Source organism: Gymnoscopelus microlampas, assembly GCF_963454915.1.
Source record: "Gymnoscopelus microlampas genome assembly, chromosome: 19".
Lineage (NCBI taxonomy): Eukaryota > Metazoa > Chordata > Actinopteri > Myctophiformes > Myctophidae > Gymnoscopelus > Gymnoscopelus microlampas.
Window position 1 is genome coordinate 40,747,967 of NC_139956.1, and position 72,089 is coordinate 40,820,055.

Genomic DNA, 72,089 nt, shown 5'->3' on the forward strand with positions numbered 1-72,089 from the left:
CCCGCTCCGACCGACCGTAGCCAATCTCATACCAGCCTCTAACTCACTATCTACAAGCCTTGTTATCGTTATATATACATATTCTTTGGACTGGTACACTGTTATGCTAGCGCGTCAAGGCCAAAGACAGCAGGGGACAGGAAACCACACTTTGGGGGCTTTTTACCGCAATCTTTTCCTTCAAAACTCTTGTCAGAGCACCTTATCATAATCTTCTTTTTTTCATGTTTTGTATTTCATGTCAAAATAAATACACAAAGGAGTGAGAGAAACCTGTGCGATTGGAACGACTCAGCGGGTAGTTTCGACACATGCACCCTCATATGGTAAACACGGTCCATTGTCTTACACAAGCCCCTCGCGTGAATTGGCACGCCTTCCGAGAGCCTGGAGGGTGGGGTGGGTGAAGGGGCTTACAGAGAGACAAGGACAGGCAGGGGCCCCCATAACTGTGACAAGCGTTCATGAGTCCCCCATAGTGAGACAAAAGAAGCGGTTTCAGGGTCTACAAAATTGGTCACATCGCCCGGAGTGACATGCATTCACATCAACAGAAAATGAAAATAAAAATACAAAAAAAGACAGATTATTTTTGTAAGCTATTTTTGACTTCTGGAAGGATCATGAAACAAAGATGTGGCTGAGAGAATTGTGTTTTCTTTTTTTTGTTTTTGTTTTTTTATGTCACGTGAGCGATGTCCAGGGCCATGCTGATCTCGTTAACGCACCATATTCACTTACACAGGCCTGCAGCAGCATTTTAAGCTAAAAGCCCGATTTATGCTTGGTCGTGTGACGGCGTCGCGTGCCAAACATAGCCGATCTACAAGCTCATCCGTGACGCGTTGTGAGCTTGAAGATCGACCTATTTACGGCGAGCGACGCCGACGTGCGACCGGAGCGTGAACTAAGCATCACATGTGAGGTCTTCGCTCGATTTTAAAAAACTATAGATACTATAACTGTGCTATAACTTCTCAGATAGAGATTTAACTCTTTATATTTCATGTCGTTTGTAAGCGAATGTTGCGTTAAAGCTGCACACAACCTAGACAGGGCGGGAAAAAAATAATACATGGGCTTCGCTTCTTTTACGGACTGCAAAACCGACTTGCCAACTAACATGAATTGTATGTGAACATATTACACGACATATAGCAAATAATATTTGTCTCCAAGGTTTGCTACATACAAGCCATGGTGTAAAAAAATAATGCTGTTTGTGCATGGGAATGGAAGACTGGGATTTTATCCGACAACCTCCCAGAATAGAAATGTCTGAAAAAAAAAAGTCATTTGTGTGAGTTCGAATCCATCTTCAATTTGTATTTTTTGATTTGAGTGATTGACCCATTGATTGATTGATTGATTGATTTCACGTCAAATTAAACACCCAGTTCAGATGCTTCCATTTAGCTTGTTTTTAGATATTTATTTATTTTGCAATATTAAGGGAAGGATTTTGTGGAGCCTTTAGTGGCAAACAAGGCATAGTGTCAAACAAATTAATAGTACCGTTGAAAAAGCCTTTTTTGTTTTCTTTTCCTTTTCTTTTAAAAAACATATCAAGTTTTTATTTTTGATCAGAGTAAATATATCCGATCTGATGTTGCTCCTTCTGTCAGTAACACACTAACTGTTGTCATAAAACTGTCATGTTCTGTCTCTTTTCTGATTTCTAATATCCATCTGCTATTAAAGTGCTTTATTCAAAACAACCCGGTCAGAATGGAGCTTGAGTTTCACTTTTTTACAGCTTCACCCGGCTGATGGCCCAGTGGTGGACGAAGTACTCAACCCCAGTACTTGTGTCAGAGTATAACTACAACTATAAGTGGAAGTTGATCTGTACTTGAGTTGAAGTACTTGCTCATACAAATACTTCAACATTTTTCAAAAATACACGCTTAAAACAATAATGAAGTATTCAAAAGTGTAAATTACAAACCACATTACATTCTTTAATATAAATGTAAATGTTGACAAGGCTGACAAGGCTGTGTGTGTGATATTAAGCTTGCATTTAATATCACACACACCATATAAGAACTCCTCTTCTATGGTGTTTTTCTCTTATATGGAAATTTTCAATTTCAGTTTTGTTTTATTCTGAATCAATTCTGAATCTTTGATAATAAGAATCGCAATTTTTATATGAATCGCTCGTTTTTTCCAACACCCCTACTTTCTACCCACTCATCTACGGCCGCCCCAAGTTATATTTTAGGCCCATGTCTACAAGGATTCTCAGTGCAAACTGTACTGTAACGCGAGATTTAGCATCGAACACAACTGTATTTAAAGGTAGGGTAAGTTAAATAGCTCTATATTCTGATAGTACTCATTGCTATAGAGTGTTTGTTCAGTAAAAGGAGTCTCTCATGTCTCTCCAGCTCTTTATTAAACAGAAAATGCATTTTCAGTGCTCTCTCCCTGATTGGCTTAAATGTTGTCACCTGCCTGAAAATGCACTATATTCCGTTTACTAAAGAGCTGGAGAGAGTCCTGTGACCGAACAAACGCTCTGTAGCAATGATTACTATCAGAATATAGTACTTTAACCTTTTTAACAACAATGAAATATTTAACCAAAGAATATCACTTATACCCTACCTTTAACTTGCTTATCCATGACCCTGTCTGAGAATCTCATGACCCACTTTTTGGGCCTCAATCCACAGGCTGAGAAACACATTACAATGATAATAGTTGATGTCATACTGGATGATGGATGTGACAGGTCAACTGTTCCTTAACATCAGGGGTCAAATGGACTCTTATGGGTATGTAATTCTTGACAGTGTACAAAACCCTTATGGGTCTATTTGGTTCTATGTGTACACCCCCATAATTAAATGATGAAACGGCATAGATGCAGTGGTGGAAAAAGTACTCAAATTCTTTACTTAAGTAAAAGTAAAATACTGCAATATAAACATTTTATAAATAGTGAATTCAAGGCTTCATTGGGTGTGTAATTGATAGAAAATAGTTTTTTTTTTGCGTGAACTACTCCTTTAAAAAAGATGCCGATCGTAACAAGGAGCGGTGCTCACCTCAAAGCTGTGGTTGGGAAACCCCTCCTGAAGGTCTGGAGGAGCTTTTCCCATGCAGCATAGAGAGGCAGTGTGTGTGAGAGAGAGAGAGCTTCAGCAAGGCCAAGCCAGGCACCCCGGTCGTTATTTAAACAGCTGTAGAAACATGACTGTAATCTTGTGGGTCACGATGTCAAATCGTCAGACCTCATGGTTTCTGGTATATCTTCTGGTTTCAGCTTACCTGAACCCAGATCTCACACGCTGTGACCACCGTTGACCAGATCGGATGGAACTGACCCGAGGGCAGTTAGCCCACAGGCAGGGGTGGACAAAGTGATCAACCCCCCAGTACTTGAGTCAAAGTATAGATACTCCAACTGGTCAGATATTGTGCAACTACAAGTGCTGGAGTGCCTGAGTAAAAAAAAAAAAAAAAAAAGTAGGAATACTTAGGTATTGGAAAGTGAATTACAAACTACATTTTCTTTTGCATTGCTGTATTAAAAGTTTGAAATTTTTCCAAGAATAAGAAAAGAAAAAGAAAAATCAAAAATATCAATAATATAGTGAAAAGAGCAGATCTACTAGCCTGGCTCCACCCCCTGAAATCGCTAGCCTTGCATTCAGGGTCTGGTGACGCTGTAGAAGGCGGGGCTTTCTCGTTTGCAAATCTAAACGGCCCAAGCGGGATCGGGATAATCTAGTATGAACCAATCGCCAAAGAGCTCCCACTTTGGCCACGCCCCCATCTCAGAATACGACTGCACTGAGAGGGCTTTCAGACTGAATAATGGAGTGAAAAGAAATGAAAGTTCAGGCTGAGTGTCTCTTACCGGAACCCTGCCGGTCATCAAATTATTGGCTTGGGAATGAATGCGACAAAAACTAAAAAATATCCATGAATTCAAGTCTCCATGGGGTGACTAATCGATGGAGAAAAAGTCATTTTGGGGGTAAACTATCCCTTTAATGGGATAACTAACAGTACTCAAGTAAATGTACTCCGTTACTGTCCACAGGACGTAGTCATCTTCTCTGCCAAAGGGTCAGACCATTGTGAGCTGGAACTGGGATCACATTGGAAACACAGGCTGCGTTGCCCAAACCACACAAACCTTTCATCTTTTCTTTAAGACAAACACAGCTTCTGACACAGAGACAAACAGACATACCGTCGAGGCCTCTCCCGCGCGTCACAGCCAGCCCTTGCACTGTGAGAGAAACATGATTCATGTTCGCCCCGTACGTGTTTATGTTTTCTCTGCGTTGCATAATCGTCAAACAGAAATCGAAATTGGCCGACGACGGAGTCAAATATTTGGCCTCTTTTGGACCGCACGCTGACAGCACCCAGGCAACGCTGCACACATGAGAAATATGTTTTCAACTCTTCTTTTTTCTCCCTTTTATTTTTGTATTACCTAGGCCTGTGATTCTCAACCTGTGGGTTGGGGTCCCCAGATGACAGTGAAGTGACAATTGAAGGACTTTTAAGACCTTTTTAATACTTCAAAAGAAGAAGAAAAAGAAAAAAAATGCATCAAAAGTTATCAACAAACCATATTATAAAAAAACTGGTCAAACATTGGCCATATTTTCAAATAATATAAGAAGGAGGGAAACATTTTGAAAATTGATCACCTCCATCCACCTGTGAAGACATTCACAGGTGTTACCAATGAATGATACTAATGAAGGCTCTGTTCCATTCTGGTCAGACAGAGTCAGGGTGCTGATACTGTTGCATGTTGGCTCACTGGAAACACTCTGCTACACCAGAAGGTCTCAAAGTGTGGTCCAGGGACCCTCATGGTTCCTTAAGGGGTTTCCAAATGGCCCCTTACGGGTGTGTAACTCTGAGAGTATACAAATGGAACCAAATACGGGTCCATTTGGTTCCATTTGTATACTCTCAGAGTTATGGAGGTCGTGGAAATTGAAAAATCTGAGAACCACTGTGCTACACTAAATGGAACAGAGCCTTCATTAGTATCATTGATAACACCTGTGAAGGAAGTGATAATATGGCTGCTGTGCAAAGAGCCTATTCCAAGTGCTTGTCAGGGTGGGGGGTCCCCGGTTCAAATATGATTATGTTGGGGGGTCGTGGCCTGAAAAGGTTGAGAAGCACTGACATCAGATCAAGTTTCAGTTGAGTTGTTGTTCTTGGATGAAAGGTGTTAGGATATATGTTTGATGTGTTTGCTGTCAGATGTTGAGACTTTAAGAATGTTCGTATTATCGGTTCAGTGGCAACCCCTGAACTCTGTCTTCAAACCATGTTTAAAGTTAATATTAATCTATTTTGCCCTTGACTCAAGTTTTTTTTTTCTCTTAAAGGCATAGTTCACCCCCAAAATGACTTTTTTTCTATCAATTATTCACCCCATGGATATTTTTTTAGTTTTTCTCGTATTCCTAAGCCAATACTTTGATGACTGGCAGCAGTTCCGGTAGGAGACACAAAGAGTCTCCTTTAAAGGTTTCCTACCAGAACCGCTGCCTACCGGTCAAATTATTCAAATTAATCAAGTCTCCATGGGGTGACTAATTGATAAAAAAAAAGATCCCTTTAACAGCTGAAACCCTGGATAATGAGTACTTTATGCTTTTGGTACTTCATTTTGATACCAATACTTTTTTTTTTTACTCAAGTAAATTTTGAATTCTGGACATGTACTTGTAACAGAGTATTTCTACATTGCAGTATTGGTACTTTTACTTAAGTAAAATAAATATTACTTTTTCCACCACTGACGGCAGCCGATAGTGCTCAGATGCGTTAAGTATCAGATGGGTTAAGTATTAGATGGGTGAAAGGTTGGGAACCAAAGCTCTGTGTCGACCGGGGTCCCCCAGGGGTCTTTCCTTGACCCCCTCCTATTTCTTCCTCCACACGAAATCTGCAGCTATAAAATAGCCAATCTACAAGTTCTCAAGGTGTTGCGACACATTGTAAGCTTGTAGATCTTCAGTTTTTGCCCATTATGACATGCCCAGAATAAAATACTAGGGTTCATGCAGGTTAAAAAAATAACATCTATCCTTCTACCCTTCCTCCCCGCTCCCTCGTTTCTGTTCTTATTGTATCGTCTTACTTTAATAATAATAATAATAATAATAATAATAAACTTTATTTGTATAGCACCTTTCATGACATGAAATGCAGCGCAAAGTGTTTTACAGAGCAAGAATACAGTTACAGTTACAACCAATTTAACAATAAAGCAAACAAAAAATAAAATAAAATAAAAGCAAAAGCATAAAACATTAAAATAGGCAATACAGTGAGGACTTAAAAATCAACCAAAGAGTCAGCTAAAAGCAAGAGTGAAGAAATAGGTCTTGAGCTGTGCTTTAAAGCTATCGACAGAGGCTGCCTGTTTTAGGTGTAATGGGAGTTTATTCCACACTGTTGGTCCGTAAAAGCAGAATGCTGCTTCACCGTATTTTTTATATGTCATTTTAGGCACCTCGAGTAGGTCAGCACTTGAAGACCTGAGGGTCCGGTTTGGAACATGTCTCTCTAGGCAGTCATAGAGGTAGGAAGGTGCCAGACCATTTAGAGCTTTATAAACTATTAAAAGAATTTTAAAATCAATCCTAAAAACAACCGGGAGCCAGTGTAGTGAAGCTAGAACTGGAGTGATATGTTCTCTCATTCTAGTTTTAGTTAAAATTCTGGCTGCCGCATTTTGAACAAGTTGTAATCTGTCAGTTGTTTTCTTAGGCAGGCCAGAGTAGAGTGCATTGCAGTAATCAAGCCGAGAGAAAACAAAAGCGTGGATCAGCGCTTTTGCGTCGTCTAACGACAGATAGTCTCTAATTCGCGCAATATTTCTAAGATGAAAGAAAGCAATCTTGGTGACATGATTAATGTGTGCATTAAAATTCAATTCAGAATCGATAATAACCCCCAGGTTCTTTACTGTGGTGTTACTTTCTACAGCCAGGTTACCAAGTCTACTTATTATTGATTCTCTCTGCTCACTGGAGCCAATTATGAGTATTTCTGTTTTATCCTCATTTAGCTTAAGAAAGTTCTCACTCATCCAGCATTTTATACTGGACAGACAGGTCAACAATGGGTCTAGAGCGCAGGGGTCGTCTGGAGCTACCGAAAGATACAGCTGGGTATCATCAGCATAGAAATGGAAGTTCACTCCGTGATCGGCGATGAGTTCTCCCAGTGGTAGTATATACAGGGAGAACAATAAGGGACCCAGAATTGAGCCCTGTGGAATACCAGAACAGATGTCATGTTTGTCTGAGTCAAAATTAGCTAGGCTGACAAAATAGCTTCTGCCTGTTAGGTAAGAGTAAAACCAAGACAAGGCTGTGCCTGACAAACCAATCCAGTACTCCATGCGTTGTAGTAGAATTTTGTGATCAATCGTGTCAAAAGCAGCGGTTAAATCAAGGAGTAGGAGAACAGATACATTTTTGTCGTCAGCGGACACCCTAAGATCATTAATTACTTTTACAAGTGCTGTTTCTGTGCTATGACCTTTCCTGAAGCCAGACTGGAATTTGTTATGAACCTTATTGTTCTGTAGGAACACATCCAGTTGATGAAAGATAGTTTTTTCTAAGACCTTGCCCAGAAATGGCAGATTAGAGATTGGTCTATAATTACCCAGCACCAATGGATCAAGGTTGTGTTTCTTGAGTAACGGCCTGACTACAGCCGTTTTCAGTGAGTCTGGGAAGACGCCTGAAAGTAGAGAGCTGTTTACAATTCTTAGGATATCTCCAATCACACTGTCTAAAACCTCTTTGAGAAACGGGGTGGGTATTGCATCCAGTGAACAAGATGATGATGTCATCTGTGATATAGTTTTACGGAGTTCCTCTTCATTAATTGCGCAGAATGATATTAGACTTTATAAGTGAGAAACCAAACCAAGCGAAAACACTGAGTGCATCTGATAAACCCAATGAATGCAGGTTTGGATATAGGTGTGTGTTACTGTGATCTCCATGACCTGGTACTGTATTTTGATTTCCTATTTGGCTTCCACTGATCTTTTTTTTTGTTGCAAGGAGATCTGATGTCCATCTTGGGTCAATTCAGTTTCATTCAGTGGTATTTCGCTTATCTGGATATAGGCTAGGTCCAGAAAAAGTACTGAAATGTTTTACTTAAAGACGGGGTGCCGTGGTTTTCAGTGATTGTTTCCCCCCCTAAAACATAATCATCAGGTGTAGTATCCTGAGGATAATGGTTTCACCCATATAATGGTTTAGTCCAGACTCATGTGAATGACGTCATGTGAGACGCGCCAGTATTCAATGTATGCAACCCAAGTGTGGAAGTAAACACAGAAAGCTCAATGATATATTCTTGTGTGGACATTACGTTTCTTTTACTAGACACTAAGAGTGACAGTAAGACCAGAAACATTACATGGTGTCAGAATCTAAAGCTTAATTTAATTTAGAATCGACCGACGACGGAAGATAATAGAAAGTTTGGGCGTTCCAATACCTAGAATGGACTGGGACTCGTCCAACCTACCCGATGCGTGGAGAAAGTTTCGCCAGCATGTGGAGTTGATGTTTTCGGGACCTTTGCGTGCCAAAGAAGAGGAGGAAAAATGCAGCTACCTACTCCTGTGGATAGGAGAGAAGGGCAGGGACGTCTTTAATACATGGACTCTGACGGCAGACCAGAGGAAGGTACTGAAGACGTACTACGATGGTTTTGAAACCTACGTTATACCCAAAGCTAACCCAATTTTTGCACGTTATAAGTTCCACGAAAGGATGCAAGGCGACAGTGAGAGCTTTGATCAGTTTGTGACAGAGCTTAGGCTGCTAGTGAAGGACTGTAATTACGACAAAAGTGACGACATGGTCAGGGACAGAATCGTGTTTGCCACTAACTCAGCTAGAGTGAGAGAAAAACTCTTATGTCACGGTCCAGACCTAACACTGGAGAGGGCGATCGACATCGCAAGATCACATGAATTGTCACAGCAGCAACTAAAAACAATGGATTGTGCAACTGCAAGTGGGGCTAATCAGTCTGTCCACTAAGTAATAAGCTACAGGTCAAATTACAATGAAATAAAATGTAAGATTGAGAATGAAATGTATTTTCATGGCTGGATTACTGCAATGGACTTTTCTCTGGCCTGCCAGAGAAAACAAACGACAGACTACTCGTTCAAAATGCGGCAGCCAGAGTTTTTCAAATGCAATTTGAAACAATGGACGTAGTGAAAATGTCACGCACCCACTGACATTATTAAAAAAACACAAAACTAATAATGTAGTAACCTCTAAAACTCTCAGCTTTGAACATGTATTAAAAACCTGAAAACAACTATTAACAATATAAAATACATAACATAACATAAAATAAAAATTGAAACAATGGTCTCTACACCTTCTGTTTGTTGAACACCAGCTGTGTACAGGACTGTTGTTGTTTTGTACAAAACAGTCACCCGTCTGCATAGACCTGGTCAAACTTTGCATTTAAATGAATCTTAGGTGTTGATGGGCTGGTTCACCATTATCATCCTGGGTGATCAAAAGTGGTATCTCATAATACAGGTGTGTATTATGAGATATCTCTCAATATCTCATCCTTAATCCTTGTTTTGTAACATTTCTTTCTGTAAAGGTCACTAACCATTCAGCATGCCCTGTCGTATTTTAAATGTAAAATAAAGCTGAAAGAAAAGCCCACGGTTGTGTGTAGTCCTCTTCTAGTCATGGACCGAATCCCCTAATCACTTTGGGAGGCACCGCTCTAAAAGCAATGATTGCTATCGTAATATAGAGCGTAAACGTTTTGCTTTAACCGATTTAGAACTGTTACACATATTCGTTGTTATACGTTTCAAGCTGAAACCGCCTCTGTGTCATATTAGTAGTTGCTATATAATATGTTGTCGGGCACCTGGTGCACCTGGTGTAGTGAAGGGACAGCATCCCTTATTGTAGGCTCTATTCACAGCAGCCATATTGTGAAGACATTCACAGGTGTTACCAATGATACTAATGAAGGCTCTGTTCCATTCTGGTCAAACAGAGTCAGGGTGCTGATATTGTGCATGTTGGCTCACTGGAAACACTCTGTTACACCAGTGGGTCTACAGTTGTGGTTCAGGGACCCTGGGGCTTCCAAATGGCCCCTTACAGGTGTGTAACTCTGAGAGTGTTATAAACAAGGATTGTAACACCCATTCAGGTATGCGGTCAGGCGCAAGTTTGGCTCAGGGAGGAGGACGTCCCTGCCATGCAGAGTCCAATGCAATTTGGGTGATAACATCATATCCTGTGTTTGTAAAACTCTCAGAGTTATGGGGGTCATGGAAACCACTGTGCTAGACTAAATGGAACAGAGCCTTCATTAGTATCATTGGTAACACCTGGGAAGGAAGTGATAATATGGCTGCTGTGCATAGAGCCTATTATTATGTTGGCTAAAATGTTGTTCTCTAGTGGCACCAGGTTTGTTATTGTCTTCCAAGTGGTCTTATATGTGTGTAACTTAAATTTGAGACAAAACTAATAAAATAACAGTAAAATGTCAAAGCATGAACAACCTTGATTTAAAACATATTTTGAGATTTGTTTATTTCTATCTGCAGCAACATGTTGGTAGGACATGTTCAACAAAGACAATACAGCATAACAAAAAGACAATAATAATACATCATAGTAAGCTCTAAGTAATGAACCATACACAACATAATATAGATAGATATTACATTGAAATTGATTGATTGATTGATTGCATTTTTTATTAGGCAAAAGAATGTAAAACAACACAGTTACATTTATAATACTTTTGTCTAAAAGGTCCGACCTTGCGGACTTGTTTCCGTCGGGGTCCTTGAATTAATTTCATAGACATATAGTAGCAACCAAACAGTTCAAAAATCAACATAAAAATACCACTATGTACAAAAAAAAGCATGAAAAATAAAAAATATATACAAAAAAGGGGAGGGTGGGTCGTCTGTCTACAGGGAAACTGCTACTAGCTCCTCTTTTGGCCTCCAGAAACTTTTAGGGCTGTTTTGAATGGGCCCAGCGAACTGCCTTTTTTTGAGGGATGGGGTTAGACTATTCCATACCTTGGTGGCTGTGCTGTACATCTATATTCTAATGATGTGTCTGAAAACTCTTGACACAAAGAAGTTCATTTAAACAGTATGTTAAGTTAACTAGGAATTATTCAACACATCTATTCAAACATCTAGAATCAACATGCTTGTATACATGTAATGTGTTTATGACAGTTTAGCCATCAAACAATTGTTTAAACAATACAATAATTGATCATCATGTTACACTTGGTAATGTGGATGTGCCGATGTTTTTCGTTGTCTATAATGAAGCTGTTGTCTTACTGTTGACACTAATCAGATTTATATTTCGTATGTGTGCGCTCATGACATTTTCTGTGTCATGAAGTAGTAAAACTCTTTCCACACATACCACATGGGAACAGTTTAAATCAGGTGTGTACAACCTTGTGAACTTCTAAATTATTTGATTGACTAAAAGCTTTTCCACACTGATCACATATAAAGGGTTTCTCTCCAGTGTGAATTCTCTGGTGTTTTTTAAAGTTGCCCATGTCAGAGAAGTGTTTTCCACATTGATCGCATCCATAGGGTTTCTCTCCAGTGTGAATTCTCTGGTGTCTTTTAAGGGCAGGCATTTGAGAGAAATGTTGTCCACAATGATCACACCCATAAGGTTTCTCTCCAGTGTGAATTCTCTGGTGTATTTTAAGGCTCTTCATTTCAGAGAAGTGTTGTCCACACTGGTCACATCCATAGGGTTTCTCTCCTGTGTGAATTCTCTGGTGTCTTTTAAGGGCATGCATTTGAGAGAAGTGTTGTCCACACTGATCACATCCATATGGTTTCTCTCCAGTGTGAATTCTCTGGTGTATTTTAAGGTTGGACAATCTAGAGAAGTGTTTTCCACACTGATCACAACCATATGGTTTCTCTCCAGTGTGAATTCTCTTGTGGCTTTTAAGGTGCTGCATTTTGGAGAAGTGTTTTCCACACTGATCACACCCATAGGGTTTCTCACCAGTGTGAATACTCTGGTGACTTTTAAGGTGGGCCATTAGAAAGAAGTGTTGTCCACACTGATCACACCCATAGGGTTTCTCATCAGTGTGAATACTCTGGTGGCTTTTAAAGGAGAATTCCGGTCATTTTAAGTGTTATGTTTGATGTGTGTCAAATCACTTACCAACGTAGAAATGAAAATCGCGCTACTCGACAGATCCCCCTATCGACCCCCACCGTTGGCATAATAGGAGTCGCTAGGATAGCAGCAATTCGCCTATTTTAACAAATGTAAAGTCTGTTTTTTTCTCCTAGTACTCATTGTGGAGTCCCATGATAACGTAACAGGCGCTAAAACTCCCGACAAGCTAACGGCTAATAACAGAACGAGCTAACGCTGGGGCTGCTTATCTCTCTGCATGGCAGCCCCAGGTTGCCAGGTCGGGAGAGAAACCAGCAACCTTGTAGCAAAAGTGTAATTTCTGCTTAGCCAATCTTCTTTGTTCATTCACTTCTGGTAGGACAGGGAAGCCAGACTGATGATGCAACACTGGATTGGAAACAAAGACAAAATGAGTATTGTTGAGAGGTACTTCACATACACAAAACTACATGGCAAGTAGTTAATGTCCACAATTAACAACTTACAAATGTGTTGTGCATTTTACAAATAAAATCAAATAAATAAAATCCACACATTGTGTTGAGGTAGCCAACTAACAATTACCTTAAAACTGTATTTCAAATAATAATCATATTTCCAAATGTGGCTAAAATAACCGCTCTACAAGCTCACAACAACTTATCAACAACACATTGCAAGCTTTTAGGTAATGCTATTTTCAATGTTCATTGCATGACTAAATGTAGGTATTAAGCTGTTACTTAAAACGTATGTAATACACTAAAGTCTTAGTGTCATATAGTAGTGAATATGTGGTTGAAGGGACTTTGAGACAACAATAAATGATCTAAATCTAACTCACATCAAAGCTACAGGTCAACATTAAGTTTGAGAATAAAATCAATATTGAGACTTGTTTTACTTGAAAGGAAAAGCAACACACACATGACACATATGTCAGAACTCAGAACAATATGTCAGAACAGGAGGAAATGAAAAAATGAGGGAGAGTAAGTAACATACCAAGGTCTTTGTTTCCCTCCTGTTCAGCAGAGTTGAGGTTGAGAGAGTTCATCTTCACCTGAAGTCTGGAGTCCACAGTCAGATCTGAGTCAGAAATGATTGATATCCTGGAGGAGCTGTGGAAAAAAATGACCAGTACCAACTCTTCTTATACTAGAGAATCTGGGGTGGAACCATTAACTGCTTTGAATGATTGGCCAAAGACAACAATAGAACCATCTCTCCACCAATCACAGTCTAACATACTTTGCCCCCCCCATACATGCTCCATACAACCTTTTACAAAGAGAGTGGTAACAAAATCATCCATCTATGACATACATTGCTTTGTTAGTTTCAATATATGAACCTATCTCTATCCAATGAATCCAGACAGAAGGAGACAGACTCTCATTAATCTTGTTATTCAAGTAGAGATGATTGCTCCATGAAATCTCCAAATTCCACCAGAACAACAGAACCAGGTAGAACCAGCTTTGTTGAAGAAACAACTGCTCAATATACCGACTTTGTACATGTATAATATGCAAATACCCTTTGTGTTACATTTCAATATACTGTAAGTTCAATCTTTAAACCAACTTTGAGATGTTGTCTCTGTTTCGTCCCTGGTGGTGGTGAGCTAATTGAGAATGTAATCTGATAAGTTACCATGAACACAGTACATGGATAGTTCACCTCACATATGTTTGTTTGTATGTATTTAGTTCTTTAGGCATACTTTTTGAATTAAGACACGGACAGTTACTTCGAAATAGTTAATGTCCTCATCTGTAATGAGAGTCTGTCTCCTTCATATTGTTATTCAAGTAGAGCCATGAAGAGGATTGCTCCATGATTGCTCCAAATTCCATCACAACAACAGATCCAGTCAGAAAGGACGACTTCACCCATCTTCATATAATTGGTCCTCACTAATGCTCATGATAAAATGGTGGTCTGTCTCTCATAGGGGGGCTGTGGACAATGCCACTGCTTTTGAAAAAGTAGCTATATTCCACACATAATATTTGTAAAGGTCCTGCTGTTATTTGTATGTAAAATAAACAACTCTATTCACGTCCTTTAGTGTAAATGAGAGTCTCCTTCATTGTTATTCAAGTAGAGCCAAGATGCTCCATGATTTCTCCAAATTCCACCAGCACAACAGAACCAGGTAGAACCAGCTTTGTTCACTTTAGTACCTAGAAGACATGTGGACTGGTTCTGTACATGACTGTTGTTGTTTTGTACAGAACAGTCATCAGTCTTCACATACCTGGTCAGACTTTGCATTTCAATACATCCTAGGTGTCAATAGACCCCTTAACAGACGACGTCACACTGATAAGGCCGCCACCACATGAAACCCATTCTGTCAGGTGTCACTAGGACGCGCCTCACTAGCCAACACACAAGAGGAGGTTGAATGAACTGAAACCAGCACACCCCGAAACAATATGTTGGGAATTGATTGCATGAAACAATCACCTGTGGGTCCAGTCTCAATGTTGGTAAACAAATACATGGTATATGGGTCGGTTCACCATTTGCATCCTGGGTGATCAAAAGTGGTATCTCATAATACAGGTGTGTATTATGAGATATTGTACTCCTCAAAGAGGAGAACAATACTGCCCTGCCAAGGTAAAGAGCAGTAACTACGTTTTTGGACATGCCGACTTATTTGTGTATCCCAAAGGTCAAATTAGCCTTTGTGATTTTGGGGGATAAACAATTACCTCAAGAACAGATGCAAAATTAGTGTAATATCACTTATATGCCGATATCTCATTTGGCTGACCAGTTGAATCACTTTTAAACCCATTTTTCAGTGATTTTTGTTTTCGTAGTTACTGCTCTTTACCTTGGCAGGGCATCTCAATATCTCATCTCATCCTTAATCCTTGTTTTGTAAGTATGATATTACTCAACGGTAAATAAATAGACTAACTTTTGAAACGTGTGGACTCCATCATGGACCTAATCCCCTAATCACTTTGGGAAGCACCGCTCTAAAGCAATGATTGCTATCGTAATATAGAGCGTACACTTTTTGCTTTAACCCATTTAGAACTGTTACACATTCGTTGTTATACGTTTCAAGCTGAAACCGCCTCTGTGTCATATTAGTAGTTGCTATATAATATGTTGTCGGGCACCTGGTGCAGTTTTTTTTATTTTTATTTATTTAACCTTTATTTAACCAGTAAAATCACATTGAGACCAATGTCTCTTTTACGAGTGCGCACTGGCCAAGAGAAGAGGCAAATAATAGTAAAGGGACAGCATCCCTTATTATTATTATGTTGGCTAAAATGTTATGTCCTCTACTGGTACAAGGTTTGTTATTGTCTTCCAAGTGGTCTAATATGTGTGTAACGTAAATTTGAGACAAAACTAATCAAAATCTATGGCCATATTTAAATAACAGTAAAATGCACAAAGCATGAACAACCTCTGAGACAAAAAATAAATAATCTAATCCACACAAACATCTACAGGTCAAATTACTGTGAAAAAAAAAGATTGATTCAAAACGTATTTTTAGATTTGTTTATTTCTATCTGCAGCAACATGTTGGTAGGACAATACTAATAAATCATAGTGAGCTCTAAGTAAATGAACCATACACAAAATAATATAGATAGATACTACATCTATATTCTAATAATGTGTCTGAAAACCCTTGACACAAAGAAGTTCATGTAAACAGTATGTTAAGTTAACTAGGAATTAATCAACACATCTATTAACCAAATGGACCCTTACGGGCCCATTTGGTTCAATTTGTACACTCTCACAGTTATGGGGGACGTGGAAACCACTGTGCTGGACTAAATGGAACAGAGCCTTCATTAGTATCATTGGCAACACCTGGGAAGGAAGTGATAATATGGCTGCTGTGCATAGAGCCTATTATTATGTTGGCTAAAATGTTATGTTCTCTAGTGGTACCAGGTTTGTTATTGTCTTCCAAGTGGTCTTCTATGTGTGTAACTTAAATTTGAGACAAAACTAAATCTATAGCCATATTAACAGTAAAATGCACAAAGCATGAACAACCTCTGAGACAAAACAGAAATAATCTAATCCACACAAACATCTACAGGTCAAATGACTGTGAAACAAAGAATAAGATTGATTCAAAACGTATTTTGAGATTTGTTTATTTCTATCTGCAGCAACATGTTGGTAGGGACATGTTCCACAAAGACAATACAGCATAACAAAAGGACAATAATACTAAATCCTAGTAAGCTCTAAGTAATGAACCATTACACAAAATCATATAGATAGATACTACATCTATATTCTAATAATGTGTCTGAAAACGCTTTACACAAATAAGTTCATTTAAACAGTATGTTAAGTTAACTAGGAATTAATTGATTGCAATTTGTATTAGGCAAAATAATGTAAAACAACACAGTTACATTTATAATACTTTTGTCTAAAAGGTCCGACCAAAAAGTCATTGCTGACTTGTTTCCGTTGGGGTCCTTGAATTAATTTCATAGACATATATAGTAGCAACCGAACAGTTCAAAAATCAACATAAAAATACAGAGAAAAAATACCACTATGTACAAAAAAAAGCATATATACAAAAAAAGGGAGGGGTCGTCTGTCTACATGGAAACTGGTACTAGCTCCTCTTTTTGCCTCCAGAAAGATGTTTTAGGGCTGTTTTGAATGGGCCCAGCGAACTGCATTTTTTGAGGGATGGGGTTAGATTATTCCATACCTTGGTGGCTGTGCTGTAGAAGGAGAATGTGTTTTATGGGTGGGTGGTACCAGATTGTTGTTCAAGCTCCCTCTAGTTTCGTGACTGTGGGTGTCACTAACCTTTTCGAGGTATTTATACAGATATGCGGGTATAAGGGGCATTTCGACCAAATCTGCATTTACAATTTTTAAGATCAGTCCCATTTTTAGTTGTTTAACCCTGTCTTCCATCCTGAGCCAGCCTAGGCTGGCAAAGTGAGTGGGAGAGAGGTGGGTCATGGGCCCCAGTCTGAGAAGTAGTCGAATCAGTTTGTTTTGGGAGGTTTGAAGCTTAGTCTTCAGTGACGGTGTTGGAGTACCAAGAGGAGCAAGCATAGTCAAAAAGGGGCTGAATCAGGGCCCCTGAGAGGGTCCTAATCAACACATATATTCTAACATCTAGAATCAACATGCTCTTATACATGTAATGTGTTTATGACAATTTAGCCATCAAACAATTGTTTAAAAAATACTATAATTGATCATCGTGTTATACTTGTAATGTGGATGTGCTGATGTTTCTCGTCGTCTATAATTAAGCTGTGGTCTTACTGTTGACACTAATCAGATGTATCTTTCATATGTGTGCGCTCATGACATTTTCTGTTTCCACAGGCATTTGAGAGTGTTGTCCACAATGATCACACCCATAAGGTTTCTCTCCAGTGTTAATTCTCTTTTGGCTTTTAAGGCTCTTCATTTCAGAGAAGTGTTGTCCACACTGGTCACATCCATAGGGTTTCTCTCCAGTGTGAATTCTCTTGTGGCCTTTAAGGCTGGACATTTGAGAGAAGTGCTGTCCACACTGATCACATCCATATGGTTTCTCTCCAGTGTGAATTCTCTTGTGGCCTTTAAGGCTGGACATTTGAGAGAAGTGCTGTCCACACTGATCACATCCATATGGTTTCTCTCCAGTGTGAATTCTCTGGTGTTTTTTAAAGTTGGACAGGTCAGAGAAGTGTTTTCCACACTGATCACAACCATAGGGTTTATCTCCAGTGTGAATTCTTGTGTGGCTTTTAAGGTGTTGCATTTTGGAGAAGTGTTTTCCACACTGATCACACCCATAGGGTTTCTCACCAGTGTGAATACTCTGGTGACTTTTAAGGTGGGCTATTAGAGAGAAGTGTTGTCCACACTGATCACATCCATAGGGTTTCTCACCAGTGTGAATACTCTGGTGACTTTTAAGGTTAGTCATATGAGAGAAGTGTTGTCCACACTGATCACACCCATAGGGTTTCTCACCAGTGTGAATACTCTGGTGGCTTTTAAGGTTATGCATATGAGAGAAGTGTTTTCCACACTGATCACATCCATAGGCTTTATCTCCAGTGTGCATTCTCTGGTGGCTTTTAAGGTGGCCCATTTGAGAGAAGTGTTTTCCACACTGATCACAGCCATAAGGTTTCTCTCCCGTGTGAATTCTCTGGTGTATTTTAAGTCTGGAGATGTTAGGGAAGTGTTTTCCACACTGATCACAAAAGTGTAGTTTCACTTACGGGCCCATTTGGGCCCGTAAATGGGCCCTTACGGGCCCATTTGGTTCAATTTGTACACTCTCACAGTTATGGGGGACGTGGAAACCACTGTGCTGGACTAAATGGAACAGAGCCTTCATTAGTATCATTGGCAACACCTGGGAAGGAAGTGATAATATGGCTGCTGTGCATAGAGCCTATTATTATGTTGGCTAAAATGTTATGTTCTCTAGTGGTACCAGGTTTGTTATTGTCTTCCAAGTGGTCTTCTATGTGTGTAACTTAAATTTGAGACAAAACTAAATCTATAGCCATATTAACAGTAAAATGCACAAAGCATGAACAACCTCTGAGACAAAACAGAAATAATCTAATCCACACAAACATCTACAGGTCAAATGACTGTGAAACAAAGAATAAGATTGATTCAAAACGTATTTTGAGATTTGTTTATTTCTATCTGCAGCAACATGTTGGTAGGGACATGTTCCACAAAGACAATACAGCATAACAAAAGGACAATAATACTAAATCCTAGTAAGCTCTAAGTAATGAACCATTACACAAAATCATATAGATAGATACTACATCTATATTCTAATAATGTGTCTGAAAACGCTTTACACAAATAAGTTCATTTAAACAGTATGTTAAGTTAACTAGGAATTAATTGATTGCAATTTGTATTAGGCAAAATAATGTAAAACAACACAGTTACATTTATAATACTTTTGTCTAAAAGGTCCGACCAAAAAGTCATTGCTGACTTGTTTCCGTTGGGGTCCTTGAATTAATTTCATAGACATATATAGTAGCAACCGAACAGTTCAAAAATCAACATAAAAATACAGAGAAAAAATACCACTATGTACAAAAAAAAGCATATATACAAAAAAAGGGAGGGGTCGTCTGTCTACATGGAAACTGGTACTAGCTCCTCTTTTTGCCTCCAGAAAGATGTTTTAGGGCTGTTTTGAATGGGCCCAGCGAACTGCATTTTTTGAGGGATGGGGTTAGATTATTCCATACCTTGGTGGCTGTGCTGTAGAAGGAGAATGTGTTTTATGGGTGGGTGGTACCAGATTGTTGTTCAAGCTCCCTCTAGTTTCGTGACTGTGGGTGTCACTAACCTTTTCGAGGTATTTATACAGATATGCGGGTATAAGGGGCATTTCGACCAAATCTGCATTTACAATTTTTAAGATCAGTCCCATTTTTAGTTGTTTAACCCTGTCTTCCATCCTGAGCCAGCCTAGGCTGGCAAAGTGAGTGGGAGAGAGGTGGGTCATGGGCCCCAGTCTGAGAAGTAGTCGAATCAGTTTGTTTTGGGAGGTTTGAAGCTTAGTCTTCAGTGACGGTGTTGGAGTACCAAGAGGAGCAAGCATAGTCAAAAAGGGGCTGAATCAGGGCCCCTGAGAGGGTCCTAATCAACACATATATTCTAACATCTAGAATCAACATGCTCTTATACATGTAATGTGTTTATGACAATTTAGCCATCAAACAATTGTTTAAAAAATACTATAATTGATCATCGTGTTATACTTGTAATGTGGATGTGCTGATGTTTCTCGTCGTCTATAATTAAGCTGTGGTCTTACTGTTGACACTAATCAGATGTATCTTTCATATGTGTGCGCTCATGACATTTTCTGTTTCCACAGGCATTTGAGAGTGTTGTCCACAATGATCACACCCATAAGGTTTCTCTCCAGTGTTAATTCTCTTTTGGCTTTTAAGGCTCTTCATTTCAGAGAAGTGTTGTCCACACTGGTCACATCCATAGGGTTTCTCTCCAGTGTGAATTCTCTTGTGGCCTTTAAGGCTGGACATTTGAGAGAAGTGCTGTCCACACTGATCACATCCATATGGTTTCTCTCCAGTGTGAATTCTCTTGTGGCCTTTAAGGCTGGACATTTGAGAGAAGTGCTGTCCACACTGATCACATCCATATGGTTTCTCTCCAGTGTGAATTCTCTGGTGTTTTTTAAAGTTGGACAGGTCAGAGAAGTGTTTTCCACACTGATCACAACCATAGGGTTTATCTCCAGTGTGAATTCTTGTGTGGCTTTTAAGGTGTTGCATTTTGGAGAAGTGTTTTCCACACTGATCACACCCATAGGGTTTCTCACCAGTGTGAATACTCTGGTGACTTTTAAGGTGGGCTATTAGAGAGAAGTGTTGTCCACACTGATCACATCCATAGGGTTTCTCACCAGTGTGAATACTCTGGTGACTTTTAAGGTTAGTCATATGAGAGAAGTGTTGTCCACACTGATCACACCCATAGGGTTTCTCACCAGTGTGAATACTCTGGTGGCTTTTAAGGTTATGCATATGAGAGAAGTGTTTTCCACACTGATCACATCCATAGGCTTTATCTCCAGTGTGCATTCTCTGGTGGCTTTTAAGGTGGCCCATTTGAGAGAAGTGTTTTCCACACTGATCACAGCCATAAGGTTTCTCTCCCGTGTGAATTCTCTGGTGTATTTTAAGTCTGGAGATGTTAGGGAAGTGTTTTCCACACTGATCACAAAAGTGTAGTTTCTGCTTAGCCAATCTTCTTTGTTCATTCATATCTGGTAAGACAGGGAAGCCAGACTGATGATGCAACACTGGATTGGAAACAAGGACAAAGTAAGTATTGTTGAGAGGTACTTCACATACACAAAATTGCATGTAGTGCAAGTAGTTAATGTCCACAATTTATATGCACAACTTACAAATGTGTTGTGCATATAAATAAAATCCCCACATTATGTTGAGGAAGTAGCCAACTAACAATTACCTTAAAACTTTATTACAAATAATAATCATATTTCCAAATGTGGCTAAAATAACCGCTCTACCAGCTCACAACAACTTATCAACAACACATTGCAAACTTTTAGGTAAGGCTATTTTCAATGTTTATTGCATGACTAAATATAAAGGTAATATAGCTGTTACTTAATACACTAAAGTCTTAGCATCATATAGTGAATATGTGGTTGAAGGAACTGTGAGACAAATAATAAATGATCTAAATCTAACTCACATCAATGCTACAGGTCAACATTAAGTTTGAGAATAAAATAAATGTTGAGACTTGTTTTACTTGAAAGGAAAAGCAACACAAACATGACACATATGTCAGAACTCAGAACAATATGTCAGAACATGAGGAAATGAAAAAGGAGGGAGAGTCAGTAACATACCAAGTTCTTTGTTTCCCTCCTGTTCAGAAGAGTTGAGGTTGAGAGAGTTCATCTTCACCTGAAGTCTGGAGTCCACAGTCAGATCTGGTCTAACCTCGCATCACCAGTCTTTCCACCTCGGAGGAAAGCCTGGTATTCGTTACTGAAGGCCCATATGATCCGGTCTAGACCACGCCTACTGAAGAAAAAAAAAAAAAAAAGCATCCTCTTTCCGGTTTTGTCGCGATCCGGTTTGCGCGGAGCAGCTTTGTTTTGGTTCCCCCTGTTTGTTTCCCCTATCTATTTAAACGCTGAATCGATTACAACTACTAGTCGCGTCTCGGCAGTCGCTTCGAGTTTGAATAAAATATGGATATACCAAACGAACTATTCCAAGAAGTACTTGAAGAAACTTGTCGGATTCACCAAATTACTAATTTGAAGCCACTACAGCGGCTTTGTATTAGAAGTTTAATAGATGAAAGAGACGTTCTCGCTTGCCTACCAACTGCCTACGGTAAAAGTCTGATATTTCAATCGTGGCCAACAGTATGCAATATTCTAGGAAACAAGTTTCCTACCAAATGGCCCAATGATGGAATTGTAATAGTTATATGCCCGCTTCTCTCAATAATGGAGGATCAAGTCCAGCTACTAAACTCCAAAGGCATCTCTGCAGCCTGTGCAGGCAAACAGATGGACATTGATGAGAGAATTGCAAAGGGAGATTTCTCCATTGTATTTGGCTCGCCTGAACTGTTTGTTGGAAACGACTATTGGAGAGATGTGCTACAAACACCCTTATTTCAACACCGTTTACTTGGCATAGCAGTGGATGAAGTGCATACTGTGATTCAGTGGTGAGTAATCCATAAGACATTACAAACAGAATGTAAGGCTAGCATGCTTTATGACCCCCACCCCCCCTAATAACTGGCCTATTATTACAAATGCTACTATCAAATAAAACTCACATATTTGACTTAAGTAAAAGTAGCAATACCACAATATAATAATACTCTGTTACAAGTGAAATGCCTGTGTTCAAAATGTCACTTGAGTAAAAGTACAAAAGTATTGGCATCAAAATGTACTTAAAGTACCAAAATGTACTTAAAGTACCAAAATGAAAAGTACTTAATTGTTTGAAAATAGCATATCTACAAGCTCATAAGCTTGTAGATCTGCTATTTTCAAATAGCCTATGGATAAAATAGGGCTTAAGTGGTTAATGTATGTTTTATAATTGTAGTGTATTAAAAGTACAATATCTGTCTCTGAGATGTGGTGGAGTACAAGTAAAAGTACTGAAAAATGGAACTACTCCAGTAAAGTAAAAAATACCTCACAATTGTACTTAAGTACAGTACTTGATTAAATGTACTTAGTTACTTTACAACACTGCAAATACTCTAATAAAAAGTAATTACTTTTTCTAAAAATAAAGTCTTGTTGGGTGCAACTGCTGTGGGTTAAGCTGAAAGCATTCTGGTCTGTGATTATTCATGTTTGACAATCATTTTTCTTTCTTTAACAGGGGCCAGGGAACAAGAGGTGGAAAACCATTTAGGAAATGGTGTGGCCTTGTGGGTGAACTCCGTTCACTGCTCCTCAAACGTGTGCCATTGTTTGCAGCAACAGCAACTGCATCAAAGAAGACCAGGCTGGAGCTTATGAAAATCATGGGAATGCAGGACTGTATTGAGATTAAGGTGTCTCCAGATCGTCCAAATATCAGGCTTGCCGCAAAGAAGGTGTCCTCTGATGCAGCAAAGACATTTGCATGGTTGTGTGAGGAACTGAAAAAAAAAGGACCAAGGGCAGACAAAATCCTCATATACTGCAACACCATTTCAGACTGCTCAGAACTCTATGTAAATGTTTTTAAAACATCTCTGGGAAAGAGTTTTTGCTATCCACTAGGTGCTAACGATGTCTCTGGCAATAGGTTAGTGGATATGTACCATTCTGCAACTGCAGAAGATGTAAAACAGGATATCAGTAACTCCCTGAAAAACGCTGCCTCCACTCTCAGAGTGGTAATTGCCACATCCGCACTCGGTATGGGGGTTGACCTAAAAGGTATTCATATGGTAATCCACTATGGACCCCCAAGGGAAATGGAGGACTACATGCAGGCCATAGGGAGAGCAGGTAGAGATGGTGCAGACTCCCACTCTCTTATCTTGTATCATGGCAGACAATTAGTGGGGGTGTCTGACCAGATGAGAAAGTATGTGTCCACCAAAACTTGCCGCCGTGTCAAATTGCTTGATCTCTTTGATGAGGAAAACATCAAGCCGTTTTCTCCAGGGCATGCATGTTGTGATGTTTGTGGTGAATCTTGCAAAAGTTGTTCTGATTGTTCTGAAACATGCAATGGCAGACCGAGTATGATGGAGCTACATGCAAATGACACGCCGGCATGCAGACAAAGAAGTGTCAGCGTGGCACAAAAACAAGAACTGCAAATGCATTTACAGGACATTGTAGAAAGCATGGCAGGACTGGCACTTCCCAGCACAGTGTCTTTGTATAGCTGCACATCAACTCCTGACTCCAGTCAACAGGAGTTATTCAAAGAGGTGGTTGATAACAGCTGTACTTTGTTCTCATTGGAGGACATCTTTAACAACACTCAAGTGAGCACCTTGGCACAGGCAGAGCACATTTTACAAGTTGTCTGTGATGTCTTTAATGACATAGAGCTGGAATGATTGTCATACATTGAACAGTACAGTCCCCTAATAATGGCAGTGGTATTGTTTTAATTCCCCCCATTGTTCCATTTTTTTAAAATGAAGACCACAGCTTTTTTTTTTTTTTTGTAATGTGAGGTGTATTCAATAAATGATTGAAAGTACTTCAAGCTTAACAACTGCAGAAGACAAAGGAAAAGTTGTCAAGCCGAATTCCCAGATGTACAGTATAAACAATGGAGTTTCACTTTTATTTTCTACCTTATAACGCCATAAGTCATTGAAAGTGTTTTATTGTGTTAAATGTGAAACCCTGTTAATCTACTTTAATAAAATGCTTGGTTCACAAACATCTAAATGCTTTCCCCTGTTATATCAATCACATTTGAGGGCTTATTTTTACCCACTTATTTATTCTCATACACATTTATTACACAATTGCATTTATTAGACAAAAAATTTAAATTTAAATTATTTAAATTAAGGGACACTTATGTATTGGACAATAAAATCAATTGGGCTGAAGATGCATTCAAAATATCCAGCATGTCGATCAAATGAATTTGAGATAAAGCTTTTATTGATTCACATGGACAAAGTCATGTGTTTTAGCAGCAAGCAGGAAGTAGCATAGGACAGGTAAATAATCTATTCATTAAAAAATGGACAATATACATTAGGTTAAATCTTCACTTGGTCTGAATAATGTAATTATGAGCATAAATGCACAATCTATCACAGATCAATAGGCATGACTATTTCTCTTAATGCCTATGAATGGATCATGTACATCGGCTATTTCTGGCAAAGAGGTTTGGTGTAGAAGGTAAAAAACAGCACACAAAGTACAGAGTGAAAGGTCAAGTTTACAAAGTATTGACGGTTAAAGTGGTTATTGGTTTAATGTCTGAAAATAAACATTAACATGAATCAAACATGATAGTGCTGTCAAACAAGTCTATGAAGCTATCTATTACATCTATGAAAAAGTTTAATCTGCAAGACAATTTTATATACATTTGAGGACTTATTTTTACCCACTTATTTACACTCATACACATTTTTATACCTACACAAAACATTTAAATTTAAATTGAGGGACACTTATGTATTGGACAATAAAATCAATTGGGCTGAAGATGCATTCAAAATATCCAGCATGTCGATCAAATGAATTTGAGATAAAGCTTTTATTGATTCACATGGACAAAGTCATGTGTTTTAGCAGCAAGCAGGAAGTAGCATAGGACAGGTAAATAATCTATTCATTGAAAAATGGACAATATACATTTGGTTAAATCTTCACTTGGTCTGAATAATGTAATTATGAGCATAAATGCACAATCTATCACAGATCAATAGGCATGACTATTTCTCTTAATGCCTATGAATGGATCATGTACATCGGCTATTTCTGGCAAAGAGGTTTGGTGTAGAAGGTCAAAAAACGCACACCAAGTACAGAGTGAAAGGTCAAGTTTACAAAGTATTGACGGTTAAAGTGGTTATTGGTTAAATGTCTGAAAATAAACATTAACATGAATCAAACATGATAGTGCTGTCAAACAAGTCTATGAAGCTATCTATTACATCTATGAAAAAGTTTAATCTGCAAGACAATTTTATATACATTTGAGGACTTATTTGTACCCACTTATTTACACTCATACACATTTTTATACCTACACAAAAAAAATAAAAATAAATTGAGGGACACTTATGTATTGGACAATAAAATCAATTGGGCTGAAGATGCATTCAAAATATCCAGCATGTAGATCAAATGAATTTGAGATAAAGCTTTTATTGATTCACATGGACAAAGTCATGTGTTTTAGCAGCAAGCAGGAAGTAGCATAGGACAGGTAAATAATCTATTCATTAAAAAATGGACAATATACATTTGGTTAAATCTTCACTTGGTCTGAATAATGTAATTATGAGCATAAATGCACAATCTATCACAGATCAATAGGCATGACTATTTCTCTTAATGCCTATGAATGGATCATGTACATCGGCTATTTCTGGCAAAGAGGTTTGGTGTAGAAGGTCAAAAACAGCACACCAAGTACAGAGTGAAAGGTCAAGTTTACAAAGTATTGACGGTTAAAGTGGTTATTGGTTTAATGTCTGAAAATAAACATTAACATGAATCAAACATGATAGTGCTGTCAAACAAGTCTATGAAGCTATCTATTACATCTATGAAAAAGTTTAAACTGCAAGACAACTTTATACAATATGTAGTAGGGGTCCCTGCTTCATATCTCTCTCAGCTAAGGGAGTCCTTGGCCTGAAATGTTCAGAAACTTTCTCTCTCGAATAGTTGACAGGGAGGGAGGGAATGGCCAACCGTTTTTTTAATAGACAGCAGAGAGGAACTGATCAATAAACTCCACTAGCGTTGCTTTATGGGCCATTATTCTTTTTTCATTGATCCATTTTTTGAGGTATGACTGTTTCAAGTCACGGATTGGGTTTGCCTTCTGATTTTTAAAGCAACTGTAGGACCTCCCTGGCGTAAAAACAAATACCTTCTCTCGGTGAAGTACATCAGCCATGGCAGTGATGTCTGCTTCCTTGCTTGCAGCAGTGTGTTTCCCCGAGTCAGGTCTCATCTCACAGCCTTGGTCAAAACATTCAACAAAATCTTTCATTTCGCCAAGTGTTTTGCTCATGGCCTGTGCTATGGGAAACTGGACATTTGCCCCAATGCGTTCAATGCATTTTTTGGTGTAGAGCACATAATGTTCACAGTTGAGGTCCATGGACATGTTATTGCCGGCCTGTCCACTCGGGTTTACTGTGCGGTTCCACTTGATCCGGTGGGCTTCACTGGGGCTGAGGAGGCCTTGGAGGTCGAACTGAAGTCTCAGTGCTTCAAGGCTGTAACGATGCCGGCCTTCCTGCTTGAAGTACAGCATCTTAAACTTCCACAGGCGACATATCCTCTCACCATCGCCCTCCTTGATAGCGTCCTGGAAGTCACGTTCCAGCAAAGCCACCTTCAGGAATGCAGAGTGATAATTCTGCACACCATCTGTCTTTGAAGCAGACCCCTGTGGCATTGTTGCCGCTTGTTTGCCATGGTCTGTGCAAGTAAAATGATGGACATTTGCCTCGTGTTGTGTCAGCTGTTCTGAGTTTCTGAATGCTGCATGGCTGCAGTCATCAAAGCGGCACTTGAACATGTCCTCAGGCTCAGTGTTGTCTTTGCTCTCCAGGTTTACAGTGATACTCTCATTCAATATGTACTTTGATACTATGTTTGATATTTGAAGATCAAACCATCGCTTTTGATCAACCATTGACAGGAAATCACTAGGTGGACAGTTTTGTTTTGGAAAGTCCTGTTTTGTCTCCATGCCAAAGTGATCCAGTGTAGCTGTCATTATTAAAGCATCCGTCACATCGTGAATTAAAGTATCATTTGCCCTGTAGTGCTCTCCGAGTGCTGACTTATTTACGTCTTTCCTGTGTATTTTGTTCCGAAGCTGGTACAATGTGCCAATGTCAAGGGCCGAAGATGTATTGTAGAACTGCTTGTAGATGACATCATTAAAATTCATACTGCAGTGGAAGTCAGCCACTTTAGTTATGATTCCTCCATGTCTTTCTTTTGTTGTATTGCTGTTGATGATGGAACGTATGGCTTTGTCTGAATTTTGCTTTGTCAGTTGATCTCCTGAAAGTGTCACTCTGATAGGTTTCAATATGGTTTCTCCGTACATTTCAGCTTGTACATAGGGCACGTATCTGTCATTGATGTAATCAATTGTTTTTATCATGTCTTCTGGCTTTTTTTCATCAACATCAAGCAAACCCAGCGGTATTATTTTTGTTTTCTGGGACATTGTTTCAGAATACTGATGTGGCAAATGCCAATTGACGTTCTCCTTAAACTTAGCAAAGGTGGGAAAAAGACTGACCACCACTCGACCAACTAATGCCTGAAATTCCGATTGGAGGTGCTCGTTGTCCAGATCATTGGGAATTATTCCCTCCCAAGGGACATCAAGGACTGATCGTTCAGTGTCCGGAAGATGAGCTGCGCTGACTCTCTCCCGGTTTCCTAACATTAGTAGCCAGTGGTAGTCAAGTCTTTGATGTGCCATTGTTAATGTGTGGGGTCTGACCGAACGATCCAGGTTGTCCATGGTGATTTGAAACGGCAATGTTGTTGGTGGTGTAGGGGCCTGAAGATGAAAGAGCATAACAGTGAATAACTTATTTTCACACATTTTTGGGAAAACTTCAATATTGTTTTATGCTGCTTTAACATGGTTCCCATTTAAAGACGTCTCCCTAATTTGTCACGCAATGACAATATTAATGTAAAATCAAGGCCATACCTGTATATCAGCAGTTGATGTGGTGAGCCCTGGCAAAGGTGTTGGACTCTCAGGCTCTGCTGCTGAGGTACTGGTGGGTCTGTCCTCTGTCTCATCGTCTTCTGGATGTTCTGAATCGACAAGATCATTCCCTCCATCGACATCCATCTGCCTCTCATCAATGCCATCCTGTTCCTCATTGTTTCTCTCGCATGCCCTTTTCCATTCCAGGAGTTCTTTATCGTAGGTTTCACCCATCTCTTTGAGCTTCTGCATGGTCTGTAGGTATGAGACACACACCCCTTGTGTCCGAAACCGCAGAAAGCAACGCTTGGTGGCTCCTGCATGTCGCAAAATGAGTGAGTTGCGGAACATAGGTGCACACATACGCCGTGAACGAGCATGCAGCATCATTGCACCAGCCATTGTTGCAACTCGTTTTTTCGTTTTACCCTCAGTGGTGTCATTTGGTGTGGGCTCTTTCAATGATATGGAAGTAGCGCATTCCAGGAACTTGAGTAAGGTAGGTGCGCTAGTCCTCCATTCCTCTACTAAGTGCTCTGAACGGAAGTTCTTCAGGGACTGAAGAGAAGTTTCCCTTAAGATGGAGCCAAATGAAGGACGTGTGACCGCCACACACTCTTTTTTTAAGTGCTTCATCACCTCTGTAATGACCATGTCACGAAGTGCAGGTACTGCCATGATGTCATTTGGCAGGTTTTTGTACTGTCCTAGTGACACATGGTGTGCTATCTTTTGAAGTGGCCCCATCTTATGAACAACTTTCCGAATTCTCCGATATCGTCGCATTACACTAGGTGAGGACTGAGGTGCCACAGGAGAAATGTTTGGAGATATCTGTGTATTAAACAGTATAGTCAATTATTTGAAATATTTTTTATTGTGAAGCACAGGTTATGGTTATACATTTCTGTACATACATGGATAGCTTCCTTTTTTTAAACAAAAACAGACATAAACACAAAACAGACAGGTAACATGAAAAAAAAAACACTCAAACTTAAGCAAAAATCAAAGGGACCCTCCCGCCTCCCTTCCCCCTCCCCAGAAGTGCTGCCCCAGATTACGTGCGACACGGGTCATCCACAAGGATTAGCCTTTCAACCTTTAAGAAAGGAGACTAAAGGCTTCCAAATCTTTTCAAAATCTTTCAGTTTATCTTTGAGTATATATCTGATTCTTTCTAAATGTAAGGACTCTGTCATCTCGTTGAGCCAGAGTTTGATTGTGGGGGTCTCTTTCTTCTTCCAAAATAAGAGTATCAATGTTTTTGCGGCAATAAGGCCGTATGAAAGAAGGCGCTGTTGAGGTAGTTGTAATTTCTTCATCCCTTCTGATACCCCCAGGATGACTAACACTGGGTCTGGATCTATGTCTACCTCTAGTATATTGGAAAATAGTCTGAATATCTCTATCCAGAAATTCTGTAGGTCACAGGGCATAACTGCAGTACAGTTGCATCTGCTGATTTGCAGTTATCACATTGGGGGGAGGTGTCTGGGAATATTTTGTGTAATTTTACTTTTGAGTAATGAGTAAAGTCAATTAACACGTAAATATAATATAGTGACATTACATCAGTTGTTACATTTAAGAAACATTCAAACCTGGACAGACTCTGAGGATGTAAGTGGAGTGGTAGCTTCTGTTGTTGTTACAGCAAGCAGTGGGGTTGATGCAGTAGGTGTTTCTAGGCCCCTAGCATCATCCTAATGAAACAACAACGTATAGTAGTAGGCCAAATCAAAATCAATATATACACCCAGTTTATAACAATCGCCCTGACTCATGATGGACTAATAACGCTATTCAAGACATAACATTTATATGTATTGAATACTTTTTCACTTACACTGTTTTTCTCTTGAACTATTCTTAGGTTTTCCAGACCAATTTCAATGGTTGCAGTGGGAGGTGCAGCAGAAGAAATGTCATCAGATACTATCGCCATCTGTGTATTACATAGACCAGTAGATTAACATTTAGAAACTTAACACATCAAGTACAGTGGCTTTACATCGCGTTAGTCTGGTGCTGTTAGTGGAGTGGTAGTATCAGTTGTGTCTTGTGACTTTACAGCAGATGAGGAGGAGGATTCAGTAGGTGTCTTTGCTAAAAAAAGCCCCTAGCAGCGCCCTAAGGGCCCAAAAACATAGTGTACAAAATCAGAAAACCTCATAGCCACCCAGTTTGTCTGCAAAACACAACCCCCCTGGGATTACTAACACTATGTAACATTTAGGTTAAATACAAACCTCATCAGACTCTGTGACATCTGGCGGTGGGGCTGATGCTGTAGATGCCTTTGTAAGGCCCATAGCAGCACCCTAATATAACAGAAACATATTACACATACAATACAAATTCTCTCCAAATACAAATACAGTAAAAAATGTTATTCAATACGCCTCAATGTGGCGCAAATGTAATAAATGGTTGCTTACCATGCCCATAACATGAAAGATGCCCAAAACACAGAGAACGTCATGTGATTTTGGAAAAAGTGGCGGGGAATTCATGTGCCACTGCAATTTATCAAGACAAACCTTTACCTTTGTAGGACACCACAAGAATGCAACCTCAGACCTTTTCTGCTCTCCAGAAACTGGTCTGCCAACAGCTTTCTGAAATTACGTATGAAATAGAACCACAAAGATACAAATAAGAGTTTCACATCATTTCTTTTTTAATAAGTTCATCTTATTAGTAGTTTATTTTTCTTGCTATTTAACACCATACAGAGGCCATCTCTACACAGGAAAAAGACAAACCTGAGCAGAGTGTGGGACTGTCGTGTCCTGTTGCCCTAGAGCAGGCGGGGCTGCTGATGCAGTAGGTTTTTTCGTTAAAAGATCCCTAGCAGCGCCCTAATAGGTAAAAGAAAAATACATATTACACAAACAATAACAATTCTAACCATCTATACATATTTAATAGTACAAGTTGTTACTCAATGTGCCTCTATGGTGGCACAAATGTAATAAAGGGTTGCTTACCATGCCCATAACATGAGAGGTCCCCAAACACAGAAAACCGCATGTGATTTTGGAAAACATGGCAGAGAATTCATGTGCCACTTCATTTTATCAAGACAAACCTTTACTTTTGTAGGAGACCACATGACTGTAATCTCTGAGCCTCTACGCGTTCCAGAAACAGGTCTGACTTCAGCTTTCTGAAATGTTGTAAAAATATTAATACATGGACACTTTTAATGGAGACCAAACACCAGTTTTTGAAATACACGTTATCATTATTTCGTTATTGCTTGCTGTAAAACACAATACGTCGGTCAACTCTAAAGGTCGCGACAGAAGGGGAGCGGTGGACGCGGGCGTTTTTTGTCCTCCTGTGTGGTGTGGGGAACACAAAGGCTGACCGCAATCCAGCTTTTGCCGTGCACAAGCGCGAGAATTTCACGGGACCGCGCCCGCCGGCCTCACCGCCCCCCAACTTATCCACGTGTCCCAGATAATCGCCCGCCTCTCATAGAAAATAAATTACATAGTCGCGTCGGCCGCTCCCCTTTTGAAATGTCCTTAAGAAGGAAAAAACAAACCTGGACAGACACAGGGAGTGCCAGTGGAGTGGTAACTTCCCGGTGCATTACAGGAGGCGAGGAGGATGCGTTAGATTCCTTTACTAAAATGCGCGTAGCAGCATCCTAAGAGAATATAAACATATTACACATACAATACAAATTCTCTCCAAATACAAATACAGTAAAAAATGTTATTCAATACGCCTCAATGTGGCGCAAATGTAATAAATGGTTGCTTACCATGCCCATAACATGAAAGGTGCCAAAACACAGAGAACGTCATGTGATTTGAGAAAACGTGGCGGGGAATTCATGTGCCACTGCAATTTATCAAGACAAACCTTTACCTTTGTAGGAGACCTTGCAACCTCAGACCTTTTCTGCTCTTCAGAAACTGGTCTGTCAACAGCTTTCTGAAATTACGTATGAAATAGAACCACAAAGATACAAATAAGAGTTTCACATCATTTCTTTCTTAATAAGTACATCTTATTAGTAATTTCTTTTTCTTGATATGTAACCATCTCTACACAGGAAAACGACAAACCTGAGCAGAGAGTGGGACTGTCGGGTCCTGTTGCCCTACAGCAGGCGGGGCTGCTGATGCAGTAGGTGCCTTTGTTAAAAGACCCAGAGCAGCACCCTAATATGAAAAATAATAAAACATATTACAAATAATACTAATTTTAACCATCTATACATATTTAATAGTAGAAGTGGTTACTCGATGTGCCTCTATGGTGGCACAAATGTAATGAAGGGTTGCTTACCATGCCCACAAACACAGACAACGTCATGAGACTTTAGAAAACGTGGCGGAGAATTCACGTGCCACTGAATGTTTTCAAGACAAACCTTTACTTTTGTAGGAGACCACATCACTGGAATCTTTGAGCTTCTCCTCGCTCCAGAAACTGGTCTGACGTCAGCTTTCTGAAATGTTGTAAAAATATTAACACAAGGACACTTTTAATGGAGACCAAACACCTTTTCTTTAATCCAAGTATTCTTAATTTTGTTATTGTTTGCTGTAAAACACAATATGGCTGTGAACTTTAAAAAGTGAAAAAACAAACCTGGCCAGACACTGGGAGTGTCAGTGGAGAGGCAACTTCCTGTTGCATTACAGCAGGCATGAAGGATGCTGAAGAAGTCTTTGCAAAAAGGCCCCTAGCAGCATCCTAATATAACAGAAACATATTAAACATGCAATACAAATTCTCTCCAAATACAAATATAGTAAAAAAAATGTTCAATACGCCCCAATGTGGCGCAAATGTAATAAATGGTTGCTTACCATGCCCATAACATGAAAGGTGCCAAAACACAGAGAACGTCATGTGATTTGAGAAAACGTGGCGGGGAATTCATGTGCCACTGCAATTTATCAAGACAAACCTTTACCTTTGTAGGAGACCTTGCAACCTCAGACCTTTTCTGCTCTTCAGAAACTGGTCTGTCAACAGCTTTCTGAAATTACGTATGAAATAGAACCACAAAGATACAAATAAGAGTTTCACATCATTTCTTTCTTAATAAGTACATCTTATTAGTAATTTCTTTTTCTTGATATGTAACCATCTCTACACAGGAAAAAGACAAACCTGAGCAGAGTGTGGGACTGTCGGGTCCTGTTGCCCTACAGCAGGCGGGGCTGCTGATGCAGTAGGTGCCTTTGTTAAAAGACCCAGAGCTGCACCCTAACAGGAAAAAAAATAAAACATATTACAAATAATAATAATTTTAAACAACTATACATATTTAATAGTAGAAGTGGTTACTCGATGTGCCTCTATGGTGGCACAAATGTAATGAAGGGTTGCTTACCATGCCCACAAACACAGACAACGTCATGAGACTTTAGAAAACGTGGCGGAGAATTCACGTGCCACTGAATGTTTTCAAGACAAACCTTTACTTTTGTAGGAGACCACATCACTGGAATCTTTGAGCTTCTCCTCGCTCCAGAAACTGGTCTGATCTGTACATTAAATATACCAGTAGAATAACATGTACACACTTTACCCATACATCACAGGTACATTACACCAGATTTTACATTTAGGAAGATGACAAACCTGGACAGACTCTGGGAATGTCAGTGGAGTCATGCCTTGTTGTATTACAGCAGACGAGGGGGCCGATGAAGGGTCAACAGGTGTTGCTGAAGTGGCCCTAGTACGCTGATAGAATAAAAAGGTATTAGACCAAATCACAAACAATCTCCACCCAGATGGTTATGACAATCACCCTTGCTCATGAGGGACTAATATTGCTATTCAAGAAAGTTATTACAATTAAATGTATGAGTTTACTTTCTGTAGGTGTTTGTATCGTAATACAATAGGTGAGGCAGGAGGAGCAGCAGAAGCAAGGTCTTCAGAGACATTCTCCGTCTGAGCATTGAATACACCAGTAGAAAACATTAAACATAAAAAATGACAATGACAGCCATACTGGTGCATGATGGACTAATGCTATTCTTTGTCACTTACTTTGCATTCTGTCTTTAAATGCCCCCTCTTTCCGCCCGGCCGCACCCCGATGATCCGCGGCATAAAAGCAGGTGAGGCAGGAGGTACAGTATAAGAATGCTCTTCAGAGACAATCGCCATCTGTACATTAAATTGACCAGTAGAATAACATGTAGAAAATTAACACATACATTACACCAGATTTTACATTTAGGGAAATTACAAACCTGGACAGCGTCTGGGAATGTCAGTGGAGTGCTATCTTCTGACATCTCTTGTGGCATTACAGCAGACGAGGGGGCTGATGCAGCAGCACCCTAATAGAACAGAAATAAGTATTACACAAACAATAACAATTCCCACTAGTCCTTGGGCCAGACGAGATATCGCTACCACTAAGTTGGCAAAACCTTACCTATACTAAATTGTTTTTTGGGCCAATATAAGTAAATGAAAATATGATAGACTTTCCATAGGAGCAGCTTTTTATATTTTTTGACATGTTGTTATTTTTCTCTATAGGCGGATTTTCATTCATAGCCAACAACATATTAAAAGTTATATAACACACTTTTTGGACATCACACTGCTCCTTTTTTTTAATAAATTAAACAAACCTGTGTCCAATTAAAGTAGTTGATGAAGTGGGTGTGGCCTATTTGGTGGTGGAGCAGTTTTTTCAGGAATCAAAGCTGAAGTAGTAGAGGCCCTAGGAGGGGTCCACGCGCGACTGCTTATTTTTTTTTCTAGTTTTGATTTTTGGCATCCATAGGACCTCTAATATTGGGATTTTGATGATCCCAAGAAAAAAAGTGGTCCCAAGTGTGTTTTTTTCAATGTTTTATTAACCCTATGAGACCTGCGGGATGGCTGGCTGGAACGCCGGCGAGACTGTCTTTCGGAGACTGTGGAACACTCAAATTTAGACGTAGCCCAAAGATAGAGATACCATTTGATTCCAGACAACCTCAGGTTTCCAATGGGACCAACCTTGTCATGCTACCTTGTCGGGAAGGGGGCTAAATACCTAATGATTCAAAGTTAAGACAACATTTTGGCGAGGGAAAAACGACCATCACCATTTTCCAAATGGTCCCTTGAGCTGTCACCTCAATATATGTGAATGAAAATGGGTTAAATGGATACCTACAAGCCTGTCCTGTACAGACATGCCAAATGTATGCCTATCTCATGCAGTTCTGGGCAAGAACCATGCAGTGTTTTGCATGCAGTATAAATATGTAATTTCTGCCTATTGTAAAAAGGAGACCACTTCTTGGAGAGGAGAATGCATCTATAGTTGTATGGGACCACTGTACTGTATCTAGAAACCACTGTACTGTATCTAGACCACCACACTGTATCTATTGCTATATGAGACCACTTTACTGTATCTAGAGACCACTGTATTGTATATATACCACCGCACTGTATCTATTGCTATATGAGACCACTTTAATGTATCTAGAGACCACTGTATTGTATATATACCACCGCACTGTATCTATTGCTATATGAGACCACTTTACTGTATCTAGAGACCACTGTATTGCATCTAGACCACTGTGCTGCATCTATATCCCACTGTACTGAATCTATAAACCACTGTGCTGCATCCAATCCCACTGTACTGAATCTATAAACTACTGTACTGCATGTATAGACCATTGTACTGCATCTATAGACCACATACATTGACCACTGTACTGTATAGACCACTATACTGCATCTCAACTCAACACAGCTTTAAACATGTATATATAAAGCACATTTAACATGACTATGTCGCCACAAAGGCTCGGTAGATGCAGTACAGTGATCTACAGATGCAGTAGAGTGGTCTACAGATGCACTAGAGTGATCTACAGATGCATTAGAGTGGTCTACAGATGCAGTAGAGTGGTCTACAGATGCAGTAGAGTGGTCTACAGATGCAGTAGAGGGGTCTACAGATGCACTAGAGTGGTCTACAGATGCAGTAGAGTGGTCTACAGATGCAGTAGAGTGGTCTACAGATGCACTAGAGTGGTCTACAGATGCAGTAGAGTGGTCTACAGATGCACTAGAGTGGTCTACAGATGCACTAGAGTGGTCTACAGATGCAGTATAGGGGTCTACAGATGCACTAGAGTGATCTACAGATGCAGTAGAGTGGTCTACAGATGCAGTAGAGGGGTCTACAGATGCAGTAGAGTGGTCTACAGATGCACTAGAGTGATCTACAGATGCAGTAGAGGGGTCTACAGATGCACTAGAGTGGTCTACAGATGCAGTAGAGTGGTCTACAGATGCAGTAGAGAGGTCTACAGATGCACTAGAGTGGTCTACAGATGCACTAGAGTGGTCTACAGATGCAGTAGAGGGGTCTACAGATGCACTAGAGTGGTCTACAGATGCAGTAGAGTGGTCTACAGATGCACTAGAGTGGTCTACAGATGCACTAGAGTGGTCTACAGATGCAGTAGAGGGGTCTACAGATGCAGTATCGGTGTCCAGAGATGTCTACAGATCACGACAGTAGTCTACAGACATACTAGAGGGGTCTACAGACACACTAGAGGGGTCTACAGATCACGACAGGGGTCTACAGATGCACTACATGGTCTACAGATGCACTACAGTGGTCTATCGATACAGTACAGCAGTCTATAGATACAGTAGCTAGTCTATATATGCAGTACAGTGGTTTATAGATTCAGTACAGTGGGATATAGATGCAGCACAGTGGTCTAGATGCAATACAGTGGTCTCATATAGCAATAGATGCAGTACAGTGGTATATATACACAATACAGTGGTCTCTAGATACAGTAAAGTGGTCTCAGATAGCAATAGATACAGTGTGGTGGTCTAGATACAGTACAGTGGTCTCATACAGCTATAGATGCAGTCTCCTCTCCTAGAAGTGGTCTCCTTTTTACAATAGGCAGAAATTACATATTTGTACTGCATGCAAAACACTGCATGGTTCTTGCCCAGAACTGCATGACCATCTTGGATGGCATCTTTATTATGCCTTTCTGCTAAGTATATTTTCCTGGATGTTTGGGATGTTCTCAAGCATGCCTAAAGGTACCAGAATCAATTGAAAACCCTTTTGTATCAATGTTTAGGGAGGTTTAGTGGTACTCTTTCTTATATGCCTATTGACCGGTCTATTTCTCATAAAAAGTGCTTGTTTAAGATAAGGCTGAAAATGACCACCCCAGAATGAAATACTATGGGTAAATTATACATTTCCTGAATCCTTAGGGTCATGTCAGTATTCCAGTTGTTGTGTTTTGTGTCTCTGATGTTTCTTGATGCCACAGAACTAAAAGAAAATATATGGTTTAGGCGGAAATTGTTTGAAGCGCTCCAGTGACCACTGTACTTATCATACATAGTCACCAAAGGGCTCGAATGAAAGCTCAAAGTGTCCCCTTAAAAATGATACCAAACATAAAATATAAAACATTGTAATATGCCCTGAACGTGAGCCAATACCAAGATATGCACATGTGTCTAAAATGCCATTTTTCAATGGGGGGTGGTAACTTTAGCAGCTGATAACCCCAATTTAGCTGGGCCTCAGGAAGGTCTATCATACAAAAATAATATCTAGGGATGTATAGGAATAAAAAAATCCAAACTAGAATTTGCCATCCCAGGTGGTAGCGATATGTGAGATTTTGGGGTTTGGCCCAAGGACTACACCACCTACAATAAGTAAGAGTGTTCAGAAATCAACCAGGCGCAACTACTCATGCATGTGGTCGACTAATGCCCTCTGAAATAGGCTTTGAGTTGGGAGGAGTATCAAGTAGTTATTGCTCAGACCTGTGCCTTTGGTGCATTTTATTTACTATGGACAAACATTCCACTAACAGTCTAACCAGGTCAGTAATCACACATATTACCAACAAGGCCAGTTTAACTTAGTCTAAATTCAATCCTGCAAGTAGGCTCACATTCCACTAACTAGATCTTGACCAGGTCAGGTTATAAACTTCTATCATCTTCAACTCCAACAATGAAACTGAATGTCTCCCTCAAAGCTCACACACACAAAGGGAGATAGGACCCCCTGGAAGTCACTTTACTTTATCTTCCAATAGCACGCGTCGCCTACCCCTCACCCCCCATGTCATCTGAGCCTCTCTCTCTCTCCTCTGGAGATAAGGAAATCTAAGGTATTTATGACCTACAGCCTTCCAAACAAGCATTACTCCCCTTCATGCATGTATGTATCCACCTCTGCCTGTCTATGTCAGCATATGACTCTGGTAACATCCTAAATGAGCAGGAAATACATACATAATAAAAAGCCAGAGGTGTGGAATAACTCGATCATTCAATCTTTGGTGGGCCAATATGTAAATCATTACATATAATTGCCTATGCCTAATGCCTACCATGACCTTAACATCAGAGTTTCCCAATCTACTTATTGATAAAAACACAGTGTACTTCATGTGATTTGGGCAAACATGGATGGTGTGTGAAGTCTAAATTACAATTGACTTCAAAGTGGCATTTGTACTTTGACTTTCTGTTGCTGGGAATTATTATTAGGTAATTACAGTATTACCATTATACTGTCGACATGTATAATCCATTGGCCAGATGAGATGTCGGTGTCACTGAAGGTGGCCAAAGGTTCCTTATCATTTTTGAGAAGCTCTATGTGTCTAAGCTCTGGTGTCTAAACCTAAAACCTAGGGTTACACACCAAAAACACCTTTATAAGTTGAATAGTATTTGAGATAAGCTCCCAACAGCCATCTTAGACAACATCTAGAAAATGACACCTTTCTGTGATGTTTTTTGGATGTTCTCAAGCATGCGTGGAGGTAACAGAATCAATTGAAAAACCTTTTGTATCAATGTTTTGGGAGGTTAAGTGTTGTTATTTCAGATAGGCCTATGGCCCTGTCGATTTCTCATAAAAAGTGCTTGTTTAATATTAGGCTGAAAATCACCAGCATATGGGTAAATTATACAATTCCTGAATCCTTAGGGTCATGCCAGTATACCAGTTATTGTGGTTTGTGTCTGTGATGTTTCTTGATGCCACAGGACTAAGAGAAAATATGTGGTTTATGCGAAAATGGTGGGAAAATGTGTGCTAAACACTATAGTAAAACATATTGATATATGTCCTGTCCTGACCTGAACATGAGCCAATACCAAGATATGCTCCCATGTCTAAAATGCACATTTTAAATGGGGGAGGGTAACTTTAGAAGCTGATAACACTAATTTTGCTGTGACTCAGGAAGGGTTATCATAAAAATATATTATTTACAGACATAGAGCTTTTTAAAAATTAAAAGTAACCTTTGCCACCTTCAGTGAGACCGAGATCTCGTCTGGCCCATTGACTAGTATAGTAATAACGTTATATCAATGTTCTGTTTGTTTTCTTTGACTGATCTCCTTTCTCCCTCCCCCCCTTTTTTTACTATTGAAATTACATAACGATGGGAACTATGCACAGCTGATCGTTTGTGATTGTGAGCAGTATAAAAGCAAAAAAAAACAAATGTAATATTATTAAATCAAATGTCATGATTGGGATTTCAGCCAAAGTCAAGCCATTTTTATGTAGTGTTACAGGACACAGTATTTTAGATTATTGCAAACTATTATCCATGCTTATTCTACATTATACACCCAGTGTAATACATGTTACATTACCGTTATTTCAGCTGCCAATGGTAATTCTGCGTCTCCACTTGTTGAATCTTCAAAAAGCGAACGTCTTGAACGGGGCAATTCCTTTCCCATTCGTTTGCGCCTTGTTGGGTCTTCTTTGACCGTTTTGGTTGGTGTTTTTTCGGGTGATGCCATGTTTACAATGTTTTGCTAGAGACTGACTACACGATAGTTTGTCAACAGCATTTAACAACTACTTGCGCATGCGTGACTCGCTCTCTCGTAGCCTGCTATGAGAATATAATTTCCCCGTGGGATAAAAAAAGGTGAACAGACGCTAAATAGTCTCCGGAAAGTACACTCACATTTATATATTATTTTGTAGTTTAAATGTAAGATAAACTACGCCGCATCAAGGATTTTATTGGGTAGGCCGTAAAAATTACAATGCCCTTGATCGTGGACGGAGCTGTTTTGGGGTGAGACGTCTTTCCGGTTTGTCGCGATCCGGTCGGGTGATGACGCGTATGACGTAGTGCGGTGACGTAGGGCAACTTCCGCTCCCGACCGGATCATAGACACGAAAAGGAACGATGCCCAGGCTAGATCTGGTCAGAAATGATTGATATCCTGGAGGAGCTGTGGAAAAAAATGACCAGTACCAACTCTTCTTATACTAGAGAGTCTGGGGTGGAGCCATTAACGGCTTTGAATGATTGGCCAAGACAACAATAGAACCATCTCTCCACCAATCACAATCTAACATACTTTACCCCCCCCCCCCCCATACACGCTCCATACAACCTTTTACAAAGAGAGTGGTTTTATTGTCTTCCAAGTGGTATTCTGTGTATAATGTATATTTTAGTACATGTAATTGATGTGCAAAGCATGAATAACATCGGAGACAAATCTAAATCTAATCACAATCACAACCTAACATACTGTGCCCCCCCATACATGCTCCATACAACCTTTTACAAAAAGAGTGGTAACAAAAGCAAAAGCTAACTTTGTTAGTTTCAATATATGAACCTGACCTATCTCTGTCCAATGAATCCAGACAGAAAGAGACAGACTCTCCTTCATCTTGTTATTCAAGTAGAGATGATTGCTCCATGACATCTCCAAATTCCACAAGAACAACAGAACCAGGTAGAACCAGCTTTGTTGAAGAAACAACTGCTCACTATACTGACTTTGTACGTGTATAATGCAACATTGCAATATAAGTTCAATCTTTAAACCAACTTTGAGATGTTGTCTTTGTTTTAGTCCCAGGTGGTGGTGAGCTAATTAGTGTGGTTGCCCAACAGGGCAACCAGACTATTGTACTCTATACACTTTATTTCTTTATTTCTTTATTTCTTTATTTCTTTATTTCTTTATAGATAAACAATACTTTAGAGCGCATCTCCTCCCACAGTTTTTATCCCCTAATGTTGTGCCATATATCAAAATGACCGTCTAAATCGGGAATCGTGCGCGTGTATAGGGCTAAGGGATTGGTTAAATAGTTTAATTGATATTGATTTATTAGTGCATTAAATTTCCCCATCCACTTTAATGTAAAAGTGAAAAAATTCACATTCAAGTATTTTTTTCTCAGAAACCGTAAGAGCTAGAGCTACCAAATTCGGAGGGAAGGTTCATAATATTATCCGAAATTATTGAAAAAATAATTAAACCATTCGGCCTCATGGTGGCGCTATAACAGCCCACTTTACCTTTTGGCCTATAACTCTTGAACCGTAGGTCCTAAAATCAAAATTTCTTTTCACCTGGATTCCTTGGGTCACGACGCATCTCCCCATATAGGTCACGTCCATTTGCGTCAGGATAGATTTTTTGATATTGATTTATTAGTGCATTAAATTTCCCCATCCACTTTAATGGGAATTGCAAAAACTCCCATTCAAGTATTTTTTTCTCAGAAACCGTAAGAGCTACAGTTACCACATTTGGAAGGGAGGTTCATAATTTAGTCCAAAATTATTAGAAAAATAATTACACCAATCGGCCACATGGTGGCGCTATAACAGCCCACTTTACCTTTTGGCCTATAACTCTTGAACCGTAGGTCGTAAAATCAAAATTTCTTTTCACCTGGATTCCTTGGGTCCCGACGCATCTCCCCATATAGGCCACGCCCATTTGCGTCAGGATAGATTTTCCGCCATTTTGAATTTCCTTCAAAACACACTTTTTGCTCCTTTTCCTTCAAATTTTGTCCTAATCTCACACAAATCGGTACACATGATCTATGGACCCATGCGGTAAAGATATCCAAACGGCATTTTGATTGTCCTTACCGTTCGTCCGTAAATGGCTTCCAAAGTTAGCGGGAGGGGCCCGTTTGACCAAAAAGGCCATAAATCACGAACGAAACGTCCGGTCAATCCCAAATTTGAATCACATGTCGAGAGTGGTATACTAAACCAATCCCCAAAAGCATTTCTACTTTGATCCATAGGGGGCGCCACGAATGCTCAAAATGTAACCGTTTGATGCAAAAACCTTATTTTGGGGGGATCGATCCTCTCAAAATGAAACGCAAGCGATCTCAGGAGTGACGACACAATGTAATTGGCGCAGCCTCCGACAATATTCCTCCCGGCGTATTCCTCGAGTCCCGGCGGCCGCGACCCGCGACCGGCGTCGGCGCAACCACACTCTGCAATTTCCCCGGAATTGCGACGCGTCTAGTTGAGAATATGGTCTGTCTCTCATAGGAGGGCTTTGGACAATGCCACTGCTTTTGAAAAAGTAACTGTATTCCACACATATGATTTGTAAAGGTCCTGCTGTTATTTGTATGTAAAATCACAACTCTATTCACGTCCTTTAGTGTAAATGAGAGTCTCCTTCATTGTTATTCAAGTAGAGCCATTAAGATGATTGCTCCATGATTTCTCCAAATTCCACCAGAACAACAGAACCAGGTAGAAACAGCTTTGTTCACTTTAGTACCTAGAAGACAGTGGTATGTCTAAATAGTTATTAAGTGGTTGCTTAAGACTTAAGTAATACTAAAGCCACTTGCATTCTATAATGCATATTTGGATGAATACATTTTGAGGCAAAACTTAAATGGTCTCAATCTAATCTACAGCAAATAAACTGCAGGTCAAATTACAATGAAATAAAATGTAAGATTGAGAATGAAATGTATATTCTTGGCTGGATTACTGCAATGGACTTTACCTCTGGCCTGCCTGGCCTGGTCTGGAGTTTTTCAAATGCAATTTGAAACAATAGATGTAGTGAAAATGTCACGCACCCACTGACATTATTAAAAAAAAAACACAAACTAATAAAGTAGTAACCTCTAAAGCTCTCAGCTTTGAACAGGTATCAAAAACCTGAAAACAACTATTAACAATATAAAATACATACCATAAAATAAAAACTGAAACGATAGTCTCTACATCTTCTGTTTGTTGAACACCAGCTGTGTACAGGACAGTTGTTGTTTTGTACAGAACAGTCACCCGTCTGCATAGACCTGGTCAAACTTTGCATTTCAATGAATCTTAGGTGTTGATGGGCTGGTTCACCAAAAAAGATCAAAAGTGGTATCTCATAATACAGGTGTATAGTATGAGATATTGTCCTCCTCAAAGAGGAGGACAATAGCTCATCTAACTATCTCATCTCATCCTTAATCCTTGTTTTGTAACTATGATATTACTCAACGGTAAATAAATAGACTAACTTCTGAAACGTGTTGACTCCATCGATAGCACAAGTGAAGATACAATGTATTTGGTGCAAGGACATTACACTTCATGGACTTTGAAGTCTCAACAAGTAATGGGAGACCACTGCACAACCTATCTCTGACTTTGAAAAGTAAAATATAAATTGTCATTTATTTCTGTAAAGGTCACTAACCATTCTACTTGCCTGCCGTCATTTAAATGTAAAATAAAGCTGAAAGAAAAGCCCAATGTTGTGTGTAATCCTGTTCTAGTCATGGACATAATCCCCTAATCACTTTGGGAAGCACCGCTCTAAAGCAATGATTGCTATCGTAATATAGAGCGTACACTTTTTGCTTTAACCCATTTAGAACTGTTACACATATTCGTTGTTATACGTTTCAAGCTGGAACCGCCTCTGTGTCATATTATCAGTTTCTATATAAATGTTGTCGGGCAGCTGGTGTAGTAAAGGGACATCATCCCTTATTATTATTATGTTGGCTAAAATGTTATGTTGCCTAGTGGTACAAGGTTTGTTTTTGTCTTCCAAGTGGTCTTCTATGTGTGTAACTTAAATTTGAGACAAAACTAATCAAAATCTATATCCATATTTAAATAACAGTAAAATGCACAAAGCATGAACAACCTCTGAGACAAAACAGAAATAATCTAATATACACAAACATCTACATGTCAAATTACTGTGAAACGAAGAATACGATTGTTTCAAAACGTATTTTGAGATTTCTTTATATCTATCTGCAGCAACATGTTGGTAGGACATGTTCCACAAAGACAATAGGCCTACAGCAAAACAAAAGGACAATAATAATGAAGTAATGAACCATACACTAAAATAATATAGATATATACTACATATTCTAATAATGCGTCTGAAAACTCTTTACACAAAGAATTTCCTTTAAACAGTATGTTAAGTTAATTAGGAATTCATTGATTGCAATTTGTATTAGGCAAAATAATGTAAAACAACACAGTTACATTTATAATACTTTTGTCTAAAAGATCCGACAAAAAAAAGTCCTTGCGGACTTGTTTCCGTTGGGGTCATTGAATTAATTTCATAGACATATATAGTAGCAGCCAAACAGTTCAAAATCAACATAAAAATACGGAGAAAAAATACCACTATGTACAAAAAGTGTAATATCACTTATATGCCGATATCTCATTTGGCTGACCAGTTGAATCACTTTTAAACCCATTTTTCAGTGATTTTTGTTTTCGTAGTTAATGCTCTTTACCTTGGCAGGGCATCTCAATGTCTCATCTCATCCTTAATCCTTGTTTTGTAAGTATGATATTACTCAACGGTAAATAAATAGACTAACTTTTGAAACGTGTGGACTCCATCATGGACCTAATCCCCTAATCACTTTGGGAAGCACCGCTCTAAAGCAATGATTGCTATCGTAATATAGAGCGTACACTTTTTGCTTTAACCCATTTAGAACTGTTACACATTCGTTGTTATACGTTTCAAGCTGAAACCGCCTCTGTGTCATATTAGTAGTTGCTATATAATATGTTGTCGGGCACCTGGAACCAAATGGACCCTTACGGGCCCATTTGGTTCAATTTGTACACTCTCAGAGTTATGGGGGTCGTGGAAACCACTGTGCTGGACTAAATGGAACAGAGCCTTCATTAGTATCATTGGCAACACCTGGGAAGGAAGTGATAATATGGCTGCTGTGCATAGAGCCTATTATTATGTTGGCTAAAATGTTATGTTCTCTAGTGGTACCAGGTTTGTTATTGTCTTCCAAGTGGTCTTCTATGTGTGTAACTTAAATTTGAGACAAAACTAAATCTATAGCCATATTAACAGTAAAATGCACAAAGCATGAACAACATCTGAGACAAAACAGAAATAATCTAATCCACACAAACATCTACAGGTCAAATGACTGTGAAACAAAGAATAAGATTGATTCAAAACGTATTTTGAGATTTGTTTATTTCTATCTGCAGCAACATGTTGGTAGGGACATGTTCCACAAAGACAATACAGCATAACAAAAGGACAATAATACTAAATCCTGGTAAGCTCTAAGTAATGAACCATTACACAAAATCATATAGATAGATACTACATCTATATTCTAATAATGTGTCTGAAAACGCTTTACACAAATAAGTTCATTTAAACAGTATGTTAAGTTAACTAGGAATTAATTGATTGCAATTTGTATTAGGCAAAATAATGTAAAACAACACAGTTACATTTATAATACTTTTGTCTAAAAGGTCCGACCAAAAAGTCATTGCTGACTTGTTTCCGTTGGGGTCCTTGAATTAATTTCATAGACATATATAGTAGCAACCATACCTTGGTGGCTGTGCTGTAGAAGGAGAATGTGTTTTATGGGTGGGTGGTACCAGATTGTTGTTTAAGCTCCCTCTAGTTTCGTGACTGTGGGTGTCACTAACCTTTTCGAGGTATTTATACAGATATGCGGGTATAAGGGCATTTCGACCAAATCTGCATTTACAATTTTGAAGATCAGTCCCATTTTTAGTTGTTTAACCCTGTCTTCCATCCTGAGCCAGCCTAGGCTGGCAAAGTGAGTGGGAGAGAGGTGGGTCATGGGCCCCAGTCTGAGAAGTAGTCGAATCAGTTTGTTTAGGGAGGTTTGAAGCTTAGTCTTCAGTGACACTGAGGTGTTGGAGTACCAAGAGGAGCAAGCATAGTCAAAAAGGGGCTGAATCAGGGCCCCTGAGAGGGTCCTAATCAACACATATATTCTAACATCTAGAATCAACATGCTCTTATACATGTAATGTGTTTATGACAATTTAGCCATCAAACAATTGTTTAAAAAATACTATAATTGATCATCGTGTTATACTTGTAATGTGGATGTGCTGATGTTTCTCGTCGTCTATAATTAAGCTGTGGTCTTACTGTTGACACTAATCAGATGTATCTTTCATATGTGTGCGCTCATGACATTTTCTGTTTCCACAGGCATTTGAGAGAAGTGTTGTCCACAATGATCACACCCATAAGGTTTCTCTCCAGTGTTAATTCTCTTTTGGCTTTTAAGGCTCTTCATTTCAGAGAAGTGTTGTCCACACTGGTCACATCCATAGGGTTTCTCTCCAGTGTGAATTCTCTTGTGGCCTTTAAGGCTGGACATTTGAGAGAAGTGCTGTCCACACTGATCACATCCATAGGGTTTCTCTCCAGTGTGAATTCTCTTGTGGCCTTTAAGGCTGGACATTTGAGAGAAGTGCTGTCCACACTGATCACATCCATATGGTTTCTCTCCAGTGTGAATTCTCTTGTGGCCTTTAAGGATGGACATTTGAGAGAAGTGCAGTCCACACTGATCACAACCATAGGGTTTCTCTCCAGTGTGAATTCTCGTGTGGCTTTTAAGGTGCTGCATTTTGGAGAAGTGTTTTCCACACTGATCACACCCATAGGGTTTCTCACCAGTGTGAATACTCTGGTGACTTTTAAGGTGGGCCATTAGAGAGAAGTGTTGTCCACACTGATCACATCCATAGGGTTTCTCACCAGTGTGAATACTCTGGTGACTTTTAAGGTTAGTCATATGAGAGAAGTGTTGTCCACACTGATCACACCCATAGGGTTTCTCACCAGTGTGAATACTCTGGTGGCGTTTAAGGTTATGCATATGAGAGAAGTGTTTTCCACACTGATCACATCCATAGGCTTTATCTCCAGTGTGCATTCTCTGGTGGCTTTTAAGGTGGCCCATTTGAGAGAAGTGTTTTCCACACTGATCACAGCCATAAGGTTTCTCTCCCGTGTGAATTCTCTGGTGTATTTTAAGTCTGGAGATGTTAGGGAAGTGTTTTCCACACTGATCACAAAAGTGTAGTTTCTGCTTAGCCAATCTTGACTGATGATGCAACACTGGATTGGAAACAAGGACAAAGTAAGTATTGTTGAGAGGTACTTCACATACACAAAATTGCATGGCAAGTAGTTAATGTCCACAATTTATATGCACAACTTACAAATGTGTTGTGCATATAAATAAAATCCCCACATTATGTTGAGGAAGTAGCCAACTAACAATTACCTTAAAACTTTATTACAAATAATAATCATATTTCCAAATGTGGCTAAAACAACCGCTCTACCAGCTCACAACAACTTATCAACAACACATTGCAAACTTTTAGGTAATGCTATTTTCGATGTTTATTGCATGACTAAATATAAAGGTAATATAGCTGTTACTTAATACACTAAAGTCTTAGCATCATATAGTGAATATGTGGTTGAAGGAACTGTGAGACAAATAATAAATGATCTAAATCTAACTCACATCAATGCTACAGGTCAACATTAAGTTTGAGAATAAAATAAATATTGAGACTTGTTTTACTTGAAAGGAAAAGCAACACAAACATGACACATATGTCAGAACTCAGAACAATATGTCAGAACATGAGGAAATGAAAAAGGAGGGAGAGTCAGTAACATACCAAGGTCTTTGTTTCCCTCCTGTTCAGAAGAGTTGAGGTTGAGAGAGTTCATCTTCACCTGAAGTCTGGAGTCCACAGTCAGATCTGGTCAGAAATGATTGATATCCTGGAGGAGCTGTGGAAAAAAATGACCAGTACCAACTCTTCTTATACTAGAGAGTCTGGGGTGGAGCCATTAACGGCTTTGAATGATTGGCCAAGACAACAATAGAACCATCTCTCCACCAATCACAATCTAACATACTTTGCCCCCCCCCCCCATACATGTTCCATACAACCTTTTACAAAGAGAGTGGTTTTATTGTCTTCCAAGTGGTATTCTGTGTATAATGTATATTTTAGTACATTTAATTGATGTGCAAAGCATGAATAACATCGGAGACAAATCTAAATCTAATCACAATCACAACCTAACATACTGTGCCCCCCCATACATGCTCCATACAACCTTTTACAAAAATAGTGGTAACAAAAGCATCCATCTATGACATACATTGCTTTGTTAGTTTCAATATATGAACTTATCTCTGTCCAATGAATCCAGACAGAAAGAGACAGACTCTCCTTCATCTTGTTATTCAAGTAGAGATGATTGCTCCATGACATCTCCAAATTCCACAAGAACAACAGAACCAGGTAGAACCAGCTTTGTTGAAGAAACAACTGCTCACTATACTGACTTTGTACGTGTATAATGCAACATTGCAATATAAGTTCAATCTTTAAACCAACTTTGAGATGTTGTCTTTGTTTTAGTCCCAGGTGGTGGTGAGCTAATTGAGAATATGGTCTGTCTCTCATAGGAGGGCTTTGGACAATTCCACTGCTTTTGAAAAAGTAACTGTATTCCACACATATGATTTGTAAAGGTCCTGCTGTTATTTGTATGTAAAATCACAACTCTATTCACGTCCTTTAGTGTAAATGAGAGTCTCCTTCATTGTTATTCAAGTAGAGCCATTAAGATGATTGCTCCATGATTTCTCCAAATTCCACCAGAACAACAGAACCAGGTAGAACCAGCTTTGTTCACTTTAGTACCTAGAAGACAGTGGTATGTCTAAATAGTTATTAAGTGGTTGCTTAAGACTTAAGTAATACTAAAGCCACTTGCATTCTATAATGCATATTTGGTTGAATAAATTGTGAGGCAAAACTTAAATGGTCTCAAACTAATCTACAGCTAATAAACTGCAGGTCAAATTACAATGAAATAAAATGTAAGATTGAGAATGAAATGTATATTCTTGGCTGGATTACTGCAATGGACTTTACCTCTGGCCTGCCTGGCCTGGTCTGGAGTTTTTCAAATGCAATTTGAAACAATGGATGTAGTGAAAATGTCACGCACCCACTGACATTATTAAAAAAAAAAAAAAAACTAATAAAGTAGTAACCTCTAAAGCTCTCAGCTTTGAACAGGTATCAAAAACCTGAAAACAAATATTAACAATATAAAATAAATACCATAAAATAAAATAAAAACTGAAACGATAGTCTCTACATCTTCTGTGAACACCAGCTGTGTACAGGACAGTTGTTGTTTTGTACAGAACAGTCACCCGTCTGCATAGACCTGGTCAAACTTTGCATTTCAATGAATCTTAGGTGTTGATGGGCTGGTTCACCAAAAAAGATCAAAAGTGGTATCTCATAATACAGGTGTATAGTATGAGATATTGTCCTCCTCAAAGAGGAGGACAATAGCTCATCTAACTATCTCATCTCATCCTTAATCCTTGTTTTGTAACTATGATATTACTCAACGGTAAATAAATAGACTAACTTCTGAAACGTGTTGACTCCATCGATAGCACAAGTGAAGATACAATGTATTTGGTGCAAGGACATTTCACTTCATGGACTTTGAAGTCTCAACAAGTAATGGGAGACCACTGCACAACCTATCTCTGACTTTGAAAAGTAAAATATAAATTGTCATTTATTTCTGTAAAGGTCACTAACCATTCTACGTGCCTGCCGTCATTTAAATGTAAAATAAAGCTGAAAGAAAAGCCCAATGTTGTGTGTAATCCTGTTCTACTCATGGACATAATCCCCTAATCACTTTGGGAAGCACCACTCTAAAGCAATGATTGCTATCGTAATATAGAGCGTACACTTTTTGCTTTAACCCATTTAGAACTGTTACACATATTCGTTGTTATACGTTTCAAGCTGGAACCGCCTCTGTGTCATATTATCAGTTTCTATATAAATGTTGTCGGGCAGCTGGTGTAGTAAAGGGACATCATCCCTTATTATTATTATGTTGGCTAAAATGTTATGTTGCCTAGTGGTACAAGGTTTGTTTTTGTCTTCCAAGTGGTCTTCTATGTGTGTAACTTAAATTTGAGACAAAACTAATCAAAATCTATATCCATATTTAAATAACAGTAAAATGCACAAAGCATGAACAACCTCTGAGACAAAACAGAAATAATCTAATATACACAAACATCTACATGTCAAATTACTGTGAAACAAAGAATACGATTGTTTCAAAACATATTTTGAGATTTCTTTATATCTATCTGCAGCAACATGTTGGTAGGACATGTTCCACAAAGACAATAGGCCTACAGCAAAACAAAAGGACAATAATAACGAAGTAATGAACCATACACTAAAATAATATAGATATATACTACATATTCTAATAATGCGTCTGAAAACTCTTTACACAAAGAATTTCATTTAAACAGTATGTTAAGTTAATTAGGAATTAATTGATTGCAATTTGTATTAGGCAAAATAATGTAAAACAACACAGTTACATTTATAATACTTTTGTCTAAAAGATCCGACAAAAAAAAGTCCTTGCGGACTTGTTTCCGTTGGGGTCATTGAATTAATTTCATAGACATATATAGTAGCAGCCAAACAGTTCAAAATCAACATAAAAATATGGAGAAAAAATACCACTATGTACAAAAAAGCACGAAAAAAAAATATATCCAAAAAAGGGGATGGGGGGTCGCAGGGAAAATGGTACTAGCTCCTCTTTTGACCTCCAGAAAGTTTCTAGGGCTGTTTTGAAAGGGCCCATCGAACTGCATTTTTTGAGGGATGGGGTTAGACTATTCCATACATTGGTGGCTGTGCTGTACATCTATATTCTAATAATGTGTCTGAAAACTCTTTACACAAAGAAGTTCATTTAAACAGTATAAGTTAACTAGGAATTAATCAACACATGTATTCAAACATCTAGAATCATGCTCATATACATGTAATGTGTTTATCACAGTTTAGCCATCAAACAATTGTTTAAAAAAGACTATAAATGATCATCATGTTACACTTGGTAATGTGGATGTGTTGCTGTTTCGCTCATCTACAATGAAGCTGTTGGCTTACTGTTGACACTAATCAGATTTATCTTTCATATGTGTGCGCTCTCATGACATTTTCTGTGTCTTGAAGTAGTAAAACTCTTTCCACACTTACCACATGGGAACAGTTTAAATCCAGTGTGTACAACCTTGTGAACTTCTAAAGCATTTGGTTGACTAAAAGCTTTTCCACACTGATCACATATAAAGGGTTTCTCTCAAGTGTGAATTCTCTGGTGTTTTTTAAAGTTGGACAGGTCAGAGAAGTGTTTTCCACATTGATCACATCCATAGGGTTTCTCTCCAGTGTGAATTCTCTGGTGGCGTTTAAGGGCAGGCATTTGAGAGAAGTGCTGTCCACAATGATCACATCCATAGGGTTTCTCTCCAGTGTGAATTCTCTTGTGGCCTTTAAGGCTGGACATTTGAGAGAAGTGCTGTCCACACTGATCACATCCAAATGGTTTCTCTCCAGTGTGAATTCTCTGGTGTATTTTAAGGTTGGACATGTCAGAGAAGTGTTTTCCACATTGATCACATCCATAGGGTTTCTCCCCAGTGTGAATTCTCTGGTGGCTTTTAAGGGCAGTCATTTGAGAGAAGTGTTGTCCACAGTGATCACAGCCATAGGGTTTCTCTCCTGTGTGAATTTTCTCGTGATTTTTAAGGTGTTGCATTTTGGAGAAGTGTTGTCCACACTGATCACATCCATAGGGTTTCTCACCAGTGTGAATACTCTGGTGACTTTTAAGGTTCTGCATATGAGAGAAGTGTTTTCCACACTGATCACATCCATAGGCTTTCTCACCAGTGTGCATTCTCTGGTGACCTTTAAGGTTATGCATATGAGAGAAGTGTTGTCCACACTGATCACAGCCATAAGGCTTCTCTCCTGTGTGAATTCTCTGGTGTTTTTTAAGTCTGGAGATGTCAGGGAAGTGTTTTCCACACTGATCACAAAAGTGTAGTTTCTGCTTAGCCAATCTTCTTTGTTCATTCACCTCTGGTAGGACAGGGAAGCCAGACTGATGATGCAACACTGGATTGGAAACAAAGACAAAGTAAGTATTGTTGAGAGGTACTTCACATACACAAAATTGCATGGCAAGTAGTTAATGTCCACAATTAACAACTTACAAATGTGTTGTGCCTTTTATAAATTAAATCAAATAAATACAATCCCCACATTGCGTTGAGGAAGTAGCCAACTAACAATTACCTGAAAACCTTATTACAAATAATAATCATATTTCCAAATGTTGCTAAAATAACCGCTCTACAAGCTCACAACAACTTATCAACAACACAAGCTTTTAGGTAATTCTATTTTCAATGTTCATTGCATGACTAAATATATAAAGGTATTAAAATGTTACTTAAAACGTATGTAATACACTAAAGCCTTAGCATCATATAGTGAATATGTGGTTGAAGGAACTGTGAGACAAATAATAAATTATCTAAATCTAACTCACATCAAAGCTACAGGTCAACATTAAGTTTGAGAATGAAATAAATATTGAGATTTGTTTTACTTGAAAGGAAAAGCAACACAAACATGACACATATGTCAGAACTCAGAACAATATGTCAGAACAGGAGGAAATGAAAAGGGAGGGAGAGTCAGTAACATACCAAGGTCTTTGTTTCCCTCCTGTTCAGCAGAGTTGAGGTTGAGAGAGTTCATCTTCACCTGAAGTCTGGAGTCCACAGTCAGATCTGGTCAGAAATGATCAAAAAATGACCAGTACCAACTCTTCTTATACTAGAGAGTCTGGGGTGGAGCCATTAACTTTGAATGATTGGCTAAAGACAACAATAGAACCATCTCTCCACCAATCACAATCTAACATACCCCCCCATGCATGCTCCATACAACCTTTTACAAAGAGAGTGGTAACAAAAGCATCCATCCAGGTTTGTTAAGTTCTCTAGTGGTACAAGGTTTGTTATTGTCTTCCAAGTGGTCTTCTATGTGTTTATATTTATATTTTAGTACATTTAATTGGAAAAAAAGATATACAACGCATGAATAACATCTGAGACAAAGCAAAATCTAAATCTAATCACAATCACAACCTAACATACTGTGCCCCCCCCCACCATACATGCTCCATACAACCTTTTACAAAGAGAGTGGTAACACAAGCATCCATCTATGACATACATTGCTTTGTTAGTTTCAATATATGAACCTATCTCTATCCAATGAATCCAGACAGAAGGAGACAGACTCTCCTTCATCTTGTTATTCAAGTAGAGATGATTGCTCCATGAAATCTCCAAATTCCACCAGAACAACAGAACCAGGACGAATCAGCTTTGTTGAAGAAACAACTGCTCAATATACTGACTTTGTACGTGTATAATGCAAATACCCTTTGTTTGTGTTAAATTGCAATATAGGCCTAAGTTCAATATTTAAACCAACTTTGAGATGTTGTCTTTGTTTTAGTCCCTGGTGGTGGTGAGCTGATTGAGAATGTAATCAGATTACTGAAGTTACCATAAACACAGTACATGGATAGTTCACCTCAAACTGTTTTTGAGCACATAAACATTTCACCTTGTTTTCTGTAAAGGTCACTGCTATCCATTTAGCATGTCCTGCTGTTGCTGTCATTTACATGTAACCCAGCTATAAAATATTTTATACTATAAATAGTATTTAAATCATTTAATGGATGGTTTGCTTAAAAAGTGTTGACAACCTTTAAAATGGTATGTGTTTTTGTTTAAAAACATAATGTATAGCTCATGACTAATTCATTGGGAGTTTTTGTTTAAAAGTAATGTTTTCTTGTTTATTCTGACCAGCACTTATGGGGTTAACATGCCTGTGGGGAACGTAGCTAGGAGAGTGTGTTGCTGCCCGGACAAGAGAGAGTGGGACTCATGAAGAAAGAGAGGGAACGTAACGTAACCGAGTGGTTTCATTCAGAGACATTCTGTATGATATTATACGTTTGCAGTGCACAGACCTGCGTGTAATTTGTGACTTACATGAGTGTTTGCACAACAGTCAGTATAAGAGGACAAGCTGCACGTTTGGGACAACAAGAAGAATTTCTACACGAAATTCAGAGACTGTTGTTTTATGTTGTGCTAAATGCTAACGTCAATGTTAACAAGCTCAGAGTGAGTCTAGAGTCAGTTCATAGCACGTGAACAGTCTTTTCTAGGCCCAGTTTAACTTCCACAGTTGGGCTGTTGATGTGAGAGTCTGTTGTTCTCTACTGGAGGACACAAAGAGGACAATCCAATTGGAGTTTCAGCAACCAGGGCTTCACAAATAGTTATCTGGCAACGTGGGATGAGAAGATTGTGTCTGGACTGCACTGCATGCTAGTCTGCTACTATCCTGCACCTGTGAGTGACTGTTACATTACATTACAGTCATTTAGCAGATGCTTTTATCCAAAGCGACTTACAATAAGTGCATTCAACATATGTAGGGAACGAAACTACTAATCACCAGAAGTCCTAAGTGCATTTCCTGCAAAAACAAGCAACCAAGAGTATACCTAGAGCTAAGGTAAAAGTGCTATATATCAGCTACCTACTGTTGGAGTAACAAGGAACATTAAGGTATCAATCTTTTATTTTTGCCCACCAAGGAGTGAAGGGGGCAATGTGATTTCAGGCCACAACAAACCCAAGCAACGACCGGTCCTGCAACTTAAGGGTTTTAGGTTAACTTAGTATAGTTTTGCCGGCTTTAAGGTTGTGTGTGGGCACACACATTATAACAGTGTCCTTAAGTGACTTAGTGTTTGAAAGAAATGTGGTACATTTTTTAACACATTGGATGCCCAAAGGGTACCTTTGAGAAGGTATTTATTATTTTAGGTATTTTGCATCTAACATTAATATGGTCAGTGTATTCCTGAAAGAAGAGGGGTATTTGTCATTAAGGTTTTGAACCTGCACAGTGTTGAAAGAACATTGAAATTTGTTGTTTACATTTCATATTTGCTATTTTATTATATTTTGCACCAATCATTGCACAAATAACTAAATAATTGAGATTCTATTTTTCTAAATACTTTGTGGTGTGAATTCATTTCATTGTTACCTTTTAAATAGAGGGTCCATTTGTTTACATTCCTAAATAATTATGATTGAAGCTAAGAAAGGCTTATTTTATATACTTTGGGTTAAAAACCGCATAACAGGGTAAATTCATGGTATTGTGACTCTAAAACTGCTTTTGCATTTATTGTTATAAAAGAGATCCAAGATAATTAATACTGAGTTAATCAGAGTTAAGTTAAAATTATTTAAAATAACTCAAAAGCCCTCCCCTCATTAACATGACGATCGAGGGGACCGCTACATCCATGTAACTCTATTCATGTCCTTCAGTGTGAATGGGACTGTCTCCCTCCTCCCTCTTGTTATTCAAGCAACACCATGAACATAGATAAAGCCAATCAAGTCTCTATAGAAATACAATGAACACACAAATAAAATACTCCCAATTACTTCAGAAGAACAGAACCGGGTAGAACCAGTTTTGGTGAAGAAAAAAGTGTATGCTGTATTGTGTGATTGTAGCAGTCATCCAGATTTGTTAAGTTCTCTAGTGGTACAAGGTTTGTTATTGTCTTCCAAGTGGTCTTCTATGTGTTTAATTTATATTTTAGTACATTTAATTGAAAAAGATGTACAAAGCATGAATAACATCTGAGAAAAAGCCAATCTAAATCTAATCACAACCTAACATACTGTGCCCCCCCATACATGCTCCATACAACCTTTTACAAAGAGAGTGGTAGCACAAGCATCCATTTATGACATACATTGCTTTGTTAGTTTCAATATATTAACCTATATCTCTATCCAATGAATCCAGACAGAAGGAGACAGACTCTCCTTCATCTTGTTATTCAAGTAGAGATGATTGCTCCATGAAATCTCCTAATTCCACCAGGTAGAACCAGCTTTGTTGAAGAAACAACTGCTCAATATACGACTTTGTACGTGTATAATATGCGAATACCCTTTGTTTGTGTTAAATTTCAATATAAGTTCAATCTTTGAACCAACTTTGAGATGTTGTCCTTCATTGTTATTCAAGTAGAGCCATTAAGATGATTGCTCCATGATTTCTCCAAATTCCACCAGAACAACAGAACCAGGTAGAACCAGCTTTGTTCACTTTAGTACCTAGAAGACAGTGGTATGTCTAAATAGTTATTAAGTGGTTGCTTAAGACTTAAGTAATACTAAAGCCACTTGCATTCTATAATGCATATTTGGTTGAATAAATTGTGAGGCAAAACTTAAATGGTCTCAAACTAATCTACAGCTAATAAACTGCAGGTCAAATTACAATGAAATAAAATGTAAGATTGAGAATGAAATGTATATTCTTGGCTGGATTACTGCAATGGACTTTACCTCTGGCCTGCCTGGCCTGGTCTGGAGTTTTTCAAATGCAATTTGAAACAATGGATGTAGTGAAAATGTCACGCACCCACTGACATTATTAAAACAAAAAAAAAAACTAATAAAGTAGTAACCTCTAAAGCTCTCAGCTTTGAACAGGTATCAAAAACCTGAAAACAAATATTAACAATATAAAATAAATACCATAAAATAAAATAAAAACTGAAACGATAGTCTCTACATCTTCTGTGAACACCAGCTGTGTACAGGACAGTTGTTGTTTTGTACAGAACAGTCACCCGTCTGCATAGACCTGGTCAAACTTTGCATTTCAATGAATCTTAGGTGTTGATGGGCTGGTTCACCAAAAAAGATCAAAAGTGGTATCTCATAATACAGGTGTATAGTATGAGATATTGTCCTCCTCAAAGAGGAGGACAATAGCTCATCTAACTATCTCATCTCATCCTTAATCCTTGTTTTGTAACTATGATATTACTCAACGGTAAATAAATAGACTAACTTCTGAAACGTGTTGACTCCATCGATAGCACAAGTGAAGATACAATGTATTTGGTGCAAGGACATTTCACTTCATGGACTTTGAAGTCTCAACAAGTAATGGGAGACCACTGCACAACCTATCTCTGACTTTGAAAAGTAAAATATAAATTGTCATTTATTTCTGTAAAGGTCACTAACCATTCTACGTGCCTGCCGTCATTTAAATGTAAAATAAAGCTGAAAGAAAAGCCCAATGTTGTGTGTAATCCTGTTCTACTCATGGACATAATCCCCTAATCACTTTGGGAAGCACCACTCTAAAGCAATGATTGCTATCGTAATATAGAGCGTACACTTTTTGCTTTAACCCATTTAGAACTGTTACACATATTCGTTGTTATACGTTTCAAGCTGGAACCGCCTCTGTGTCATATTATCAGTTTCTATATAAATGTTGTCGGGCAGCTGGTGTAGTAAAGGGACATCATCCCTTATTATTATTATGTTGGCTAAAATGTTATGTTGCCTAGTGGTACAAGGTTTGTTTTTGTCTTCCAAGTGGTCTTCTATGTGTGTAACTTAAATTTGAGACAAAACTAATCAAAATCTATATCCATATTTAAATAACAGTAAAATGCACAAAGCATGAACAACCTCTGAGACAAAACAGAAATAATCTAATATACACAAACATCTACATGTCAAATTACTGTGAAACAAAGAATACGATTGTTTCAAAACATATTTTGAGATTTCTTTATATCTATCTGCAGCAACATGTTGGTAGGACATGTTCCACAAAGACAATAGGCCTACAGCAAAACAAAAGGACAATAATAACGAAGTAATGAACCATACACTAAAATAATATAGATATATACTACATATTCTAATAATGCGTCTGAAAACTCTTTACACAAAGAATTTCATTTAAACAGTATGTTAAGTTAATTAGGAATTAATTGATTGCAATTTGTATTAGGCAAAATAATGTAAAACAACACAGTTACATTTATAATACTTTTGTCTAAAAGATCCGACAAAAAAAAGTCCTTGCGGACTTGTTTCCGTTGGGGTCATTGAATTAATTTCATAGACATATATAGTAGCAGCCAAACAGTTCAAAATCAACATAAAAATATGGAGAAAAAATACCACTATGTACAAAAAAGCACGAAAAAAAAATATATCCAAAAAAGGGGATGGGGGGTCGCAGGGAAAATGGTACTAGCTCCTCTTTTGACCTCCAGAAAGTTTCTAGGGCTGTTTTGAAAGGGCCCATCGAACTGCATTTTTTGAGGGATGGGGTTAGACTATTCCATACATTGGTGGCTGTGCTGTACATCTATATTCTAATAATGTGTCTGAAAACTCTTTACACAAAGAAGTTCATTTAAACAGTATAAGTTAACTAGGAATTAATCAACACATGTATTCAAACATCTAGAATCATGCTCATATACATGTAATGTGTTTATCACAGTTTAGCCATCAAACAATTGTTTAAAAAAGACTATAAATGATCATCATGTTACACTTGGTAATGTGGATGTGTTGCTGTTTCGCTCATCTACAATGAAGCTGTTGGCTTACTGTTGACACTAATCAGATTTATCTTTCATATGTGTGCGCTCTCATGACATTTTCTGTGTCTTGAAGTAGTAAAACTCTTTCCACACTTACCACATGGGAACAGTTTAAATCCAGTGTGTACAACCTTGTGAACTTCTAAAGCATTTGGTTGACTAAAAGCTTTTCCACACTGATCACATATAAAGGGTTTCTCTCAAGTGTGAATTCTCTGGTGTTTTTTAAAGTTGGACAGGTCAGAGAAGTGTTTTCCACATTGATCACATCCATAGGGTTTCTCTCCAGTGTGAATTCTCTGGTGGCGTTTAAGGGCAGGCATTTGAGAGAAGTGCTGTCCACAATGATCACATCCATAGGGTTTCTCTCCAGTGTGAATTCTCTTGTGGCCTTTAAGGCTGGACATTTGAGAGAAGTGCTGTCCACACTGATCACATCCAAATGGTTTCTCTCCAGTGTGAATTCTCTGGTGTATTTTAAGGTTGGACATGTCAGAGAAGTGTTTTCCACATTGATCACATCCATAGGGTTTCTCCCCAGTGTGAATTCTCTGGTGGCTTTTAAGGGCAGTCATTTGAGAGAAGTGTTGTCCACAGTGATCACAGCCATAGGGTTTCTCTCCTGTGTGAATTTTCTCGTGATTTTTAAGGTGTTGCATTTTGGAGAAGTGTTGTCCACACTGATCACATCCATAGGGTTTCTCACCAGTGTGAATACTCTGGTGACTTTTAAGGTTCTGCATATGAGAGAAGTGTTTTCCACACTGATCACATCCATAGGCTTTCTCACCAGTGTGCATTCTCTGGTGACCTTTAAGGTTATGCATATGAGAGAAGTGTTGTCCACACTGATCACAGCCATAAGGCTTCTCTCCTGTGTGAATTCTCTGGTGTTTTTTAAGTCTGGAGATGTCAGGGAAGTGTTTTCCACACTGATCACAAAAGTGTAGTTTCTGCTTAGCCAATCTTCTTTGTTCATTCACCTCTGGTAGGACAGGGAAGCCAGACTGATGATGCAACACTGGATTGGAAACAAAGACAAAGTAAGTATTGTTGAGAGGTACTTCACATACACAAAATTGCATGGCAAGTAGTTAATGTCCACAATTAACAACTTACAAATGTGTTGTGCCTTTTATAAATTAAATCAAATAAATACAATCCCCACATTGCGTTGAGGAAGTAGCCAACTAACAATTACCTGAAAACCTTATTACAAATAATAATCATATTTCCAAATGTTGCTAAAATAACCGCTCTACAAGCTCACAACAACTTATCAACAACACAAGCTTTTAGGTAATTCTATTTTCAATGTTCATTGCATGACTAAATATATAAAGGTATTAAAATGTTACTTAAAACGTATGTAATACACTAAAGCCTTAGCATCATATAGTGAATATGTGGTTGAAGGAACTGTGAGACAAATAATAAATTATCTAAATCTAACTCACATCAAAGCTACAGGTCAACATTAAGTTTGAGAATGAAATAAATATTGAGATTTGTTTTACTTGAAAGGAAAAGCAACACAAACATGACACATATGTCAGAACTCAGAACAATATGTCAGAACAGGAGGAAATGAAAAGGGAGGGAGAGTCAGTAACATACCAAGGTCTTTGTTTCCCTCCTGTTCAGCAGAGTTGAGGTTGAGAGAGTTCATCTTCACCTGAAGTCTGGAGTCCACAGTCAGATCTGGTCAGAAATGATCAAAAAATGACCAGTACCAACTCTTCTTATACTAGAGAGTCTGGGGTGGAGCCATTAACTTTGAATGATTGGCTAAAGACAACAATAGAACCATCTCTCCACCAATCACAATCTAACATACCCCCCCATGCATGCTCCATACAACCTTTTACAAAGAGAGTGGTAACAAAAGCATCCATCCAGGTTTGTTAAGTTCTCTAGTGGTACAAGGTTTGTTATTGTCTTCCAAGTGGTCTTCTATGTGTTTATATTTATATTTTAGTACATTTAATTGGAAAAAAAGATATACAACGCATGAATAACATCTGAGACAAAGCAAAATCTAAATCTAATCACAATCACAACCTAACATACTGTGCCCCCCCCCACCATACATGCTCCATACAACCTTTTACAAAGAGAGTGGTAACACAAGCATCCATCTATGACATACATTGCTTTGTTAGTTTCAATATATGAACCTATCTCTATCCAATGAATCCAGACAGAAGGAGACAGACTCTCCTTCATCTTGTTATTCAAGTAGAGATGATTGCTCCATGAAATCTCCAAATTCCACCAGAACAACAGAACCAGGACGAATCAGCTTTGTTGAAGAAACAACTGCTCAATATACTGACTTTGTACGTGTATAATGCAAATACCCTTTGTTTGTGTTAAATTGCAATATAGGCCTAAGTTCAATATTTAAACCAACTTTGAGATGTTGTCTTTGTTTTAGTCCCTGGTGGTGGTGAGCTGATTGAGAATGTAATCAGATTACTGAAGTTACCATAAACACAGTACATGGATAGTTCACCTCAAACTGTTTTTGAGCACATAAACATTTCACCTTGTTTTCTGTAAAGGTCACTGCTATCCATTTAGCATGTCCTGCTGTTGCTGTCATTTACATGTAACCCAGCTATAAAATATTTTATACTATAAATAGTATTTAAATCATTTAATGGATGGTTTGCTTAAAAAGTGTTGACAACCTTTAAAATGGTATGTGTTTTTGTTTAAAAACATAATGTATAGCTCATGACTAATTCATTGGGAGTTTTTGTTTAAAAGTAATGTTTTCTTGTTTATTCTGACCAGCACTTATGGGGTTAACATGCCTGTGGGGAACGTAGCTAGGAGAGTGTGTTGCTGCCCGGACAAGAGAGAGTGGGACTCATGAAGAAAGAGAGGGAACGTAACGTAACCGAGTGGTTTCATTCAGAGACATTCTGTATGATATTATACGTTTGCAGTGCACAGACCTGCGTGTAATTTGTGACTTACATGAGTGTTTGCACAACAGTCAGTATAAGAGGACAAGCTGCACGTTTGGGACAACAAGAAGAATTTCTACACGAAATTCAGAGACTGTTGTTTTATGTTGTGCTAAATGCTAACGTCAATGTTAACAAGCTCAGAGTGAGTCTAGAGTCAGTTCATAGCACGTGAACAGTCTTTTCTAGGCCCAGTTTAACTTCCACAGTTGGGCTGTTGATGTGAGAGTCTGTTGTTCTCTACTGGAGGACACAAAGAGGACAATCCAATTGGAGTTTCAGCAACCAGGGCTTCACAAATAGTTATCTGGCAACGTGGGATGAGAAGATTGTGTCTGGACTGCACTGCATGCTAGTCTGCTACTATCCTGCACCTGTGAGTGACTGTTACATTACATTACAGTCATTTAGCAGATGCTTTTATCCAAAGCGACTTACAATAAGTGCATTCAACATATGTAGGGAACGAAACTACTAATCACCAGAAGTCCTAAGTGCATTTCCTGCAAAAACAAGCAACCAAGAGTATACCTAGAGCTAAGGTAAAAGTGCTATATATCAGCTACCTACTGTTGGAGTAACAAGGAACATTAAGGTATCAATCTTTTATTTTTGCCCACCAAGGAGTGAAGGGGGCAATGTGATTTCAGGCCACAACAAACCCAAGCAACGACCGGTCCTGCAACTTAAGGGTTTTAGGTTAACTTAGTATAGTTTTGCCGGCTTTAAGGTTGTGTGTGGGCACACACATTATAACAGTGTCCTTAAGTGACTTAGTGTTTGAAAGAAATGTGGTACATTTTTTAACACATTGGATGCCCAAAGGGTACCTTTGAGAAGGTATTTATTATTTTAGGTATTTTGCATCTAACATTAATATGGTCAGTGTATTCCTGAAAGAAGAGGGGTATTTGTCATTAAGGTTTTGAACCTGCACAGTGTTGAAAGAACATTGAAATTTGTTGTTTACATTTCATATTTGCTATTTTATTATATTTTGCACCAATCATTGCACAAATAACTAAATAATTGAGATTCTATTTTTCTAAATACTTTGTGGTGTGAATTCATTTCATTGTTACCTTTTAAATAGAGGGTCCATTTGTTTACATTCCTAAATAATTATGATTGAAGCTAAGAAAGGCTTATTTTATATACTTTGGGTTAAAAACCGCATAACAGGGTAAATTCATGGTATTGTGACTCTAAAACTGCTTTTGCATTTATTGTTATAAAAGAGATCCAAGATAATTAATACTGAGTTAATCAGAGTTAAGTTAAAATTATTTAAAATAACTCAAAAGCCCTCCCCTCATTAACATGACGATCGAGGGGACCGCTACATCCATGTAACTCTATTCATGTCCTTCAGTGTGAATGGGACTGTCTCCCTCCTCCCTCTTGTTATTCAAGCAACACCATGAACATAGATAAAGCCAATCAAGTCTCTATAGAAATACAATGAACACACAAATAAAATACTCCCAATTACTTCAGAAGAACAGAACCGGGTAGAACCAGTTTTGGTGAAGAAAAAAGTGTATGCTGTATTGTGTGATTGTAGCAGTCATCCAGATTTGTTAAGTTCTCTAGTGGTACAAGGTTTGTTATTGTCTTCCAAGTGGTCTTCTATGTGTTTAATTTATATTTTAGTACATTTAATTGAAAAAGATGTACAAAGCATGAATAACATCTGAGAAAAAGCCAATCTAAATCTAATCACAACCTAACATACTGTGCCCCCCCATACATGCTCCATACAACCTTTTACAAAGAGAGTGGTAGCACAAGCATCCATTTATGACATACATTGCTTTGTTAGTTTCAATATATTAACCTATATCTCTATCCAATGAATCCAGACAGAAGGAGACAGACTCTCCTTCATCTTGTTATTCAAGTAGAGATGATTGCTCCATGAAATCTCCTAATTCCACCAGGTAGAACCAGCTTTGTTGAAGAAACAACTGCTCAATATACGACTTTGTACGTGTATAATATGCGAATACCCTTTGTTTGTGTTAAATTTCAATATAAGTTCAATCTTTGAACCAACTTTGAGATGTTGTCTTTGTTTTAGTCCCTGGTGGTGGTGAGCTGATAGAGAATGTAATATGATTACTGAAGTTACCATAAACACAGTACTTGCCCTGCTGTCATTTACATGTTAAACAACTCTTTGTCTTCATGTTTGAAAGAGTATCTCAACTCCATCTTGTTATTGAGGCAGAGCCATTAAGACACTTTCAAGGCCATTCCAATTCCTATAGAAATCTCCTTTGTACATGAGTGCTCTAAATTCCTTCAGAGCAATACAACATGGTGTGGTGAAGGGCAAGTGCTTGCTATATTGGGCTTATAGCGTTCATTGTACATCACAGCTGTTAACTAAACAGTTCATGAATATGTTTGTAATGACCAGGATCTTGGCCACATTTTAACAAGAGCTTGTGACTAAATCTGAACCACAGAGGTACAGAGGAGGAACAGAGGTTCATTGTTTTTTCCATTCCCTGAAAAGTAAGCTAATAATTGTGGACATACAAGAGTTCAGGTACAGTACACTGATGGTGTGAGAAGAACACCCCACTGAGACTATAAACTATATTTATAAAGAAATACAATCCCCAAACATGTTGTCAAGTAGCTAAGTAACAATGACCTTAAAAACGTAATTAAATAGTTATTAAGTGGTTGCTTAAGACTTAAGTAATACTAAAGCCACTTGCATTCTATAATGCATATTTGGTTGAATAAATTGTGAGGCAAAACTTAAATGAGCTCAATCTAATCTGCAGCAAATAAGATACAGGTCAAATTACAATGACATAAAATGTAAGATTGAGAATGAAATGTATATTCTTGGCTGGATTACTGCAATGGACTTTTCTCTGGCCTGCCAAAGAAAACAACCGACAGACTACTCGTTCACAATGCGGCAGCCAGAGTGTTTCAAATGCAATTTGAAACAATGGATGTGGTGAAAATGTCACGCACCCACTTACATTATTAAAAAAACACAAACTAATAATGTAGTAACCTCTAAAGCCTGAAAACAACTATCAACAATATAAAATACATTTCATAAAATAAAAACTGAAACAATAGTCTCTACATCTTCTGTGTGTTGAACACCAGCTGTGTACAGGACTGTTGTTGTTTTGTACAGAACAGTCATCCGTCTGCATAGACCTGGTCAAACTTTGCATTTCAATGAATCTTAGGTGTTGATGGGCTGGTTCACCATTAGCATCCTGGGTGATCAAAAGTGGTATCTCATAATACAGGTGTGTATTATGAGATATTGTCCTCCTCAAAGAGGAGGACAATAGCTCATCTCAATATCTCATCTCATCCTTAATCCTTGTTTTGTAACTATGATATTACTCAACGGTAAATAAATAGACTAACTTCTGAAACGTGTGGACTCAATCAATAGCACAAGTGAAGATGTACAATGAATTTGGTGCAAGGATATTTCACTTCATGGACTTTGAAGTCTCAAGAAGTAATGGGAGACCACTGCACAACCTATCTCTGACTTTGAAAAGTAAAATATAAATTTTCATTTCTTTCTGTAAAGGTCACTAACCATTCTGCATGTCCTGCCGTCATTTAAATGTAATATAAAGCTGAAAATAAGCCCAAGGTTGTGTGTAATCCTGTTCTAGTCATGGACATAATCCCCTAATCACTTTGGGAAGCACCGCTCTAAAGCAATGATCGTAATATAGAGCATAAACGTTTTACTTTAACCCATTTAGAACTGTTACACATATTCGTTGTTATACGTTTCAAGCTGGAACCACCTCTGTGTCATATTAGTAGTTGCTATATAAATGTTGTCGGGCACCTGGTGTAGTGAAGGGACAACATCCCTTATTATTATTATGTTGGCTAAAATGTTATGTTCCTTAGTGGTACACGGTTTGTTATTGTCTTCCAAGTGGTCTTCTATGTGTGTAACTTAAATTTGAGACAAAACTAATCAAAATCTATAGCCATATTTTAAAGTTGGCCATGTCAGAAAAGTGTTTTCCACATTGATCGCATGCATAGGGTTTCTCCCCAGTGTGAATTGTCAGAGAAGTGTTTTCCACATTGATCGCATGCATAGGGTTTCTCCGCAGTGTGAATTCTCTGGTGTCTTTTAAGGGCGGGCATTTGAGAGAAGTGTTGTCCACAATGATCACACCCATAAGGTTTCTCTCCAGTGTGAATTCTCTGGTGGCATTTAAGGGCAGTCATTTGAGAGAAGTGTTATCCACAATGATCAAACCCATAGGGTTTCTCTCCAGTGTGAATTCTCTGGTGTTTTTTAAGGGTGGACATGTCAGAGAAGTGTTTTCCACATTGATCACATCCATAGGGTTTCTCCCCAGTGTGAATTCTCTTGTGGCTTTTAAGGTGGTCCATTTTGGAGAAGTGTTTTCCACACTGATCACATCCATAGGGTTTCTCACCAGTGTGAATTCTCTGGTGTTTTTTAAAGTTCGACATGTCAGAGAAGTGTTTTCCACATTGATCACATCCATAGGGTTTCTCCCCAGTGTGAATTCTCTGGTGGCTTTTAAGGGCAGTCATTTGAGAGAAGTGTTGTCCACACTGATCACAACCATAGGGTTTCTCTCCAGTGTGAATTTTCTCGTGGCTTTTAAGGTGGTGCATTTTGGAGAAGTGTTGTCCACACTGATCACAGCCATAGGGTTTCTCTCCAGTGTGAATTCTCTGGTGTTTTTTAAAGTTGGCAATGTCAGAGAAATGTTTTCCACATTGATCACATCCATAGGGTTTCTCCCCAGTGTGAATTCTCTGGTGGTGTTTAAGGGCAGTCATTTGGGAGAAGTGTTGTCCACAATGATCACATCCATATGGTTTCTCTCCAGTGTGAATTCTCTTGTGGCATTTAAGGCTCTTCATTTCAGAGAAGTGTTGTCCACACTGGTCACATCCATGGGGTTTCTCTCCAGTGTGAATTCTCTTGAAATGATTGATATCTTGGAGGAGCTGTGGAAAAAAAAATACCATACCTTCTTATACTAGAGAGTCTGGGGTGGAGCCATGAACTGCTTTGAATGATTGGCCAAAGACAACAATAGAACCATCTCTCCACCAATCACAATCTAACATACTTTGCCCCCCCCCCCCCCCCCCATACATGCTCCATACAACCTTTTACAAAGAGAGTGGTAACAAAAGCATCCATCCAGGTTTGTTAAGCTCTCTAGTGGTACAAGGTTTGTTATTGTCTTCCAAGTGGTCTTCTATGTGTTGAATTTATATTTTAGTACATTTAATTGAAAAAGATGTACAAAGCATGAATAACATCTGAGACAAAGCAAATCGAAATCTAATCACAACCTAACATACTGTGCCACCCCCCCCCCCATACATGCTCCATACAACCTTTTACAAAGAGAGTGGTAACAAAAGCATCCATCTATGATATACATTGCTTTGTTAGTTTCAATATATGAACCTATCTCTATCCAATGAATCCAGACAGAAGGAGACAGACTCTCCTTCATCTTGTTATTCAAGTAGAGATGATTGCTCCATGAAATCTCCAAATTCCACCCAGCTTTGTTGAAGAAACAACTGCTCACTATACTGACTTTGTACGTGTATAATATGCAAATACCCTTTGTTTGTGTTAAATTGCAATATAAGTTCAATCTTTAAACCAACTTTGAGATGTTGTCTTTGTTTTAGTCCCTGGTGGTGGTGAGCTAATTGAGAATGTAATCTGATTACTGAAGTTACCATAAACACAGTACATGGATAGTTCACCTCACGTATGTTTGTTTTTATTTAGTTCTTTAGGTGTACTTTTTGAATTAAGACACTGACAGTTACTTCGAAATAGTACGTAATATGTGTGGAAATGTTTTCTACTGAAGCCTTTGTTTTGTACCCGTTTTATTACTGAAAAGTGAAATAACTAGACTAACTTAACTCCAAGTGAAGATGTAAAATACTTTATGGCCTTGGAATCCTTGGAAAAGTATTGAGGGACCACTTCACAATCTATCTTTGATTTTGTAAAGGTCACTGCTATTCATTATGCATGCCCTGCTGTAATTTACATGTTAAACTACTCTATGTCTTCATGTCTGAAAGAGAGTCTCTCAACTCCATCTTGTTATTCAAGCAGAGCCATTAAGACACTTTCAAGGCCATTCAAATTCCTATAGAAACCTCCTTTGTACATGATTGCTCTAAATTCCTTCAGAGAAATACAGCATGGTGTGGTGAAGGGCAAGTGCTTGCTATATTGGGCTTATAGTGTTCATTGTACATCACAGCTGTTAACTAAACAGTTCCTAAAGATGTTTGTAATGACCAGGCTTTTAACAAGAGCTTGTGACTAAATCTGAACTACAGAGGTAGAGGAGGAACAGAGGTTCATTGTTTTTTCCATTCCCTGAAAAGTAAGCTAATAGTTTTGGACATACAAGAGTACAGGTACAGTACACTGATGGTGTGAGAAGAACACCCCACTGAAACTATAAACTATATGTATAAAGAAATACAATACAAAGAGCGTAAACGTTTTGCTTTAACCGATTTAGAACTGTTACACATATTCGTTGTTATAAGTTTCAAGCTGAAACCGCCTCTGTGTCATATTAGTAGTTGCTATATAATATGTTGTCGGGCACCTGGTGCACCTGGTGTAGTGAAGGGACAGCATCCCTTATTATAGGCAATATTCACAGCAGCCACGTTGTGAAGACATTCACAGGTGTTACCAATGATACTAATGAAGGCTCTGTTCCATTCTGGTCAAACAGAGTCAGGGTGCTGATATTGTGCATGTTGGCTCACTGGAAACACTCTGTTAGACCAGTGGGTCTACAGTTGTGGTCCAGGGACCCTGGGGCTTCCAAATGGCCCCTTACAGGTGTGTAACTCTGAGAGTGTTATAAACAAGGATTGTAACACCTAGTCCCATTCAGGTATGCGGTCAGGCGCAAGTTTGGCTCAGGGAGGAGGACGTCCCTGCCATGCAGAGTCCAATGCAATTTGGGTGATAACATCATATCCTGTGTTTGTAAAACTCTCAGAGTTATGGGGGTCATGGAAACCACTGTGCTAGACTAAATGGAACAGAGCCTTCATTAGTATCATTGGTAACACCTGGGAAGGAAGTGATAATATGGCTGCTGCGCATAGAGCCTATTATTATGTTGGCTAAAATGTTATGTTCTCTAGTGGTACCAGGTTTGTTATTGTCTTCCAAGTGGTCTTCTATGTGTGTAACTTAAATGAGACAAAACTAATCAAAAGCTATAGCCATATTTAAATAACAGTAAAATGCACAAAGCATGAACAACCTTGATTCAAAACATATTTTGAGATTTGTTTATTTCTATCTGCAGCAACATGTTGGTAGGACATGTTCCACAAAGACAATACAGCATAACAAAAGAACTATAATAAATCATAGTAAGCTCTGAGTAATGAACCATACACAAAATAATATAGATAGATATTACATTGAAATTGATTGATTGATTGATTGATTGATTGATTTTTTTTAGGCAAAAGAATGTAAAACAACACAGTTACATTTATACGTTTGTCTAAAAGGTCCGACCTTGCGGACTTGTTTCCGTTGGGGTCCTTGAATTAATTTCATAGACATATAGTAACAACCAAACAGTTCAAAATCAACATAAAAATACCACTACGTAAAAAAAAAAGCATGAAAAATAAAAAAATATACAAAAAGGGGAGAGGGGGGCCTCCAGAAAGTTTTTAGGGCTGTTTTGAATGGGCCCAGCGAACTGCATTTTTTTGAGGGATGGGGTTAGACTATTTCATACCTTGGTGGCTGTGCTGTACATCTATATTCTAAAAAGGTGTCTGAAAACTCTTGACACAAAGAAGTTCATTTAAACAGTATGTTAAGCTAACTAGGAATTAATCAACACGTCTATTCAAACATCTAGAATCAACATGCTCATAGGGGTGTGCCGATATATCGTCCCGCGATATATCGCGATACGTTTTCGCGACGATATGTATCGTTTTGGGGAAAAAAAATATCGTTTTTGGAAAAAATCATTTACAATCATAATAATCAGGCATGCAAACGGCCCCGAAGTGAAAAGAGTGACAACATGTTTTTTTTTCGGGTCAGGTGTCATATTTGGATTCAAAACGGCTATTGTAGCTGAAAAGCTACAAGTTTGCATGTCTGAATAATGCAAAAACAGAATTATTTGTTTGCATTTTCTTTTTTTCTCCTCCATATATTTTCATAATAAAAAAAGTGCGTATCGTATCGTATCGAAATCGTATCGAAGTTGTGAGCCAAATATCGTATCGTATCGTTTCGTGAAATTAGTGTATCGGCACACCCCTAGCTCATATACATGTAATGTGTTTATGACAGTTTAGCCATCAAACGATTGTTTAAAAAATACTATAATTGATCATCATGTTACACTTGGTAATGTGGATGTGCTGATGTTTCTCATTGTCTATAATGAAGCTGTTGTCTTACCGTTGACACTAATCAGATTTATCTTTCGTATGTGTGCGCTCATGACATTTTCTATGTCATGAAGTAGTAAAACTCTTTCCACACATACCACATGGGAACAGTTTAAATCAGGTGTGTACAACCTTGTGAACTTCTAAATTATTTGATTGACTAAAAGCTTTTCCACACTGATCACATATAAAGGGTTTCTCTCCTGTGTGAATTCTCTGGTGTTTTTTAAAGTTGCCCATGTCAGAGAAGTGTTTTCCACATTGATCGCATCCATAGGGTTTCTCCCCAGTGTGAATTCTCTGGTGTCTTTTAAGGGCAGGCATTTGAGAGAAGTGTTGTCCACAATGATCACACCCATAAGGTTTCTCTCCAGTGTGAATTCTCTGGTGTATTTTAAGACTCTTCATTTCAGAGAAGTGTTGTCCACACTGGTCACATCCATAGGGTTTCTCTCCAGTGTGAATTCTCTTGTGGCCTTTAAGGCTGGACATTTGAGAGAAGTGCTGTCCACACTGATCACATCCATATGGTTTCTCCCCAGTGTGAATTCTCTGGTGTATTTTAAGGTCGTACAATCTAGAGAAGTGTTTTTCACACTGATCACATCCATGAGGCTTCTCTCCAGTGTGAATGCTCTGGTGGCTTTTAAGGTGGTCCATTTTTGAAAAGTGTTGTCCACACTGATCACAACCATATGGTTTCTCTCCAGTGTGAATTCTCTTGTGGCTTTTAAGGTGCTGCATTTTGGAGAAGTGTTTTCCACACTGATCACACCCATAGGGTTTCTCACCAGTGTGAATACTCTGGTGACATTTAAGGTTGGCCATTAGAGAGAAGTGTTGTCCACACTGATCACACCCATATGGTTTCTCACCAGTGTGAATACTCTGGTGGCTTTTAAGGTGGCCCATTTGAGAGAAGTGTTGTCCACACTGATCACAACCATAAGGTTTCTCTCCTGTGTGAATTCTCTGGTGTATTTTAAGTCTGTAGATGTTAGGGAAGTGTTTTCCACACTGATCACAAAAGTGTAATTTCTGCTTAGCCAATCTTCTTTGTTCATTCACTTCTGGTAGGACAGGGAAGCCAGACTGATGATGCAACACTGGATTGGAAACAAAGACAAAATGAGTATTGTTGAGAGGTACTTCACACACACAAAACTCAACATGGCAAGTAGTTAATGTCCACAATTAACAACTTACAAATGTGATGTGCATGTTTTATAAATACAATCAAATAAAATCCACACATTGTG

The 72,089-nt window shown here is 38.6% G+C and overlaps 2 protein-coding genes across 2 annotated transcripts in view; one reads left to right on the top strand and one right to left on the bottom strand.

The window, feature by feature from the left end:
- The window catches only part of ablim2 (actin binding LIM protein family, member 2), a 146,289-nt gene extending 144,571 nt beyond the window's left edge, over window positions 1-1,718 (top strand). Inside the window, exon 24 of the mRNA XM_084043719.1 lies at window positions 1-1,718. This exon is cut by the window's left edge and continues 1,469 nt beyond it. The gene's annotated coding sequence lies outside the window, so the exon portion shown is untranslated.
- A 20,562-nt stretch (window positions 1,719-22,280) lies between these two features.
- LOC311034525 (uncharacterized protein) lies at window positions 22,281-29,428 on the bottom strand (the record flags this gene model as incomplete). The annotated part of the gene is made up of 3 exons (XM_084042404.1): window positions 28,694-29,428; window positions 26,876-28,537; window positions 22,281-22,319 (listed from the first exon to the last, which is right to left on the bottom strand). The coding sequence occupies exons 1-3, from the start codon at window positions 29,372-29,374 to the stop codon at window positions 22,281-22,283; spliced, it is 2,382 nt and encodes a 793-aa protein (XP_083898530.1). The 5' UTR covers window positions 29,375-29,428.
- Between the last annotated feature and the right edge of the window lie 42,661 nt (window positions 29,429-72,089).